The sequence below is a fragment of the Petromyzon marinus genome, unplaced genomic scaffold (assembly GCF_048934315.1).
Source record: "Petromyzon marinus isolate PM22_M1 ecotype Great Lakes invasive population unplaced genomic scaffold, UKy_Petmar_22M1.pri1.0 PM_Scaffold_32, whole genome shotgun sequence".
Lineage (NCBI taxonomy): Eukaryota > Metazoa > Chordata > Hyperoartia > Petromyzontiformes > Petromyzontidae > Petromyzon > Petromyzon marinus.
Window position 1 is genome coordinate 700,673 of NW_027423302.1, and position 72,089 is coordinate 772,761.

General features: G+C 44.2%; 1 long non-coding RNA gene across 1 annotated transcript; it reads right to left on the reverse strand.

The window, feature by feature from the left end:
- Positions 1 to 29,289: 29,289 nt before the first annotated feature.
- On the reverse strand, positions 29,290 to 30,100 carry LOC142923185 (uncharacterized). Its single transcript, XR_012940586.1, has 2 exons — positions 29,952 to 30,100; positions 29,290 to 29,494 (listed from the first exon to the last, which is right to left on the reverse strand). It is a non-coding gene; the product is annotated as an uncharacterized LOC142923185 (long non-coding RNA).
- Between the last annotated feature and the right edge of the window lie 41,989 nt (positions 30,101 to 72,089).

Consider the following 72,089-nt stretch of genomic DNA (forward strand, 5'->3'; position numbering starts at 1 on the left):
ATGCCAACCCTTAAACACCAACCCTAAATCGCCAACCCTTAAAAACAAACCTTAAAACACCAACCTTTAAACACCAACCGTTAAAGACAAACCTTAAACGCCAAACCCTTAAACACCAACCCTTAAACGCCATCCATTAAACACCAACCATTAAACGCCAACCCTTAAACGCCAAAACATAAACACGCTTAAACACCAACCCTTAAAGGCCAACCCTTTAATGCCAACCTTTAAACACCAACCCTTAATGCCAACCCTTAAACGCCAACCCTTAAACACCAACCTTTAAACACCAACCCTAAAACGCCAACCCTTAAACGCCAACCCTTTAAAACGCCAACCCTTAAATGCCAACCCTTAAACGCCAACCCTTAAACCCCAACCCTTAAACGTCAACGCTTAAACGCCAACTATTAAAGACCAACCCTTAAACACTAAACCCTAAAACACCAACCCTAAAACGCCAACCCGTAAACAAACCCTTTAACGCCAACCCTTAAACGCCAACCCTTAAACGCCAACCCTTAAACGCCAACCCTTAAATGCCAACCCTTAAATGCCAACCATTAAACACCAACCCTTAATCGCTAACTCTTCAAATGCCAACCCTTAAACGCCAACCCTTAAACACCAATACTTAAACGCAAACCCTTAAACACCAACCTTTAAACACCGACCCTAAAACGCCAACCCTTAAACGTCAACCCTTAAAGGCCAAACTTACACGCCAAACCTTTAAACACCAACCTGAAAACACCAACTCTTAAGCACCAACACTTAAACGAAAACGCTTAAACGCCAACCCTTAAACGCCAACCCTTAAACGCCAACCCTTTAAACGCCCACCCCTAAACGCCAACACTTAAACGCCAACCCTTAAACGCCAACCCTTAAACGCCAACCCTTAAACGCCAACCCTTTAAACGCCCACCCCTAAACACCAACACTTAAACGCCAACCCTTAAACGCCAACCCTTAAACGCCAACCCTTAAACGCCAAACCTTAAACAACAACCCTTAATCGCTAACTCTTTAAATGCCAACCCTTAAACGCAAACTCTTAAACACCAATCCTTAAACGCAAACCCTAAAACACCAACCCTAAAACGCCAACCCATAAACAAACCCTTTAACGCCAACCCTTAAACACCAACCCTTAAACGCCAACCCTTAAATGCCAACCCTTAAACGCCAACCCTTAAACACCAACCCTTAATCGCTAACTCTTCAAATGCCAACCCTTAAACGCCAACCCTTAAACACCAATACTTAAACGCAAACCCTTAAACACCAACCTTTAAACACCGACCCTAAAACGCCAACCCTTAAACGCCAACCCTTAAACACCAACCCCTTAAAGGCCAAACTTACACGCCAAACCTTTAAACACCAACCTGAAAACACCAACTCTTAAGCACCAACACTTAAACGAAAACGCTTAAACGCCAACCCTTAAACACCAACCATTAAACGCCAACCCTTAAACGTCAACCTTTAAACGCCAACCCTTAAACGCCAACCCTTAAACGACAACCCTTAAACGGCAAAGCCTAAACACGATTAAACACCAACCCTTAAACACCAAGCCTTAAAAGCCAACCCGTAAACGCCAACCCTTTAACGCCAACCCTTAAACACCAACCCCTTAAAGGCCAAACTTACATGCCAAACCTTTAAACACCAACCTGAAAACACCAACTCTTAAGCACCAACACTTAAACGAAAACGCTTAAACGCCAACCCTTAAACACCAACCATTAAACGCCAACCCTTAAACGCCAACCCTTAAACACTAACCGTTAAACGCCAACCCTTTAACGCCAACCCTTAAACGCCAACCTTTAAACACCAACCCTTAAACGCCAACCCTTAAATACCAACCTGTAAACACCACCTCTTAAGCACCAACCCTTAAAGGACAACCCTTAAACGCCAAAACCTAAACACGCTAAAATTCAAACCCTAAAACGTCAACATTTAAACACCAACCCTTAAACACCAACCCTTAAACACCAACCATTAAACGCCAATCCTTCAACACCAAACCTCATCCGGAAAACCTTAAATGCTAACTCTTTAAAGACCAACCCTTAAACACGAACCCTTGAAAGCCAACCCTTACAAACCGACGGTTAAACACCAACCCTTAAATGCCAACCATTGAACACCAACCTTAAATCGCCAACCCTTAAAAACCAACCTTAAAACACCAACCTTTAAACACCTACCGTTAAAGCTAACCCTTAAACGCCATCTCTTAAACACCAACCTTTAAACACCAACCCTTAAAGGCCAAACCTTACCCGCCAAACTATTAAACACCAACCTGTAAACACCAACTCTTAAGCACCAACCCTTTAAACACCAACCTGTAAACACCACCTCTTAAGCACCAACCCTTAAACGCCAACCCTTAAATGCCAACCCTTAAACGCCAACCCTTAAATGCCAACCCTTAAACGCCAAACCTTAAACAACAACCCTTAATCGCTAACTCTTTAAATGCCAACCCTTAAACGCAAACCCTTAAACACCAATCCTTAAACGCAAACCCTTAAACACCAACCTTTAAACACCAACCCTAAAACGCCAATCATAAAACGCGAACCCTTAAACACCAACCTTAAACGTCAACCCTTAAAGGCCAAACTTACACGCCAAACCTTTAAACACCAACCTGTAAACACCAACTCTTTTAAGCACCAACACTTAAACGAAAACGCTTAAACACCAACCCTTAAACACCAACCATTAAACGCCAACCCTTAAACGTCAACCATCATCCGGCAAACCTTAAACGCTAACACTTTAAAGACCAACCCTTAAACACCAACCCTTAAATGCCAACCCTTAAACACCAACCCTAAATCGCCAACCCTTAAAAACAAACCTTAAAACACCAACCTTTAAACACCAACCGTTAAAGACAAACCTTAAACGCCAAACCCTTAAACACCAACCCTTAAACGCCATCCATTAAACACCAACCATTAAACGCCAACCCTTAAACGCCAAAACATAAACACGCTTAAACACCAACCCTTAAAGGCCAACCCTTTAATGCCAACCTTTAAACACCAACCCTTAATGCCAACCCTTAAACGCCAACCCTTAAACACCAACCTTTAAACACCAACCCTAAAACGCCAACCCTTAAAAACGCCAACCCTTTAAAACGCCAACCCTTAAACGCCAACCCTTAAACGCCAACCCTTAAACCCCAACCCTTAAACGTCAACGCTTAAACGCCAACTATTAAAGACCAACCCTTAAACACTAAACCCTAAAACACCAACCCTAAAACACCAACCCATAAACAAACCCTTTAACGCCAACCCTTAAACGCCAACCCTTAAACGCCAACCCTTAAACGCCAACCCTTAAATGCCAACCCTTAAATGCCAACCATTAAACACCAACCCTTAATCGCTAACTCTTCAAATGCCAACCCTTAAACGCCAACCCTTAAACACCAATACTTAAACGCAAACCCTTGAACACCAACCTTTAAACACCGACCCTAAAACGCCAACCCTTAAACGTCAACCCTTAAAGGCCAAACTTACACGCCAAACCTTTAAACACCAACCTGAAAACACCAACTCTTAAGCACCAACACTTAAACGAAAACGCTTAAACGCCAACCCTTAAACGCCAACCCTTAAACGTCAACCCTTAAACACTAACCGTTAAACGCCAACCCTTTAACGCCAACCCTTAAACGCCAACCTTTAAACACCAACCCTTAAACGCCAACCCTTAAATACCAACCTGTAAACACCACCTCTTAAGCACCAACCCTTAAAGGACAACCCTTAAACGCCAAAACCTAAAAACGCTAAAATTCAAACCCTAAAACGTCAACCTTTAAACACCAACCCTTAAACACCAACCCTTAAACACCAACCATTAAACGCCAATCCTTCAACACCAAACCTCATCCGGAAAACCTTAAACGCTAACTCTTTAAAGACCAACCCTTAAACACGAACCCTTGAAAGCCAACCCTTACAAACCGACGGTTAAACACCAACCCTTAAATGCCAACCATTGAACACCAACCCTAAATCGCCAACCCTTAAAAACCAACCTTAAAACACCAACCTTTAAATACCTACCGTTAAAGCTAACCCTAAAACGCCAACCCGTAAACGCCAACCCTTAAACACCAAACCTTAAACGCCATCTCTTAAACACCAACCTTTAAACACCAACCCTTAAAGGCCAAACCTTACCCACCAAACTATTAAACACCAAGTTGTAAACACCAACTCTTAAGCACCAACCCTTTAAACACCAACCTGTAAACACCACCGCTTAAGCACCAACCCTTAAACGACAACCCATGAACGCCAAAACCTAAACACGCTAAAACGCCAACGCTTAAACACCAACCCTTAAATGCCAACCCTTAAACACCAACCCTAAATCGCCAAACCTTAAAAACCAACCTTAAAACACCAACCCTAAACGCCATCTATTAAACAGCAAGCTTTAAACACCAACACTTAAAGGCCAAACTTACACGCCAAACCTTTAAACACCAACCTGTAAACACCAACTCTTAAGAACCAAACCTTAAACGACAACCCTTAAACGCCAAAGCCTAAACACGATTAAACACCAACCCTTAAACACCAAGCCTTAAAAGCCAACCCGTAAACGCCAACCCTTTAACGCCAACCCTTAAACACCAACCCCTTAAAGGCCAAACTTACATGCCAAACCTTTAAACACCAACCTGAAAACACCAACTCTTAAGCACCAACACTTAAACGAAAACGCTTAAACGCCAACCCTTAAACACCAACCATTAAACGCCAACCCTTAAACGCCAACCCTTAAACACTAACCGTTAAACGCCAACCCTTTAACGCCAACCCTTAAACGCCAACCTTTAAACACCAACCCTTAAACGCCAACCCTTAAATACCAACCTGTAAACACCACCTCTTAAGCACCAACCCTTAAAGGACAACCCTTAAACGCCAAAACCTAAACACGCTAAAATTCAAACCCTAAAACGTCAACCTTTAAACACCAACCCTTAAACACCAACCCTTAAACACCAACTATTAAACGCCAATCCTTCAACACCAAACCTCATCCGGAAAACCTTAAACGCTAACTTTTTAAAGACCAACCCTTAAACACGAACCCTTGAAAGCCAACCCTTACAAACCGACGGTTAAACACCAACCCTTAAATGCCAACCATTGAACACCAACCTTAAATCGCCAACCCTTAAAAACCAACCTTAAAACACCAACCTTTAAACACTTACCGTTAAAGCTAACCCTTAAACGCCAACCCGTAAACGCCAACCCTTAAACACCAAACCTTAAACGCCATCTCTTAAACACCAACCTTTAAACACCAACCCTTAAAGGCCAAACCTTACCCGCCAAACTATTAAACACCAACCTGTAAACACCAACTCTTAAGCACCAACCCTTTAAACACCAACCTGTAAACACCACCTCTTAAGCACCAACCCTTAAACGCCAACCCTTAAATGCCAACCCTTAAACGCCAAACCTTAAACAACAACCCTTAATCGCTAACTCTTTAAATGCCAACCCTTAAACGCAAACCCTTAAACACCAATCCTTAAACGCAAACCCTTAAACACCAACCTTTAAACACCAACCCTAAAACGCCAACCATAAAACGCGAACCCTTAAACACCAACCTTAAACGTCAACCCTTAAAGGCCAAACTTACACGCCAAACCTTTAAACACCAACCTGTAAACACCAACTCTTAAGCACCAACACTTAAACGAAAACGCTTAAACACCAACCCTTAAACACCAACCATTAAACGCCAACCCTTAAACGTCAACCATCATCCGGCAAACCTTAAACGCTAACACTTTAAAGACCAACCCTTAAACACCAACCCTTAAATGCCAACCCTTAAACACCAATCCTAAATCGCCAACCCTTAAAAACAAACCTTAAAACACCAACCTTTAAACACCAACCGTTAAAGACAAACCTTAAACGCCAAACCCTTAAACACCAACCCTTAAACACCATCCATTAAACACCAACCATTAAACGCCAACCCTTAAACGCCAAAACATAAACACGCTTAAACACCAACCCTTAAAGGCCAACCCTTTAATGCCAACCTTTAAACACGAACCCTTAATGCCAACCCTTAAACGCCAACCCTTAAACACCAACCTTTAAACACCAACCCTAAAACGCCAACCCTTAAACGCCAACCCTTTAAAACGCCAACCCTTAAACGCCAACCCTTAAACGCCAACCCTTAAACCCCAACCCTTAAACGTCAACGCTTAAACGCCAACTATTAAAGACCAACCCTTAAACACTAAACCCTAAAACACCAACCCTAAAACGCCAACCCATAAACAAACCCTTTAACGCCAACCCTTAAACGCCAACCCTTAAACGCCAACCCTTAAACGCCAACCCTTAAATGCCAACCCTTAAATGCCAACCATTAAACACCAACCCTTAATGGCTAACTCTTCAAATGCCATCCCTTAAACGCCAACCCTTAAACACCAATACTTAAACGCAAACCATTAAACACCAACCTTTAAACACCGACCCTAAAACGCCAACCCTTAAACGCCAACCCTTAAACACCAACCCCTTAAAGGCCAAACCTTAAACGCCAAACCTTTAAACACCAACCTGTAAACACCAACTCTTAAGAACCAAACCTTAAACGACAACCCTTAAACACCAAAGCCTAAACACGATTAAACACCAACCCTTAAATACCAAGCCTTAAAAGCCAACCCGTAAACGCCAACCCTTTAACGCCAACCCTTAAACTCCAACCCTTAAACTCCATCTCTTAAACACCAACCTTTAAACAGCAAACCTTAAAGGCCAAACTAACACACCAAACCTTTAAACACCAACCTGTAAATACCAACTCTTAAGCACCAACCCTAAAAACGAAAACACCTTAAACGCCAACCCTTAAACACCAACCCTTAAAGGCCAACCCTTAAACGCCAACCTTTAAACACCAACCCTTAAATGCCAACCCTTAAACGCCAACCCTTAAACACCAACCTTTAAACACCAACCCTAAAACGCCAACCCTTAAACGCCAACCCTCTAAACACCAACCCTTAAACGTCAACCCTTAAACACCAACCATCATCCAGAAAACCTTAAACGCTAACACTTTAAAGACCAACCCTTAAACACCAACCCTTAAATGCCAACACTTAAACACCAACCCTAAATCGCCAACCCTTAAAAACAAACCTTAAAACACCAACCCTTAAACTCCAACCCTTAAACGCCAACCCTTAAACGCCAACCAGTAAACGCCAACCAGTAAACGCCAACCCTTAAACGCCAACCCTTAAACGCCAACCCTTAATCGCCAACCCTTTAAACGCCAACCCTTAGACGCCAACCCTTTAACGCCAACCCTTAAACGCCAACCCTTAAATGCCAACCCTTAAACGCCAACCCTAAATCGCCAACCCTTAAAAACAAACCTTAAAACACCAACCTTTAAACACCAACCGTTAAAGACAAACCTTAAACGCCAAACCATTAAACACCAACCCTTAAACGCCATCCATTAAACACCAACCGTTAAACGCCAACCCTTAAACGCCAAAACATAAACACGCTTAAACACCAACCCTTAAAGGCCAACCCTTTAATGCCAACCTTTAAACACCAACCCTTAATGCCAACCCTTAAACGCCAACCCTTAAACACCAACCTTTAAACACCAACCCTTAAACGCCAACCCTTAAACGCCAACCCTTTAAAACGCCAACCCTTAAACGCCAACCCTTAAACCCCTACCCTTAAACGTCAACGCTTAAATGCCAACTATTAAAGACCAACCCTTAAACACTAAACCCTAAAACACCAACCCTAAAACGCCAACCCATAAACAAACCCTTTAACGCTAACCCTTAAACGCCAACCCTTAAACGCCAACCCTTAAATGCCAATCCTTAAACGCCAACCCTTAAACACCAACCCTTAATCGCTAACTCTTCAAATGCCAACCCTTAAACGCCAACCCTTAAACACCAATACTTAAACGCAAACCCTTAAACACCAACCTTTAAACACCGACCCTAAAACGCCAACCCTTAAACGCCAACCCTTAAACACCAACCCCTTAAAGGCCAAACTTACACGCCAAACCTTTAAACGCCAACCCTTAAACGCCAACCCTTAAACGCCAACCGTTAAACGCCAACCCTTTAACGCCAACCCTTAAACGCCAACCCTTAAATACCAACCTGTAAACACCACCTCTTAAGCAACAACCCTTAAAGGACAACCCTTAAACGCCAAAACCTAAACACGCTAAAATTCAAACCCTAAAACGTCAACCTTTAAACACCAACCCTTAAACACCAACCCTTAAACACCAACCATTAAACGCCAATCCTTCAACACCAAACCTCATCCGGCAAACCTTAAACGCTAACTCTTTAAACACCAACCCTTAAACACGAACCCTTGAAAGCCAACCCTTACAAACCGACGGTTAAACACCAACCCTAAATCGTCAAACCTTAAAAACCAAACCTTAAAACACCAACCCTAAACGCCATCTATTAAACACCAAGCTTTAAACACCAACACTTAAAGGCCAAACTTACACGCCAAACCTTTAAACACCAACCTGTAAACACCAACTCTTAAGAACCAAACCTTAAACGACAACCCTTAAACACCAAAGCCTAAACACGATTAAACACCAACCCTTAAATACCAAGCCTTAAAAGCCAACCCGTAAACGCCAACCCTTTAACGCCAACCCTTAAACTCCAACCCTTAAACTCCATCTCTTAAACACCAACCTTTAAACAGCAAACCTTAAAGGCCAAACTAACACACCAAACCTTTAAACACCAACCTGTAAATACCAACTCTTAAGCACCAACCCTAAAAACGAAAACACCTTAAACGCCAACCCTTAAACACCAACCCTTAAAGGCCAACCCTTAAACGCCAACCTTTAAACACCAACCCTTAAATGCCAACCCTTAAACGCCAACCCTTAAACACCAACCTTTAAACACCAACCCTAAAACGCCAACCCTTAAACGCCAACCCTCTAAACACCAACCCTTAAACGTCAACCCTTAAACACCAGCCATCATCCAGAAAACCTTAAACGCTAACACTTTAAAGACCAACCCTTAAACACCAACCCTTAAATGCCAACACTTAAACACCAACCCTAAATCGCCAACCCTTAAAAACAAACCTTAAAACACCAACCCTTAAACTCCAACCCTTAAACGCCAACCCTTAAACGCCAACCAGTAAACGCCAACCAGTAAACGCCAACCCTTAAACGCCAACCCTTAAATGCCAACCCTTAAACGCCAACCCTTAATCGCCAACCCTTTAAACGCCAACCCTTAGACGCCAACCCTTTAACGCCAACCCTTAAACGCCAACCCTTAAATGCCAACCCTTAAACGCCAACCATAATCGCCAACCCTTAAAAACAAACCTTAAAACACCAACCTTTAAACACCAACCGTTAAAGACAAACCTTAAACGCCAAACCCTTAAACACCAACCCTTAAACGCCATCCATTAAACACCAACCGTTAAACGCCAACCCTTAAACGCCAAAACATAAACACGCTTAAACACCAACCCTTAAAGGCCAACCCTTTAATGCCAACCTTTAAACACCAACCCTTAATGCCAACCCTTAAACGCCAACCCTTAAACACCAACCTTTAAACACCAACCCTTAAACGCCAACCCTTAAACGCCAACCCTTTAAAACGCCAACCCTTAAACGCCAACCCTTAAACCCCTACCCTTAAACGTCAACGCTTAAATGCCAACTATTAAAGACCAACCCTTAAACACTAAACCCTAAAACACCAACCCTAAAACGCCAATCCATAAACAAACCCTTTAACGCCAACCCTTAAACGCCATCCCTTAAACGCCAACCCTTAAACGCCAACCCTTAAACGCCCACCCTTAAACGCCAACGTTTAAAGGCCAACCCTTAAACACCGACGCTTAAACGCCATCCCTTAAACACCAAGCCTTAAACACCAACCATTTGAACGCCAACCCATAAACGCCCACCTATAAACACCAACCCTTAAACGCCAACCCTTAAACGCCAACCAGTAAACGCCAACCCTTAAACGCCAACCCTTAAACTCCAACCCTTAAACGCCAACCCTTAAACGCCAACCAGTAAACGCCAACCCTTAAACGCCAACCCTTAATCGCCAACCCTTTAAACGCCAACCCTTTAACGCCAACCCTTAAACACCAACCATTAAACGCCAATCCTTCAACACCAAACCTCATCCGGCAAACCTTAAACGCTAACTCTTTAAAGACCAACCCTTAAACACGAACCCTTGAAAGCCAACCCTTACAAACCGACGGTTAAACACCAACCCTAAATCGTCAAACCTTAAAAACCAAACCTTAAAACACCAACCCTAAACGCCATCTATTAAACACCAAGCTTTAAACACCAACACTTAAAGGCCAAACTTACACGCCAAACTTTTAAACACCAACCTGTAAACACCAACTCTTAAGAACCAAACCTTAAACGACAACCCTTAAACACCAAAGCCTAAACACGATTAAACACCAACCCTTAAATACCAAGCCTTAAAAGCCAACCCGTAAACGCCAACCCTTTAACGCCAACCCTTAAACTCCAACCCTTAAACTCCATCTCTTAAACACCAACCTTTAAACAGCAAACCTTAAAGGCCAAACTAACACACCAAACCTTTAAACACCAACCTGTAAATACCAACTCTTAAGCACCAACCCTAAAAACGAAAACACCTTAAACGCCAACCCTTAAACACCAACCCTTAAAGGCCAACCCTTAAACGCCAACCTTTAAACACCAACCCTTAAATGCCAACCCTTAAACCCCAACCCTTAAACACCAACCTTTAAACACCAACCCTAAAACGCCAACCCTTAAACGCCAACCCTCTAAACACCAACCCTTAAACGTCAACCCTTAAACACCAACCATCATCCAGAAAACCTTAAACGCTAACACTTTAAAGACCAACCCTTAAACACCAACCCTTAAATGCCAACACTTAAACACCAACCCTAAATCGCCAACCCTTAAAAACAAACCTTAAAACACCAACCCTTAAACTCCAACCCTTAAACGCCAACCCTTAAACGCCAACCAGTAAACGCCAACCAGTAAACGCCAACCCTTAAACGCCAACCCTTAAATGCCAACCCTTAAACGCCAACCCTTAATCGCCAACCCTTTAAACGCCAACCCTTAGACGCCAACCCTTTAACGCCAACCCTTAAACGCCAACCCTTAAATGCCAACCCTTAAACGCCAACCCTAAATCGCCAACCCTTAAAAACAAACCTTAAAACACCAACCTTTAAACACCAACCGTTAAAGACAAACCTTAAACGCCAAACCCTTAAACACCAACCCTTAAACGCCATCCATTAAACACCAACCGTTAAACGCCAACCCTTAAACGCCAAAACATAAACACGCTTAAACACCAACCCTTAAAGGCCAACCCTTTAATGCCAACCTTTAAACACCAACCCTTAATGCCAACCCTTAAACGCCAACCCTTAAACACCAACCTTTAAACACCAACCCTTAAACGCCAACCCTTAAACGCCAACCCTTTAAAACGCCAACCCTTAAACGCCAACCCTTGAACCCCTACCCTTAAACGTCAACGCTTAAATGCCAACTATTAAAGACCAACCCTTAAACACTAAACCCTAAAACACCAACCCTAAAACGCCACTCCATAAACAAACCCTTTAACGCCAACCCTTAAACGCCAACCCTTAAACGCCAACCCTTAAACGCCAACCCTTAAACGCCCACCCTTAAACGCCAACGTTTAAAGGCCAACCCTTAAACACCGACGCTTAAACGCCATCCCTTAAACACCAAGCCTTAAACACCAACCATTTGAACGCCAACCCATAAACGCCTACCTATAAACACCAACCCTTAAACGCCAACCCTTAAACGCCAACCAGTAAACGCCAACCCTTAAACGCCAACCCTTAAACTCCAACCCTTAAACGCCAACCCTTAAACGCCAACCAGTAAACGCCAACCCTTAAACGCCAACCCTTAATCGCCAACCCTTTAAACGCCAACCCTTTAACGCCAACCCTTAAACGCCAACCCTTAAATGCCAACCCTTAAACGCCAACCCTTAAACACCAACCCTTAATCGCCAACCCTTTAAACACCAACCCTTTAACGCCAACCCTTAAACGCCAACCCTTAAACACCAACCCTTAAACGCCATCTCTTAAACACCACCATTTAAACACCAACCCTTAAAGGCCAAACCTTACCCGCCAAACCCTTAAACACCAACCCTTAAACGCCATCCATTAAACACCAACCGTTAAACGCCAACCCTTAAACGCCAAAACATAAACACGCTTAAACACCAACCCTTAAAGGCCAACCCTTTAATGCCAACCTTTAAACACCAACCCTTAATGCCAACCCTTAAACGCCAACCCTTAAACACCAACCTTTAAACACCAATCCTTAAACGCCAACCCTTAAACGCCAACCCTTTAAAACGCCAACCCTTAAACGCCAACCCTTAAACCCCTACCCTTAAACGTCAACGCTTAAATGCCAACTATTAAAGACCAACCCTTAAACACTAAACCCTAAAACACCAACCCTAAAACGCCAATCCATAAACAAACCCTTTAACGCCAACCCTTAAACGCCAACCCTTAAACGCCAACCCTTAAACGCCAACCCTTAAACGCCCACCCTTAAACGCCAACGTTTAAAGGCCAACCCTTAAACACCGACGCTTAAACGCCATCCCTTAAACACCAAGCCTTAAACACCAACCATTTGAACGCCAACCCATAAACGCCCACCTATAAACACCAACCCTTAAACGCCAACCTTTAAACGCCAACCAGTAAACGCCAACCCTTAAACGCCAACCCTTAAACTCCAACCCTTAAACGCCAACCCTTAAACGCCAACCAGTAAACGCCAACCCTTAAACGCCAACCCTTAATCGCCAACCCTTTAAACGCCAACCCTTTAACGCCAACCCTTAAACGCCAACCCTTAAATGCCAACCCTTAAACGCCAACCCTTAAACACCAACCCTTAATCGCCAACCCTTTAAACACCAACCCTTTAACGCCAACCCTTAAACGCCAACCCTTAAACACCAACCCTTAAACGCCATCTCTTAAACACCACCATTTAAACACCAACCCTTAAAGGCCAAACCTTACCCGCCAAACCTTTAAACACCAACCTGTAAACACCAACTCTTAAGCACCAACCCTTAAACGCCAACCTGTAAACACCAACCCTTAAAGGCCAAACTTACACGCCAAACCTTTAAACACTAACCTGTCAACACCAACTCTTAAGCACCAACCCTTAAACGAAAACCCTTAAATGCCAACCCTTAAACGCCAACCCTTAAACGCCAACCCTTAAATGCCAACCCTTAAACGCCAACCCTTAAACACCAACCCTTAATCGCCAACCCTTTAAACACCAACCCTTTAACGCCAACCCTTAAACGCCAACCCTTAAACGCCAACCCTTAAACGCCCACCCTTAAACGCCAACGTTTAAAGGCCAACCCTTAAACACCGACGCTTAAACGCCATCCCTTAAACACCAAGCCTTAAACACCAACCATTTGAACGCCAACCCATAAACGCCCACCTATAAACACCAACCCTTAAACGCCAACCCTTAAACGCCAACCAGTAAACGCCAACCCTTAAACGCCAACCCTTAAACTCCAACCCTTAAACGCCAACCCTTAAACGCCAACCAGTAAACGCCAACCCTTAAACGCCAACCCTTAATCGCCAACCCTTTAAACGCCAACCCTTTAACGCCAACCCTTAAACGCCAACCCTTAAATGCCAACCCTTAAACGCCAACCCTTAAACACCAACCCTTAATCGCCAACCCTTTAAACACCAACCCTTTAACGCCAACCCTTAAACGCCAACCCTTAAACACCAACCCTTAAACGCCATCTCTTAAACACCACCATTTAAACACCAACCCTTAAAGGCCAAACCTTACCCGCCAAACCTTTAAACACCAACCTGTAAACACCAACTCTTAAGCACCAACCCTTAAACGCCAACCTGTAAACACCAACCCTTAAAGGCCAAACTTACACGCCAAACCTTTAAACACTAACCTGTCAAAACCAACTCTTAAGCACCAACCCTTAAACGAAAACCCTTAAAACGCCAACCCTTAAACACCAACCCTTAAACGCCAACCCTTAAACGCCAACCCTTAAACGCCAACCTTTAAACGCCAACCCTTAAATGCCAACCCTTAAACGCCAACCCTTAAACGCCAACCATTTAACGCCAACCCTTAAACGATAACCCTTAAACACCAACCCTTAAACACCAATGTTTAAATGCCAACTCTTACACGCCAACCCTTTAACGCCAACCCTTAAACGCCAACCCTTAAACACCAACCTGTAAACACCAACTCTTAAGTACCAACCCTTAAACGACAACCCTTAAACGCCAAAACCTAAACACGCTTAAACATTAACCCTTAAACACCCACCCTTAAACGCCAACCCTTTAAACACCAACCTTTAAACGCCATCTCTTAAACACCAACCTTTAAACACCAACCCTTAAAGGCAAAACTTACATGCTAAACCTTTAAACACCAACCTGTAATCACCAACTCTTAAGCACCAACCCTTAAACGAAAACCCTTAAACGCCAACCCTTAAATACCAATCTTTAAACACCAATCCTTTAACGCCAACCCTTAAACGCCAACCCTTAAACGCAAACCCTTAAACGCCAACCCTTAAATGCCAACCCTTAAACGCCAACCCTTAAACGCCAACCCTTTAAATGCCAACCCTTAAACACCAACCCTTAAACACTAATCCTTAAACGCAAACCCTTAAACACCAACCTTTAAACACCAACCTTTAAACACCAACCCTTAAAGGCCAAACCTTACCCTCCAAACCTTTAAACACTAACCTGTAAACACCAACTCTTAAGCACCAACCCTTTAAACACCAACCTGTGAACACCACCTCTTAAGCACCAACCCTTAAACGACAACCCTTAAACGCCAAAACCTAAACACGCTAAAACACCAACCCTTAAACACCAACCCTTAAACGCCAACCCTTTAACGCCAACTCTTAAACACCAACCCTTAAACGCCAACCCTTAAATACCAACCTGTAAACACCACCTCTTAAGCACCAACCCTCAAAGGACAACCCTTAAACACCAAAACCTAAACACGCTAAAACACCAACCCTTAAACGCCAACCCTTTAACGCCAACTCTTAAACACCAACCCTTAAACGCCATCTCTTAAACAACAACCTTTAAACACCAACCCTTAAAGGCCGAACTTACACGCCAAATCTTTAAACACTAACCTGTCAATACCAACTCTTAAGCACCAACCCTTAAACGAAAACCCTTAAAACGCCAACCCTTAAACACTAACCCTTAAATGCCAACCCTTAAACACCAACCCTTAAACGCCAACCCTTTAAAGCCAAGCCTTAAACACCAACGTTTAAATGCCAACTGTTACACGCCAAACCTTAAATGCCAACCCTTAAACACCAACTCTTAAACGCCAACCCTTTAACGCCAACCCTTAAACGCCAACCCTTAAACACCAACCTGTAAACACCAACTCTTAAGCACCAACCCTTAAACGAAAAACCTTAAACGCCAACCCTTAAACACCAACCCTTTAACGCCAACCCTTAAACGCCAACCCTTAAACACGAACCTTTAAACACCAACCCTTATACGCCAACCCTTAAACGCCAACCCTTAATAGCCAACCCTTAAATGCCAACCCTTTAACGCCAACCCTTAAACGCCAACCGTTAAACACCAACCTGTAAACACCAACACTTAAGTACCAACCCTTGACAACCTTTAAACGCCAAAACCTAAACACGCTTAAACACCAACCTGTAAACACCAACCCTTAAACGCCAACCCTCAAACGCCAACTCTTTAAACACCAACCTTTAAACGCCATCTCTTAAACACCAACCTTTAAACACCAACCCTTAAAGGCAAAACTTACACGCTAAACCTTTAAACAGCAACCGGTAAACACCAACTCTTAAGCACACATCCCTTAAACGAAAAACCTTAAACACCAACCCTTAAACACCAACCCTTATACGCCAACCCTTAAACGCCAACCCTTAAACGCCAAACCCTTAAACACCAACCCTTAAACGCCAACCCTTTAAAGCCAAGCCTTAAACACCAACGTTTAAATGCCAACTGTTACACGCCAAACCTTAAATGCCAACCCTTAAACACCAACTCTTAAACGCCAACCCTTTAACGCCAACCCTTAAACGCCAACCCTTAAACACCAACCTGTAAACACCAACTCTTAAGCACCAACCCTTAAACGAAAAACCTTAAACGCCAACCCTTAAACACCAACCCTTTAACGCCAACCCTTAAACGCCAACCCTTAAACACGAACCTTTAAACACCAACCCTTATACGCCAACCCTTAAACGCCAACCCTTAATAGCCAACCCTTAAATGCTAACCCTTTAACGCCAACCCTTAAACGCCAACCGTTAAACACCAACCTGTAAACACCAACACTTAAGTACCAACCCTTGACAACCTTTAAACGCCAAAACCTAAACACGCTTAAACACCAACCTGTAAACACCAACCCTTAAACGCCAACCCTCAAACGCCAACTCTTTAAACACCAACCTTTAAACGCCATCTCTTAAACACCAATCTTTAAACACCAACCCTTAAAGGCAAAACTTACACGCTAAACCTTTAAACAGCAACCGGTAAACACCAACTCTTAAGCACACATCCCTTAAACGAAAAACCTTAAACACCAACCCTTAAACACCAACCCTTATACGCCAACCCTTAAACGCCAACCCTTAAACGCCAAACCCTTAAACACCAACCCTTAAACGCCAACCCTTAAACACCAACCTTTAAACACCAACCCTTAAACGCCAACCCTTAAACGCTAACCCTTAAACGCCAACCCTTAAATGCGGGAACCTGTACCAAAACGGTCAGGCCGATCTGCTACAGAGCAAACAAATCAGGGAGACACATGGAAGGGGAGCTTTATTGACATTGGGACATTGCTTAAGAACTGGATAAAATGGTACAAACGCGAAAACGATGTAAAAACTTCAGAAATAGCTACGCTGAACTCAGACCCTCTCGCACAGACAGACAAACAGAGATTATAGAATAAGGAAAAATTCGGAAAAGAAACGGGTGGGGCTGACAACCCCGATGTCAGAGGTGGACTGAATATTAAGTCACCAGGGGATTCTGTACTGATAACGCGAGAAAGGGTGGAGCCGAAGCTCCGAGGCAACTCTCCAGGAAAACGCACACAACGCACAGACGGCCGACACAAACATCGCGACAGGCACGACGCACCAGACAAATATAAATCAAACACCCCACAAAAACCACATAAGTATGAGCCATGGGATAAACAGGAGTCACCGAGCAAAGCTGACCCACGTTACAGGCGCAAAAGACACTACAAAAATCATGTTAAGCAACGCCACCGTGATATTAATAACTCATCCGAATCTGACTCGGATGACGATGATCAACTTTCCGATTACTTGTTCAGTAGTAAAACTCTGAAATCGATGGACAAAGCTCTCGCCAGAATTCCCTATTTTGATCGACACAATAAGAACAGAGACATACACACTCACATTGCAATGGTAGAAGCAGAAGCAATGATCAGGGGTCTGAGAAAAACGGATGAGAAAGCCAGTTTGCTGAAACGCAGCTTGCATGGACAGTCCATATCATGGGTAAAGTTGCTACCATACGAGGTTCGGAACGATTTTTAAAAGCTGAGCTTGGCAGTGATTCGGAAGTTTGGACAATATCTAATACTGTCTGAGGGAATTAACGCTGCAAAATCTATGACCCAGTGGGCAGATGAGGATCCTCGAGAGTACCTCATACGATTTAAAAGAGCGTACTATGCTGGATCAGTATCACGAAGGTGACAAAAGATTAAAAATTATGTTTTTCGGATCCTTGGGTCCAGAGATTACAAAAATCGTGGGAATGGTTTTGGATCCAGAGACGGCCTCCTTACACCGCATAGTGAATAAGGCTCACATGGCTTGGCTGTACAGGGATAAGAACAATAATTCCACAACACACAGTGAACAAGGCAAGGCAACCAGTATTTCAGAAGGAAATAAAAATCAGGGGAGCAGAAACAAAACATCACCTGCGAGGCACTCAAGACACGCAGGCCCACAGTGCAGGAAACAAAAAGCACCCGCGAATTACCAACGTAATTACATACCCAGGTGGCCAGATAGCAATTACACGAGACAATGGCACACAGACCAGGAGCGATCGCAGCGTGCAGGGACGCGTATTTGCGAGAATCGCAATGTGTGGAGACCACGAGCAAAGTCAGACCAGTTCCCAATTCCACGGCACACAGACCGAGAGCGTTCGCAGCGTACAGGGACGCGTATTTGCGAAAATCGCCACGGGTAGAAGCCAAGAGCAGGACCAATGCCACGGCACACAGCTAGCCAAAATTACCCACACAGATGGCGAGATAACAATTCCACAATTCCACGGCACACAGGCCGGGAGCGTCCGAAGCGTGCAAGGACGCGTATTTGCGAAAATCGCCACGGGTGGAAGCCAAGAGCAGGACCATATCTATATCCAATGCCACGGCACACTGCTGGCCAAAATTACCCACACAGATGGCGAGATAACAATTACGATCGACAGTGGCACATAAATAATGGGCGATCGCAACACACAAAGACACAATCACGAGAATCACGGCGCGTATAGGCCAAGAGCAGAATCACGCCGATTCCCAACTGCTGTGACAAAGAGGGTGACATGGGCACGTGATGAATCGCTCACAGGGGTTGAGAGGAAAATGACAGGAAGAGCAGTGTCCGCTGAGCTGGAAAAAAATTCACAGCCTTTGAAAAAAATCAAGCAGGCTGGAGGTGACGAACAAAACCAGGAGGGTAACCATGATTGTGGAAAACTAAATGCACCATGCACCCGTTCTGATAATGTGGTGGAGAACGCGAGAGTCGCTCCCGTGGTGAATACACCTATTGAACAGGGAAAAATAACAATGAAGTGTGATCCAACGAGATATGATAAGCAACAGGATCGGGGGGGAGAAACCTGCTTGTTTGGTAAATGGAAACGCGATCAATTGTGTCGCGAAATTGCGTGAGAGTACTGCGAATGTGGCAGAGAAAGATGCTACGGAGACAGAAATCCATGATGGATCGGGGAATGTGTTGAAATCCAGCACATGCAAAAACATGGAATCGAATCGTGGTACGGAGTCATCAAATCAGCACATGGCTGCGGAGAAGGCAAATGACCCCAACAGTCGAGCACGGAAACTCGTGGTGTGTACTAATCCTGGTGGCGCACGACATCGCTTCACGCCACATAAACCCACAGGGAAGGCGAGGGATAAAAAAAATACCGATACGAACCAAGGAACCGTGCTCATTTGGCTAAAGCCATACCGACGATGAACCAAAACGACGTTGTGATGATGTTGCATGGAAAGGTCACAGGTTACTCTAAAATACCTGGCCATGAGAAAAAAATATTCTGCACTCTTGACCAAAGGTGGCAGTAAGGTTGCCAATAACTTGGTAAACATTAAACAAAGAGATGCCAGGAGGGAAACGGTGTACCACCGGGCTCGAAACCGCTATCCAGTGTTTCCCAGGAACTGAAACAAAAATCAAAGTAGCAATAATTGATAAGAACCGATGTAACATGTTGCCTTAATTTTTTATTTTTCCTGTTCTTTTATTTTCTTATTTCAAATGTAATCATGCTAAGTTGTGACACGTACGCGCGCGTTGTAAGGAAAATCACAAACTCGAGGACAATCAATGCTTATGATGGGAAAAGGCATTTTTCTTTTATTTTAAAAATAATCCGTGGCAGACCACAGATCATTTTTAAAAGGGTGGTGTGTTGGATATGAGCCTTTTTCCAAAATTGATATTAACAATAATATCTGCCGATATATATAATTTTTTTAAATAATAACAAAGAGAAATAATGCATAAAACGCATCAACCCAAAAACACGCAAACACAGATGGAGATCATAAACAGACCATAAATAAAAAAAGAAATAATAAAACTCTCGAGGCGAGGATGTTAACAGCTATCTGCGAAGATCTCCAGATGAACAAGAGTTTGATGTGCCCCTTTGGAAAGGTCACCCAGAGGCGAGCCTCAGGAAGACAGACGCGAGTTAAACCAATTTTTTTATTTTCATTATTTGCCATTAAAACAACGGTTTTAATTTAAAATGCAACAACAAGAATAAGCTAAAATTAGCAATCCTCACGATCACTCCAATTAAGACCAGGCCACCAGATGCATCAGTGAATCCTTATCCAATTATTAATTCGATATCAAATTATTTTCACCTTTAATACGTTTTACTGTTAAAACAAAGCTTGGAGACAGAAATACCGAGTCACATCAAAGATTTTCGAGAAGGAATGAGACAACGGGCAAACTTACGAAACGAGTTAAACAATACTCCAAGAAACCCCGACCACCTTTGTCTCTCTCGCAGCGCGGAGAAACAGGAATTCCACCCTGGCAAGGGGCCATCTGGAAGCAGCCGGGTTTAATGAGAAAACAAAGATCCCCCATATAGCCTTAACAGACTGTAGGGGCAAGTGCTGTTAGCGAGCACCTATGAAGGCCGGAACGGTACACGAGGGGGTGGGTGGCCAGCACCACGCCCGACCGCCTTTGTCTCCCTAGTGGCAATGTTTACACACCGCACCAGGTACTCATTTGAGGCTGAGTCGACCTAGGGGAGGCCCGGGACCGGTTCAGATAATCGTCACTGGTGTTGGCCGTGAGCGGGAATCGAACCCGGGTCACCCCACACACAAACTCACCCCCCCCCCCTCCCTCCACGATACCCTTCGGAAACAAAGGAAGATGAGGGCGGGGGGGGGGGGGGGAACAACTCCCAAAGCCATAACCGCCAGCAAACAATTTTTTTTTAAAGAAAATTGTTTAACAGGTTTTCCCTGCCAGGGATCTGAACACAATTAATTAAAAGATTGGTTCAAGATAAGAATCTCAAAGGAATACATTGCGGCCATTTGAGTTACGTGGTTACGGTCACTTGGGGGTATTTGAATGGTTCGGTTTTTTTTCTATTGCATAATCTTGCTGGTATCCATGAATGAACAAGACGAATCTATGAACGCATATTTGTGCCTTTAGGAATAATAATGGTTTGAGTGTCTTTCCATATGAACAGCGTTGCATAATAATCAATCGTCCTACTGTTAACAACGTGACAAGAATCTGCATTAAGGGTCGCATATGATCAATGACCGAATGCCGTGTTGTGTAACAATTTAAATACGAATTACATATTATAAGGTTAAGGTTTTGATAGAATAGTTTGCATGTTTTAATCTCTCTCTCTCAACAACCGATCAATTGCGTTACGCGTCGGGAATTAAACACAGGTGCCGTTATCGAAGTGAAACAACGCAATCGTGATGTGTACCTTGTTAATGCTGTGTTGAAATTCCGAGGTTGAGAGTTCTCATATTATCCAAAAATTAAAGTTTAGCTAGAAAATAAAATTGATTAAAGCAGAAGAGTTGTGTGTGATTCTTTCCGTGATTCTGCATAGAATTGTTCTGCGAATGAGATCTGAATCTTGGGGACCTATCATAAGCACACTAATCACTAATCCAGCACATAATCAATAAGCGTTAAATCGAAGATAATTGTATCCTTATTGAAAACACGGAATTAAATAACAAGTCGAGTCGACTCTCTCTCATTCACGCTCACAATACCTGCACAACTGCATACGATTAATTGCGTTGTTCCAATTAATAACCAACCTTCGTCACCGAGGCTGGACCTAATTATCATAACGACCTGCATCATAACCACGCCCACTCGCATAAATTAATACGATTATCTCTCGAATTAGCATAGTTTATGCACATAATTACACCAATTAATTCGGATAAATTATGCAGATTTCAAATTTAATCAAATTTTCATTATTTTCATCAAATTTTCATAACCTACATAAACAACAACCTTCGAGCACCCATATCTCACAGAGCGGGCCCTAACCTATAACAGCTGGCAGTTCACCAGCATTGCTTCAAGTGAGCTGGAGCGTGCTGATGAATATAAAAACCGGACCAGAGCTTGGTTTGTGTACAACCAATACTGCTGAAATGATGCACTCCCAGCAGGAAAGCCGTGTGGCTAATGGGATGTGTACAAATACTTGTATTTTTTTAAGTGGAAAGACAGATATGTGAAGGAGGGGAATCATCGTTTGCGTGTTAATTTTGTTACTCATATCCACGATGTAAGCGAATTATTATATTGAAACTTCGCAGAGCTTTCATGAGTAAGAAAGTTGTACCAACAATAATTATTATCGGTTCTATTGCGATCGAGGGCTGCACGTTTCAACGGGCACACATGTGTCATGCTGCGATGGTGACGGTGCTCCCGGTTTTTTAAGACCGGGAGGAAGTGAGGGCTTCACCTTTCTGGCAAATTGCCCGATGATGCTGGATGTAATTACCAGCGAAACGTCGTACTCAAAAATTGTAAATGTTGTGGATTCACTCTTCAACACACCGGTGGGCTGAAGGAGTGATCTATTTCTCTTTTGTCAATGTGACACTTTTTTACTGATTGGCCGTGTCGGGTAGTGGAGGGTTACGACACATTTATGAGTAATGCGATCTAACCCAAAAACGTTTATTATGAATAATATTGGTCGTGAAAGCCTACGGCCTTTCTGGCCGTGATTTTTATTTCAGCAGCATTGGTTCAACACGAGCAAACGTCAGAATGGTTTTCAGCTCTGCAAAGCTCATGATGACTTTTTGTGAAGTATTCCACAGTTTTGCATAGAACTAGGACCTGTAACTAACAGAGAGCATCCTTGCCTGCAAATATCTGGCAGTTCACCAGCGTCGGTTTGAGACACTGAATGCTCAAACGAACGCAAATGTGGTAATGATTATTTTGTGTTATCTCCATATATATAAAAGTTGTGAATATGTGTGCCTGTTCAAAATGTTTAGCATACTTCCCGACATGCAACAAACTTGAAATTTGCCATGTGGGTACTTTCCAGACTCTACACCATGCAAAAGTTATGAAAACACACTTTTTTGTGTATGGGGGGGGGAGCTCAATAATGCATTTATTTTTTGTACGGCAAGTGAGCTGTGACGTCAAATCTGTCACGTGACCCGCACATGTGGAAGCGTAACGCATTGTGTAGTGGTTAGCGCGCTGCGCTGCGAATCCGGCCACCCGAGTTCGATTCCCGCTCACGGCCACTACCAGTGACGATTAGTTTAACCGGTCCTGGGCCTCCCCTACGTCGACTCAGCCTCAAAACGAGTAACTGCTGTGGTGTGTAAACATCGCCACTGGGGAGACAAAGGCGGCCGGGCGTGGTGGATCCAAGTCCCAGGAGAAGCTGGGTAGTACAGCTAGTGTATTCATACTCTTTGGTTCTATTGGGTAAAGTCACGTAGGTGAAAATAAAATAACAAAAAATCACGACGTTTTGGCCACAACACAAGCGGCCTTCATCAGGTGAAGGGACGAGACTGTCTGGAGGACAGCGCTGGAGTGGAAGAAGCCACGCTTAGATCACGACCTTTAAGCTGTGTGACAAGAAAAACACCAAGCACCTTGACAAAGGAATTAGCATAGAATTCAGCATGGAAATAGCTGAGTGATTAGCTTGTAACTGGTCACAGAAATAGCTATGTTAAAGATAGAGCATATACATTCACCGAGGCACCTAGTACTCATCAAACAGGAGAATTTAGCGAAACACAACCACGCTCAGACAGCGGACCTTTAAACTGTGTGCGAGCAAACTAGGTGTTCTGACAAAAAAAATAGCATAAAAATTAGCATTTGATTGGCGGATTTTAGGAAAGAGGTGGTGTACGTGCCGATGGACTTGCCGTTTGGCGCGGGGGGGAAAGGGGGGAGGGGGAGTTTACCTATTGATGGTGTGAAAAGGGAATTTATAGCTGCGAAAGTTTGGGGTACCACTACTTGAAAAATATACTGTACCATTGAAATTAGTTTAATGTTTAGTTCAATTTAGAACATCTTTCCAATGGTTGCTTAATTTGAAACCATTCTCTCGGTTGAAATTGTGTCTGTGTTTGTAGATCTGAATTGCTTCATGAACAAATCTCTGATAAAAGCCCGTGGGTTTGCAAAGAACCTTGGTATCGGAGAAAATTATATCGTGATCCCCCACAGCGTTGTAACAGTGATCAGCCACGGCAGAAGAATTCGTTTTGCCGTGTTTCAAATCTGATTTGTGCTCGCGAATTCGGTCAGAGACATGTCGCTTTGTCTCACCGATATAGCAATTACCGCAGGTACAACTCAATTTGTAAACCCCGGGGTACTGTAAATCAGGAATGACATCCTTCACGGATGGGATCAGATCACGAATTTTGTGTACTGTATTGAACCGGACCTGGATCTTGTGTTTGTTTAGAATTTTGGAAATCTTTTTAGTAACGCCTGCTATATATGGAAGTGTGATGGTTTTGACCGGAGTATCAAGTGGTTGTTTCTGTATGGAGGGAGAGACAGCTTGGCGGATGGTACGGTTAGAGTAACCATTCCTTTTGAGGGCCAGGTGTACATGTTTTAATTCACTGGTCAGGTGGTGTTGGTCCGAAATGCAATGAGCCCTATGGTATAAAGTTTTGATGAGATAATTATTTTGGGCTGGGTGGTGGTGGGAATCAGGTTTCAAGTAGGAATCTGTGTGGGTGGGTTTCCTGTAGACAGAATGCCCCAATGAGCCATCAGGTCTCCTCTCAAACATAACATCTAAGAATGATAGCTTGCCATCTTTCTCCACGGCAAGTCCATCGGCACGTATACCACCTCTTTCCTAAAATCCGCCAATCAAATGCTAATTTTTATGCTAATTTTTTTTGTCAGAACACCTTGTTTGCTCGCACACAGTTTAAAGGTCCGCTGTCTGAGCGTGGTTGTGTTTCGCTAAATTCTCCTGTTTGATGAGTACTAGGTGCCTCGGTGAATGTATATGCTCTAACTTTAACATAGCTATTTCTGTGACCAGTTACAAGCTAATCACTCAGATATTTCAATGCTAACTTCTATGCTAATTCCTTTGTCAAGGGGTACCTCTGCGGATGTGTATACTTTAACTTAGCTATTTCAATTAGCCATTTGAATGCTAAATTATATGCTAATTCCTTTGTCAAGGCGCTTGGTGTTTTTCTTCTCACACAGCTTAAAGGTCGTGATCTAAGCGTGGCTTCTTCCACTCCAGCGCTGTCCTCCAGACAGTTTCGTCCCTTCACCTGATGAAGGCCGCTTGTGTTGTGGCCGAAATGTCGTGATATTTTGTTATTTTATTTTCACCTACGTGACTATACCCAATAGAACCAAAGAGTATGGATCCTAGCAGTCACGAAAGCTTTAAATCTAGAATAGCTAGTGTATTATATGCGCGAGTACTAAAGCTGGAACGATTCGATTACCAAGTCGATTATAACCGATTCCTTGTGTATGGTCAATTACTCAGACCCCTTTAAAATGACAGCCATCCCCACATCTTACTTCCTGTGACGCGGCTGATGTGATCAAGTCCCTCCCATCAGGTGGGACAACCACAGCAAGAAAAAACTTCTGAAGTAGGCGAGAGATCTGCCGTGGCACGAGGTTATATAGGCCTCGGCAGTAGGGGGGAGAGAGAAGGGGGGGGGAAGGAGGCGGGGCAGAAAGTGGACCCCGCAGCAGCACCCGGGTCACTGGAGTAAAGTGGGCCACCACTCATTGATCCGTACATTTAACTCGATGAGTCGATTCGATTCCGTGCCCCGTTGGGTCCTCCCCACTTTTGTGCTTTTGGGTGTGCTGGGTTTCAACATAATTCCCGATCCATTGTGAATCTTCCCTCCCCCCATTTCAGCAATCCGATCTACATCCGACAGGAGATGATAAACAGCAGGGAGGCGGAGTAAAACCTAATCGCCAGGTAATTGGAAAAGTCGCCCATTGTCTCGCGGATTTGCATGATTGTACGATGGACGGGGCAGGGGAACGTGCTACAGGGACACGCCCTGAGGAATGCAGGCATCGGCCTTTGGATGGAAAACTTTTATTTTTCAGTAATTCAGTGGGCAGTGCTCTCACTGGCAGCTCATTCTCAATTAATGTGGGTGATTCACCACCACGTGTTTGTGCCACATTTTGTATCTGAGTTGAGTCCATTTTTGTTTCCTTTCCTGTTTCTCTACTCCCTCCTGGTATAGCCGGGTGGGGGTATCGAAGGGGGAATGGGCAGATTGTGTTTAACCTTGAGTTTGTCGTGGCATGGGGTGCTGGTATGATTCCGCTCTTGGCTTCCACACCCTGAAATTCCAATAATTACCTGTCTTTGTGCGCTGTGGTTGCCTCGGATTGGTGTGCCACTCTCTCGCTGGATTGTTACCTTGCCATCTCTGCGTGTAATTATGTTGGTAGTTCGTGGGTGCTTGCTCCTCTCTGAAAAAAAATTCCGCAGACTACCTACTGGATCTCCTCTCTGTTTCAAAGAACAAATTTGACCTCAGGTCTTCGCTCATTTACAAGCTTCACATTCCCTATTGCCGTACAAAAACTGGAGGAAGGGCCTTTGCTATTGATGCCCCCAGGGTCTGGAATGCTATTGCCAATAAACTGCAACTTGAATCACTACCTATGAGATCTTCACTCAAAACTGCTCTAGAGGAGTTGTACAACCCTAGCTGCCACTGCTATTCAGTGGCCTAAAATATGGCTCTAGATTTTGGTGTTATAATTTATTTATGTAGTTTATTGTTAAAAATTCGGTCACAGTCCCTATGATCACTGTTACATTGGATTTATGGCTTTTATTTTGGTGATTTCGAAAAGTTTTTTTGTTTTGGCCATGTTTTTGTTTTTTGTAGTACGGAGTTAGACTGATGGCTTTAATCTTAGTTGTCTTGTGGTTGTTGTTATTTGACTTGCATCCCACTGGGATTTTTGCACACAGCGTTGGTGTGCGGTGCTATTTCAGGAATATTTTGATATTTTTTTCCTGTATTTTCTGTTTGCACAGTCACATAATCACTTTAAGATGTTTTCTTGTTCATGTTTTTTGTTTGTTGCGGTTGCACCCGATTCAAGAGCGAATGGCTCACAGGGCTATACCAAATAAATGAACTATGAACTAACTAACTAACTCTGTATTGTGGGGCTTGGTGTGAGGTGCTGTAGCTGCTCACGTGATTTTTACTTCCCTCTAGATGGCGGGGTGCATTATCTCTCTCCCTGTGTTTTGTCCGAATTATGGCTCCTAATTCTATATAGCCATGCCGTGTGAACCCTATTCTGTATGTGGTGTAAGGAGGCCGTCTCTGGGTCCAAGACCATACCCACAATTTCTGTAATCTCTGGACTCAAGGATTAAAAAAACAATCTTGAACATTTTGTCACCTTCGTGGTATTGATCAACATCACCTGCGTAATACACTCCTCGTTTACGCACTGGGTCATACATTTGGCAGCATTAAACCCCTCAGTGTTGAATATTCTCCAAACTTCGTAATCACTGTTAGGCTGAGTTGTTTGAAATAATTCCTAACCTTGTATGGTAGCGACTTTACCCATGGTATAGAATATTCATGTAACCTTCTTTTCAGCACTTGTTTTCTCGTCCAACTTCCTCAGACCTCTGATCATTGCCTCCACTTCGACTGTTGTGATATGAGTGTATGTCTCTGTTCCTATTGTGTGGATCAAAATAGGGGATTCTGACGAGAGCTTTCTCCGTCAATTTAAGAGTCTTACTACTGAATGAGTATTCGGAAAGTTGGTCGTTGTGAGAGGAGTCAGTGTCAGATGAGCTATCACTCAAACTTTGCCGCTGCTTAACATAACTTCTGTAATGTATTTTGCGTCTGTGTTGTGGGTATGAACGTAGAGCGAGACTTCTCTTGGAGGCAATGCGTTTATTACAATAAACGATAACAACACCAATAGCCGTAACACGACTGGTGTCTGTTAAAAACACTGCTGCAGTCAATCACAGTTGGTTTTGAGTGATTACATTGGGGTGGGGGGGGATGGCAAGTGATGGGTGATGGGAGGAGACCAGGGACGCAACGTGACCGTCCATGTACGAGGATAAGAGTTGCCATCTGTGACGTACACAACCTGGGGACACATCATGGGAAGAAGGATCTCTCAAAACCCGAAGAGGGGAGAACTACATGGAAATGCATTGTCTTGAGCAATGAATTAGCACAAGGGGACGAACAGGGGTTGGAGTCATGTTCTTCGAATGGTCGACGTTTATGTAGAGCAACAACTATATTGGATTGAGGTGGTTGAGCCAGATCATTGTGTAAGAAGTAGAGTTGGTGCATCGCTGTGATGATGCCTCCGAATTTGTGAATTGGACATTGAGTTTTCATATATTCCATAGTCTATTCAGGCTTGGAGTTAGGGATAGGGCTACAGATTTGCTGCAGAAATATTTTTCAGAGCGTCAGTGTTTGGCACTACATGTAGGGCAGTTCCACATATTAGGCAAACATCACAATTTCAGCATCATCTTAATTTTATATATTTATATGGGATATAATATAGAAGGTAATTATTGCTTTAGAAATGACATTATTCACACAGATGATTTATATCTGAATCTCTTGGTTGAAATACTTTGCCCAAGGTAAGATAACTGTGCGATTATGGTAATGAGTATCCACGTCCGTCTGAGACCGTGGAACTGACCTCCAGCACTGCCGCTCACATCAGGGGACGTAGGAACGACTATGGTTGCTGGCTTCACCGTGGCCAACTAGTTTATTGATGGGCATCTCCTCCTTGCCATCCTCCTAAATTTCCACCACCATCACCACCTCCACAACCTTGTGCTTGTCGCCCCCAACTCAAGCTCAGTGCAAACCCCTTGGAGGGCTGGCATTACCCAAGGGACACAGAACTCTGCCTCACATTTGGTTTCTAGAAGCTCCGCAACAGCCACACTGTGGATGTAGACAGCCCTTAGCGTTATAAATGTGAGCCACTCGCGTGTCCCAAACACTCAAAAGAATTGAGACGAGGCGATAGTATTAGATACAAATATTTATTATTAAAACACGACGCCTTGTAAGGAAGGGGAGGTGCTGGTGGGGGTGGGTGGTGCTGGAAGTGTGGGGGGCTGTGAGATGCTCAGAGGGTGTTCGAGGCCTGCGGGGGCAGGTCTTGGGAGGCTTCTTGAATGCCGGGCTCCAGTGAGCAGCCAGAGATGTCCTCTTCCTCCTCAACCGTGACAAGCTGTGGAAATACTGACCCATTAGACACTACACACAACTCAGTACTTCTACCAGCTCAACTGGGATTACACACAACAATCAGCACCCCCTACTGGCAGACAAATGCCAATTGCACACCAGGTGCTGAGTCACCTTGTGCCCACAGGGACATCTGTCATTAGGGGTGCCCTTTCACACGTGTTGAGATGAGATGTGATGTAAAGCGCTCTGAGATGCCCCGGTGTACAGAAAGGTGCTAAATCATTCTCATCATTATCACTGTGTCCAGCAATAATGAAATTGTCTATAGATAGATAATCTGTATTTGTAAACGGGGACCATGACGGCTTAACGTGATGGTTAGACCAGCTCATCATAATCATAATACACTGAATCGTGTGTGCATGAATCTATTATTTACGTTAAACGCAAATTATATACGTGTGTGTGTGTGCGATGCGCGAGTGCTGTGCACTCACCTCCACCTCGCTCTGCAGACGCTGCTGCTCCGAGTGTTCACTCTGCTCGTTGTCGCGGTAGGGCGCCAGCTCAGCGTGCAGCTCCGCCACTACACGTTGATACCACTGAATCTCTGCCTGCAGAGATTCCAGTTGCCAATTCCTGTCAATGAGCTGCGTGGGCCACGGGCAAATGGCGGCAGAGGGACACAGGAAAGAATTTTAACGACTGCGTGAGGTTATTGCAGAATATACAGGTATAATAACACACACACAACCAGGATCTTCATTTATAATTGAGTAATGTAATGAGCTACGAAGCTCTTTTACACATGTCCATACACCACCTTTGACCAAATAAACCGAAATGCATCCAATCATCTCAGATCTTGGAAGAAAAGCATGGTTGAACCTCAAGTGCTTGGATGGGCAACCACCATCAATACAAACCAAGATAACACCTATAAAAGCATGATGAAGACCGCTTGTGTTGCAATCGAAACGTCGTGGGTTTTTTATATTATTAAAAAAAAGTACGTGACTTTACCGAAAGAATCAAGAATATGAATTCCTGCAGTCACGAAAGTTTTATGTTAAACATTTTTTAGGAATTAATTAACCCAAAATCTGGATTAAAATAATAGATTAAGATCGCTTCCCAACCAAAAAGAGGGAGGGGATGGAGATGCATGTAGCAGAGGGGAGCAGATGGTCTAGTAGTCGTAGGTACTTCTACTAGAGGTGGGATGGTGGATCGTAACGTGGTACAGTCCCTAAACAGAGAATGCTCAGTAACCTAGTGCGCATCCATTCTGTACAACCATCAGTGTGAAAAATAAGTGTATACATACAGTCCTCGACTTAGGAACACCATACTTACGGAGACCCGACTTACGGATACCCGACTTCCGAATCTGTTTCTATGAAATGTATTAATTTTTGGTTACCATTGACTTTAAAACGCGAACTTGCACTTCCAAACTGAACCACAGAACTATTTTGTTCAGTGCTGCGATCCTCCACGAGATGTCATGAGTCAGCCTCGTGCACGCGCACATGTGCGTATATGTGAAAGTGATTGTGTGGGGAGCGGTAGTGTTGCAATTCACGCGCTGCGCTACAAACCCACCGACCCAAGTTCAATTCCAACTCACGGCCAACACCAGTGACGATTATCTGAACCATTCCTGGGCCTCCCGTAGGTCAACTCGGCCTCAAATGAGCACCTAGCGCGCTGTATAAACATCACCACTCGGGACACAAATGCAGCTGGGTGTGGTGCTGGCACACAACCCCTCGCATGCCGTGCTGGCTTTCATAGGCTATCGCTAACAGCACGTGCCCCAACAGCCTATTAAAGCTACACGGTGGATCTTTGTGCGGATCGGAAGTGTAGCGGTGAGCACGCTTGTGATTTGAAAGCGGTGAGTGAAAATAAAAAAAAATATTTTACTACATTTTATGTATTACTTACGATACACTATAATTTTAGTGTTAATGCAAATGTACATGATTTCTTATTTACGAGTTTAACAATGCTTGACTCTTTTGTTGAACCTTAACACATTTTATAACACTGACAATATGGGAATTTAAATATCGCACATTATTGTATTCCGACTTACGAACCGTTCCGACTTATGAATGGGCCTCAGGAACTAAATGCGTTCGTAAGTCGAGGACTGCCATATTATTGATACATTTGTCTATTATACTATGTGTATTATTAGTTGTTTATCATGTAAAATTAGTTTACACTTGAAAAATATTCACCATAAATCCGGTATGTGGGGAACAAATATTGATAGAGTATGTGTAGTGGCATAGCGCTGGCTGCTGGTAAAAAAGGGTAACTGCGGTGTATGGTAGTACCCACGTCAGCAGGCCACGATAGACACGAGAGGGGGACATCTAGGGGAAAGGTCACAGAGGTGGGCCATCGGGAACCCGCTAGTAGGTTCCAGAGAGGGGGCGTGGCCGTGGCGGAGCGAGGCCACGCTGAGAGTATAAGAAGGGCCCCTGTGAGGGACCTTGTGGCTGTTGCTGGAAGTGGGATCCTCGTCGTGCTGTTCGTATATATGAGATAGTCGTCGTCACCATCTCGTCATCGTCGTTGTCGTCTCGTCGCTGTCGTCTTGTCGCCATCGTCGCTGCCGTCTTCACTCGATATTATGCTGCTAGATAGGTGTTCGCTGTCTCCGTTCAGTGCTGTCAGTGTTAGATGGTTAGTGTTTTGTATAGGCAAGCAACGGTAATAGTGTGTACCCACGTAGGGTGTCTGTCTTATCCCAATGGTGCTCGTTCAATAAAAGAAGCGCCTAAAAATCTTACTGTCTCTGAGTTAGTCACTACACATGTACACATGAAAGTGACTACTGTAGTCAGAGATGCAAACGCTTGGGCGTCATCTGGTGCCTTACTGTCGCCATCCAGCGTAAACTATTTGGGTCTTTATAGTAAAGTTCGTAAATCTCAAGTACGCTATGGCAAGGTACCACAGTACATAACATGTGATTGGCTATCAATGACTTGAGTACGTTAATAGTGAAAGTACGTACAACGGGAGGGCGTAAATAATGGTATTACTGTATATATGTGCGTTTGTGCCATGCCGGACTTCATAGGTGCTCGCTAACAGCACTTGCTCACCTTCGCCTCACTCTGCTGGTGCAGCACTTGCAGATCCTGGAGCTGACAGTGAATGCTCTGCAGGTTTTCTTGGCATGGCGCCAGCTCAGCGTGCAGCTCCGCCACCACACGCTGGTAACCCAAAATCCCCACCTGCAGGGATCCCAGGTGCTCATTCTTTTCGATGAGCTGCATGGGCCACGGACAAACGGCAGCAGAAGGACATGGCTAAGCATTTTAACGACTGCGTGCAGTTGTTAAAGAACATACAAATCCAACAAACACATACAGAACCAGTATCTTTATTTTAAATGAAGGAATCTGATAAGCTATGAAACTCTTTTTCACAGATGTCCATACACCACACCACCTGTGACCAAATGACCCGGAATGCACCCAATATTATGAGATCTTGGAAGAAAAGCAGGGTTGAACTTTGATGGTACTTGGATGGGTGACCACCATCCATACAACCCAAGATAACACCTATGAAAGCCCAGATATATGGATTAATTAACCCAAAAGCTACTTTAAAATGTCCGATTATAATTGCTTCCCAACCAAAAATAGGGAGGGGATGGAGATGCACGTAGCAGAGGGGAGCAGATGTTCTAGTAGTAGTAGGTACTTTTACTAGAGGTGGGATGGTGGATTGTAATGTGGTACAGTCCCTAAACAGAGGATGCTCAGAAACCCAGTGCGCATATACACATCTGTGTGAAAAATAAGTGTATATATAGGCAGTCCTCAACTTACAAACACCTGCACTTACGAACCTGCTTCCATCAAATATATATTTTATAACATTGACTTTAAACGCGAACTCGCACTTGAAAATTGAACCGCGTCACTATTTTGTTCAGTGGAGCAATCCTCCGCGACATGTAATAATTCAGGATGGCGCTTGGAGCAAGTGTTTGCCTATAAGTGTGTGTGTGTGCACGCGGACGTGTCTATGTGTATGAAAGTGAATGTGTGGGGAGCGGTAGTGTAGCGATTAGCCTTCGAAAGCGGCGACCCGAGTTCGATTCCCGTTCATGGCCAACACCAGTGACGATTATGTGAACCGGTCCTGGGCGTCCCCTAGATCGACCCAGCCTCAAATGAGTACCTGGTGCGATGTGTAAACACCACCACTGGAGAGACAAAGGCAGCGAGGCATGGTGCTGGCCAATCACCCCCTTGTGTGCCATGCCGGCCTTCATAGGTGCTGCTCACTAACAGTACTTTCCCCAACAGTCTATTAAGGCTATACGGGGAGTCTTTGTCTGCGACGTGCGAATGCAGTGTACTCACCTCCGCCTCGCTCTGCTGGCGCAGCATGTCCAAATGCTGCAGCTGTGAGCGTGCGATCTGTGCGTTTTCGCGGTACTGCTCCAGCTCTGTGTGCAGCTCGGCCAGCATACGCTGATACCAAAGAATCCCCGCATGCAGGGATCCCAGCTCCTGGCTCCTTTCGAACAGCTGCTTGGGCCACAGGCAGAGGGACAGAGAAAAGCATTTTAACGACTGTGTGCGGTTATTGTAGAACATACAGATGCAACAACAGACACATTTAGAACCAGAATCTTTATTCATATTGGAGGAGTCCGATGAGCTGTGAAAATATTTTTCACAGATGTCCATACACCATGTTTGACCAAATCACCCAGGATGCACCCAATCTTGTCAGACCATCATGCACACAACCCATGATTACGCCTATAAAAGCCCACATATATGGATTAAGTAACCCAAAATCTGCAGTAAAAGGTCAGATTAAAATCGCTTCCCAAACCAGGACAGGGAGGGCATGGACATGCACGTAGCAGAGGGGAGCAGATGGTCAGACCCTACACAGCCTGACGACTCAAGTGCTGTGTCACGGTCAGACCTGGGCCGTTCCGGGGCCAGGAGAGCCTGGGTTCTCAGCGGCCGTGGGAACGAGGCTGGGAGCATTACCTGACGCAGAGTGTCCTCATTCTCAGCTTGGGACGTGGTCAGCTGATCCTGCAGCGCCGACAGTCCCTGTTGGGGGGTGGAGAGCTCCGGCTGGGCACTGGCGCGCTCCGCCTCACTCGCTGCGAGCTCCTCCCTCAGCCGAGTGATTGTGTCCTCGTCCTCCTGAGCCTTAATACAGGCAACGTTCGTTTTACCATCGTAATCATCACCATCATCATCATGAACAGCCATGATCCGTCCACCGCTGAATGTGCTTTTGTGATACTGCTGGATGAAAGTTTCCCTGAGTCATACCGGTCATGGGAATTAATTGATCATACTTCATCACACTGGTCAGCACGAAGTGGTACACCCAAGACTGGGTCAGATTTCACTGGCCACCAATGCTAGCCATGGTTGGTAATCAAACTCGGACATCTTGGTTCAGAGTGCAGAAGGCTCATCACAGTAAATTAATACGTTGTATATCATCATAAATATTTCGCCGCACAAGGGTCTCCTCCTCTTGTGATCGCTGCCACAAATGTCTTAAAACTCAAACTTTAATTATCTTTATTTTACCAGCTAAGGCCTACTGAACTATATAGCTCTTTTTCAGAAGCGACCTGCCCACAAATGAAAGTTCAACGAAGTGGCTTATCATGTGGAAATGTATTGCAGCTATAGAATCTAAACGCACGTTTCTAAATGTGGAGGAAGAACCGGAGGACCCGGAAAAAAATCCACGTGACCACAGGGAGAACATGCAAACTCCAAATATACAGGTGTCGGGGTTGGGATCAAACCCACAACCTCCTGCATACAGGCGAGGTAGTTAACATCTCGCCACCGTGGCGCCCCTCTTCAGTGCCAATCGCGGCTTCACCACGCGTGCCCTTGCGAGCCGATACCTTCTTGGAGTTGCGCTCGAACTGCTTAAAAGCATCGGTGAGGGTGAGCCGGACCTCCTCCAGCCCTGTCGCCAGCTCGCAGGCCTCTTTTCGATGCGCGTCCTGCTGCTGCGCCTTCTCCATCCCAAGTGCCTGGACGTGCCCCTCCGACTCCTTCAGCTACAGGCACGCACACGTTCCACAATGTTGGATTCATGTCTGGGGAAGTATACTGAATATGGTGTGCAGAATGTGGAAATATTTTCTGGGTTGGAAAAGACCCAGCTGTAATTAAGCCCGGCTTGCAAACAGATAAATAATTACCACTTAAGTCATTTAAACTCTGTGGTTTGCATATAGCTGTGTGTCTGCAAGCCTATATTGTTTCTCTAGCAAATGCAAGCCAATCACATTTTAGAAAAAGTCCTGTAAACTGCAGCTGACTTTATAATTTAATTGTATTTATTCTAACTGAAAGTATTAAAATGTGAGAAAATACATTCGCAACTCTGAATCATGACAAATTATGAGAGGGAGTGAATTAGTTAAAGGGCTAGTCAGGGATTGCCTTGTCTAGTGTAATTACCTCATCCAACATTCACCTATCTGCAGACAAAATTAAGAGCCATGAGGGGAGGACCGATCCTGTGGTCACAATTATACCTTTTGCCATATAGAAATGCATTATCATACTACATTCGAAAAAAAAACATTCTGGCTGTCTGCCTTCCTGGCTGAATCCATATTACTTATATAACCACTTCAGGTTTCAGCCACCTGTGATTAAGCCAGGTTCACATGTGCAGTGAGTTAATGATCTCAGCCTGATCATCAATGACTTCACAGAAAAGCCCATGAAAACAATGTCGGCTTTACACTAAATCGAGCTAAGTTCCAGCTCTGAAAACCAAAGATCAGACTGTTTTGTGATGAACATTACTCATTACTCTCCATAGCAGGGCAGATATCAAAGTATTTCCTCCTATTGTGTGGGTACCAGAGGGCACTTAAATATTTCTCAGAAGTAGTTATGTGATTTATGCTTCTGCAAACCATTCTCTAACATGAAACTTGAATTTGGAGCTTTCGTGACTGCAGGAATTACTACGTGACTTTACCGAAAAAAACAAAGAATAATTCCTGCAGTCACGAAAGCTCCAAATTCAAGTTTCAACCACCTCTTCGGGGAGGTATGAAGTCTGTGTCTTTGTGTTCTCTGCTGGTGTGTCTACCTTTGTGTCTTGACTTAAGTTTGTGTCTCTGTGGTGTCTCTGCCTGTGTTTGTGCCTTGGTGTTACAGTCTCTGCCTGTGTTTGTGCCTTGGTGTTACAGTCTCCGCGCCGCACCTTGCTGCATGCTCCATGCTAATTTGTGTCCCATTGCATCTCAGCCCCACCTTCTCTGTCTATTTAAAACCTTGACACAGATTACTGTGTGCTTGCCTCTCTCCATGTGTCTCTGTGCTAACTCTTTCTGCTTGGATGTCTATATATGTGTATGCGGTCTGTATATATAAATTTCACACTTAACTTGCAATTTAGCAATCTTTGAAATAGCGTAATCAACCAGACCATGCGTTAATTGTGTTTTGACCGACTGTCTGTGTTGCGTTATATGCTTTCCAAATTTTGCTAAACCTTGTTTGATTTAGTGTGCTCCCCCCGTCTATCTCTCTCTGTATCCCCTGTTGTATGTGTGTCTGTATATATATCTGCGGTTATGTGTCTCCTCTCTCTCGTAAATTTAGCTCTTCTGTACCTGATGATGATTGCTTGTGTTGCAATCGAAACGTCGTACACTATTATGTAATTTTATTATTTCTTATTTCTACGTGACTTTACCTAAAAAAACATTCTCTAACATGCGATGGTGCACTGCTCAGGCGATGAGGACAGGCCTCATGCACACACATGGAGGTGGGGGGGGGCTGCCGCATAAGGCTCTGGTTACCTGGTGCTGCAGCCCGGAGATCTGGCCGTGCATGCACTCCATCTGGTGAGTGACTATGAGTGACTAATTGACTGTGAGAATGACTGAGTGACTATGAGTGACTATGAGTGACTGAGTGACTGTGTGAGTGACTGTGAGTGACTGTATGTGTGACTGTAATTGACTGTGAGTGACTATGAGTGACTGTGTGAGTGACTGTGTGAGTGTGTGAGTGAATGAGTGACTGTGTGAGTGACTGAGTGACTAATTGACTGTGAATGACTGTGAATGACTATGAGTGACTGTGTGAGTGACGATGAGTGACTTGTGTGAGCGACCCACCCACTCAATCACCTACTCAATCACCCACTTACTCACCCACTCACTCACTCACCCACTCACTCACTCACCCACTCACCCACACACTCACCCACTCACCCACTCACTCACCCACTCACCCACTCACTCACCCACTCACCCATTCACTCACTCACCCACTCACCCACTCACTCACCCACTCACTCACCAATTCACCCACCCACTCACTCACCCACTCACCACGCACTCACCCACTCACCCACTCACTCACCCATTCACTCACCAACTCACTCACCCACTCACTCACCAACCCACCCACTCACCCTATCACTCGCTCACCCACTCACTCACTCACCCATTCACCCATCCACTCACGCACTCACTCACCCACTCACCACCCACTCACTCACCCACCCACTCACTCACCCACGCACTCACTCACCCACTAAATCACCCACTCACTCACCATCTCACTCACCCACTCGCTCACCATCTCACTCACCCACTCACTCACCCTCTCATTCCCCCACTCAATCACCCACTCGCTCGACATCTCACTCACTCACCCACTCACTCACCCACCCCACTCACTCACTCACCCACTCACTCACCATCTCACTCACCCTCTCATTCACCCACTCACTCACCATCTTACTCACCATCTCCCTCACCCACTCATTCACCATCTCACTCACTCACCATCTCACTCACCCACTCACTCACCATCTCACCCACCCACTGTAGCCTTAACAAACTGTAGTGGCAAGTGGTGCTAGACAGTAACTATGAAGGCCGGCACGGCACTCGTGTGGGTGGGTGGCCAGCACCACGCGTGGACACCTTCCTCACCCCTGTGAGTGACTGTGAGTGACTGTGTGAGTGACTGTGAGTGACTGTGAGTGACTATGTGGGGCTGTGTGAGTGACTATGAGTGACTGTTTGAGTGACTGTGAGTGACTGTGAGTGACTGTGTGAGTGACTGTGTGAGTGACTGTGAGTGACTGTGTGAGTGACTATGAGTGACTGAGTGACTGTGAGTGACTGTGTGAGTGACTGTGTGAGTGACTGTGTGAGTGAGTGACTGTGAGTGACTGTGAGTGACTGTGTGAGTGACTGTGTGAGTGACTATGAGTGACTGTGTAATTGACTGTGTGAGTGACTGAGTGACTGTGAGTGACTGTGAGTGACTGTGTGAGTGATTGTGAGTGACTGTGTGAGTGACTGTGTGAGTGACTGAGTGACTGTGTGAGTGACTGTGAGTGACTGTGTGAGTGACTGAGTGACTGTGAGTGACTGTGAGTAACTGTGTGAGTGACTGTGAGTGACTGTGAGTGACTGTGTGAGTGACTATGAGTGACTGTGTAATTGATTGTGTGAGTGACTGAGTGACTGTGAGTGACTGTGAGTGACTGTTTGAGTGACTGTGAGTGACTATGAGTGAATGAGTGACTGTGTAATTGACTGTGAGTGACTGTGAGTGACTCTGAGTGACTGTGAGTGACTGTGTGAGTGACTGAGTGACTATGAGTGACTGTGTGAGTGACTATGAGTGACTGTGTGAGTAACTGTGAGTGACTATGAGTGACTGTGAGTGACTCTGAGTGACTGTAATTGACCGTGTGAGTGACTGTGAGTGACTGTGAGAGTGACTGTGTGAGTGACTATGAGTGACTTTGTGAGTGACTGTGTGAGTGACTGTGAGTGACTATGTGTGACTGTGTGAGTGACTGTGAGTGACTGTGAGTGACTGTGTGAGTGACTGTGTGAGTGACTGTGAGTGACTATGTGTGACTGTGTGAGTGACTGTGAGTGACTGTGAGTGACTGTGTGAGTGACTGTGTGAGTGACTGTGTGAGTGACTGAGTGACTGTGAGTGACTATGAGTGAATATGAGTGACTATGAGTGACTGTGAGTGACTGTAATTGACTGTGTGAGTGACTTTGACTGACTGTGTGAGTGACTGAGTGACTCTGAGTGACTGTGTGAGTGGCTGTAATTGACTGGTGAGTGCCTATGAGTGACTAATTGACTGTGAGAATGACTGAGTGACTATGAGTGACTGTGTGAGTGACTATGAGTGACTATGAGTGACTGAGTGACTGTGTGAGTGACTGTGAGTGACTATGAGTGACTGTATGAGTGACTGTAATTGACTGTATGAGTGACTATGACTGACTATGAGTGACTGTGTGAGTGACTCTGAGTGACTCTGATTGTGTGAGTGACTGTGAGTGACTGTGAGTGACTATGAGTGACTGTGTGAGTGGCTGTGTGAGTGACTGTGAGTGACTACGAGTGACTGTGTGAGTGACTGTGAGTGACTATGAGTGACTGAGTGACTCTGTGAGTGACTGTGTGAGTGACTGTGAGTGACTATGAGTGACTGTGTGAGTGACTGTGTGAGTGACTGTGAGTGAGTCTGAGTGAGTGACTCTGAGTGACTGTGTGAGTGATTATGAGTGACTGTGAGTGACTGTGTGAGTGACTATGAGTGACTGTGAGTGACTATGAGTGACTGTGTGAGTGACTGAGTGACTGTGTGAGTGACTGTGTGAGTGACTATGAGTGACTATTTGACTGTGTGAATGACTGTGAATGACTATGAGTGACTGTGTGAGTGACTCTGAGTGACTCTGAGTGATTGTGTGAGTGACTGTGAGTAACTGTGATTGACTATGAGTGACTGTGTGAGTGACTGTGTGAGTGACTGTGAGTGACCATGAGTGACTGAGTGACTGTGTGAGTGACTGTGAGTGACTGTGAGTGACTGTGTGAGTGACTTTGAGTGACTGTGAGTGACTGAGTGACTGTGTGAGTGACTGAGTCACTGTGTGAGTGACTGTGAGTGACTATGAGTGACTGTGAGTGACTGTGTGAGTGACTGTGAGTGACTGTGTGAGTGACTGTGAGTGACTCTGAGTAACTTTGTGAGTGACTGTGAGTGAATGTGAGTGACTGTGAGTGACTGTGTGACTGTGTGAGTGACTATGAGTGACTGTGTGTGTGACTGTGAGTGAATGTGAGTGACTGAGTGACTGTGTGAGTGACTATGAGTGACTGTATGTGTGACTGTAATTGACTGTGAGTGACTATGAGTGACTATGAGTGACTGTGTGAGTGACTATGAGTGACTTGTGTGAGCGACCCACCCACTCAATCACCCACTCAATCACCCACTTACTCACCCACTTACTCACCCACTCACTCACTCACCCACTCACTCACCCACTCACTCACTCACCCACTCACCCACTCACTCACCCACTCACACACTCACCCACTCACACACTCACCCACTCACTCACCCACTCACCCATTCACTCACTCACCCACTCACCCACTCACTCACCCACTCACTCACCAATTCACCCACCCACTCACCCACTCACCACTCACTCACCCACTCACCCACTCACTCACCCATTCACTCACCCACTCACCCACTAACTCACCCACTCACTCACTCACTCACCCACTCACTCACCCACTCACTCACCCACTCACTCAACCACTCACTCACTCACCCACTCACTCACCCACTCACTCACCCAATCACTCACCCACTCACTCACCCACTTACTCACCCACTCACTCACTCACCCACTCACTCACCCACTCACCCACTCACACACTCACTCACTCACCCACTCACTCACCCACTTACTCACCCACCCACTCACTCACCCACTCATACACTCACTCACCCACTCACTTACGCACTCACTTACCCACACCCACCCACTCACTCACCCATTCACTCACTCACCCACTCACCCACTCACTCACCCACTCACTCACCAATTCACCCACCCACTCACTTACCCACTCACCACTCACTCACCCACTCACTCACCCATTCACTCACCCACTCTCTCACCCACTCACTCACTCACCCACACACTCACCCACTCACTCACCAACTCACTCACTCAGCCACTCACTCACTCACCCACTCACCCACTCACTCACCCTCACACTCACCCACTCACTCACCCACTCACTCACCCACTCACTCACCCTCACACTCACCCACTCCCTCACCCACTCACCCACTCACTCACCCACTTACTCACCCACTCACTCACTCACCCACTCACTCACCCACTCACTCACCCACTCACACACTCACTCACCCACTCACTCACCCACTTACTCACCCACCCACTCACTCACCCACTCACACACTCACTCACTCACCCACTCACTTACGCACTCACTTACCCACTCACCCACTCACTCACTCACCCATTCACTCACTCACCCACTCACTCACCCACTCACTCACCAATTCACCCACCCACTCACCCACTCACCACTCACTCACCCACTCACCCACTCACTCACCCATTCACTCACCCACTCACTCACCCACTCACTCACTCACCCAATCACTCACCCTCACACTCACCCACTCACTCACCCACTCACCCACTCAATCACCCACTCACTCACCCACTCACTCACTCACCCACCCACTCACTCACCCACTCACTCACTCACCCACTCACTCACTCACCCATCCACTCACCCACTCACTCACCCACTCACCACCCACTCACTCACCCACCCACTCACTCACCCACCCACTCACTCACCCACTCGCTCACCATCTCAATCACTCACTCACCCTCTCATTCCCCCACTCAATCACCCACTCGCTCGCCATCTCACTCACTCACCCACCCACTCACTCACCATCTCACTCACTCACCCACCCACTCACCATCTCACTCACCCACTCACTCACCCTCTCATTCACCCACTCACTCACCATCTTACTCACCATCTCACTCACCCACTCATTCACCATCTCACTCACTCACTCACCATCTCACTCACCCACTCACGCACTCACCGACTCACTCACCATCTCACCCACCCACTGTAGCCTTAACAAACTGTTGTGGCAAGTGGTGTTAGACAGTAACTATGAAGGCCGGCACGGCACTCGTGTGGGTGGGTGGCCAGCACCACGCGTGGACACCTTCCTCACCCCTGTGAGTGACTGTGAGTGACTGTGAGTGACTGTGTGAGTGACTGAGTGACTGTGTGAGTGACTGTGTGAGTGACTATGAGTGACTGTGTGAGTGACTGTGTGAGTGACTATGAGTGACTGTGTGAGTGACTGTGTGAGTGACTGTGAGTGACTGAGTGACTGTGTGACTGTGAGTGACTGTCGACTTCGCCCCTCCCCCCTCGGCTCCGCCCATCCCCCTCCCTTTTCCCCGCCCCTCCAAGTGGGCGGGGCCAGCCGCAGTCACGTGGCACCGAGTTCCGGTCACGTGGCGCCGAGTTCCGCTTGCGTGACGTCACTCGGCGTCACGCGACGAGCCACGTGACAGGTGTCGAGAGCGAGTGGACGAGGCGCAGAGGAGTTGGTGGTGGTGAGATTCTCGTCTCTTAGACTTGAGCCTTTGGTGGCCTGCGCGGACTTCCTTATTATTCTTCGCCTCTTTCGGGAGAAAAGTCACATAGCTAGGGAAATAATTATTACATTTTTGTATTAATTAAAATTATTAGAAAATGTAAAATTTAATCAAATAAAAATAAAAAAAATAAAAACTATTTTTTTAAATAATAAATTTAAAATTAAAGCAACGCAAGCGGCCTTCATCAGGGTCGTGTGTTGCGATCGAAACGTCGTGGAGTGTGTGTGTGTGTCTGTGTGTCTCTGTGTGTGTCTGTCTGTGTGTGTGTCTCTGTGTGTGTGTCTGTGTGTGTGTGTCTGTGTGTGTCTCTGTGTGTGTCTTGTGTGTGTGTGTGTCTGTGTGTGTGTCTGTGTGTGTCTCTGTGTGTGTCTGTGTGTGTGTCTCTGTGTGTGTCTGTGTGTGTCTGTGTGTGTGTCTGTGTGTGTGTCTGTGTGTGTGTGTGTCTGTGTGTGTGTCTCTGTGTGTGTGTGTCTGTGTGTGTTTGTGTGTGTCTCTGTGTGTGTCTGTGTGTCTCTGTGTGTGTCTGTGTGTGTGTCTGTGTGTGTGTGTCTGTGTGTGTGTGTCTGTGTGTGTGTGTCTGTGTGTTTGTGTCTGTGTGTGTGTCTGTGTGTGTCTCTGTGTGTGTGTCTCTGTGTGTGTGTCTGTGTGTGTGTCTCTGTGTGTGTCTGTGTGTGTGTCTGTGTGTGTCTGTGTGTGTGTGTCTGTGTGTGTGTGTCTCTGTGTGTGTGTCTCTGTGTGTGTGTCTGTGTCTGTCTGTGTGTGTGTGTCTGTGTCTGTCTGTGTGTGTGTCTGTGTGTGTGTCTGTGTGTGTCTGTGTGTGTGTGTCTGTGTGTGTGTCTGTGTGTGTCTGTGTGTGTGTCTGTGTGTCTCTGTGTGTGTGTCTGTGTCTTTGTGTGTCTGTGTGTGTCTCTGTGTGTGTCTGTGTGTCTCTGTGTGTGTGTCTCTGTGTGTGTCTGTGTGTCTCTGTGTGTGTGTCTCTGTGTGTCTGTGTGTGTCTGTGTGTGTGTCTCTGTGTGTCTGTGTCTCTGTGTCTGTGTGTGTGTCTCTGTGTGTGTGTCTCTGTGTGTGTGTGTCTGTGTGTCTCTGTGTGTGTGTGTCTGTGTGTGTGAGTCTCTGTCTGTGTGTGTGTCTGCTTGTGTGTGTCTCTGTCTGTGTGTCTGTGTGTGTGTGTATCTGTGTGTGTCTGTGTGTGTGTCTGTGTGTCTCTGTGTGTCTGTGTGTGTGTCTCTGTGTGTGTCTCTGTGTGTGTCTGTGTGTCTCTGTGTGTGTCTGTGTGTGTCTGTGTGTGTGTCTGTGTGTGTGTGTGTCTCTGTGTGTGTCTGTGTGTGTGTCTGTGTGTGTGTCTGTGTGTCTGTGTGTGTTTCTGTCTGCGTGTCTCTGTGTGTCTCTGTGTCTGTGTGTCTCTGTGTATATTGTATAGTGTAGTGTATAGTGTAGTGTATAGTGTAGTGTATAGTATAGAGTGTATAGTGTAGTGTATAGTGTAGTGTATAGTATAGTGTATAGTGTAGTGTATAATGTAGAGTATAGTGTAGTGTATAGTGTAGTGTGTAGTGTATAGTGTAGTGTATAGTGTAGTGTATAGTGTAGTGTATAATGTAGAGTATAGTGTAGTGTATAGTGTAGTGTATAGTGTAGTGTAGTGTATAGTGTAGTGTGTAGTGTATAGTGTAGTGTATAGTGTAGTGTATAGTGTAGTGTATAGTGTAGTGTACAGTGTAGTTTATAGTGTATAGTGTAGTGTATAGTGTAGTGTATAGTGTAGAGTATAGTGTAGTGTATAGTGTAGTGTATAGTGTAGTGTATAGTGTAGTGTGTAGTGTAGTGTATAGTGCAGTGTATAGTGTAGTGTATAGTGTGTATAGTGTAGTGTATTGTATAGTGTAGTGTATAGTGTAGTGTATAGTGTAGTGTATAGTGTAGTGTATAGTTATAGTGTAGTGTATAGTGTAGTGTATAATGTATAGTGTAGTGTATAGTGTAGTGTATAGTTATAGTGTAGTGTATAGTGTAGTGTATAATGTAGTGTATAGTGTAGTGTATAATGTAGTGTAGTGTATAGTGTAGTGTATAGTGTATAGTTTAGTGTATAGTGTAGTGTATAGTGTAGTGTATAGTGTAGTGTATAGTGTAGTGTATAGTGTAGTGTATAGTGTAGTGTATAGTGTGTAGTGTAGTATAGTGTAGTGTATAGTGTAGTGTATAGTATAGTGTATAGTGTAGTGTATAGTGTAGTGTAGTGTATAGTGTAGTGTATAGTATAGTGTAGTGTATAGTGTAGTGTATAATGTAGTGTAGTGTGTAGTGTAGTGTATAGTGTAGTGTATAGTGTAGTGTATAGTGTAGTGTATAGTGTATAGGGTAGTGTATAGTGTAGTGTATAGTGTAGTGTATAGTGTATAGTATAGTGTAGTGTATAGTGTAGTGTATAGTGTAGTGTATAGTGTAGTGTGTAGTGTATAGTGTAGTGTATACTGTAGTGTATAGTGTAGTGCATAGTGTATAGTGTAGTGTATAGTGTAGTGTATAGTGTAGTGTATAGTGTAGTGTATAGTCTAGTGTATAGTGTAGTGTATAGTGTAGTGTATAGTGTAGTGTATAATGTATAGTATAGTGTAGTGTATGTTGTAGTGTATAGTGTAGTGTATAGTGTAGTGTATAGTGTAGTGTATAGTGTAGTGTATAGAGTAGTGTGTAGTGTATAGTGTAGTGTATAGTGTAGTGTATTGTGTAGTGTATAGTGTAGTGTATAGTGTAGTGGATAGTGTATAGTGTAGTGTATAGTGTAGTGTATAGTGTAGTGTTTAGTGTAGTGTATAGTGTAGTGTATAGTGTAGTGTATAGTGGATAGTGTATAGTGTAGTGTATAGTGTAGTGTTTAGTGTAGTGTAGTGTGTAGTGTATAGTGTAGTGTATAGTGTAGTGGATAGTGTATAGTGTAGTGTATAGTGTAGTGTATAGTGTAGTGTATAGTGTAGTGTATAGTGTAGTGTATAGTGTAGTGTATAGTGTAGTGTAGAGTAGTGTATAGTGTAGTGTATAGTGTAGTGTATAGTGTAGTGTATAGTGTAGTGTATAGTGTAGTGTATAGTGTATAGTGTAGTGTATAGTGTAGTGTATAGTGTAGTGTATAGTGTAGTGTATAGTGTAGTGTATAGTGTAGTGTATAGTGTAGTGTAGAGTAGTGTATAGTGTAGTGTATAGTGTAGTGTATAGTGTAGTGTATAGTGTAGTGTATAGTGTAGTGTATAGTGTAGTGTATAGTGTAGTGTTAATGCTCTACGGGGGGAGGGTCATCTTTGTCTTTGTCCACTCAGATACAAATCTCCCCGTCACCTGCAAGAGCATTGTGACGTAGGTGAGGAGGGTCAGGGAGCGGGTCCTGACCAAGGCCACCAGCAACACCAGCGCCACCACCATCACCATAACCACCAGCACCATCACCACCACCATCACCACCACCCCCACCATCACCACCACCATCACCACCACCACCATCACCACCACCCCCACCATCACCACCACCATCACCACCACCACCCCCACCACCACCACCATCACCACCCCCACCACCATCACCACCATCACCACCCCCACCACCACCATCACCACCCCCACCACCACCATCACCACCCCCACCACCACCACCATCACCACCACCATCACCACCACCACCACCATCACCACCACCACCATCACCACCACCACCACCATCACCACCACCACCACCATCACCACCACCACCATCACCACCACCATCACCACCACCATCACCACCACCACCACCATCATCACCATCACCACCATCACCACCACCACCCCCACTATCACCACCACCATCACCACCATCACCGCCACCACCATCACCACCACCACCACCATCACCACCACCACCATCATCACCCCCACCATCACCACCACCACCATCACCACCACCACCATCACCACCCCCACCACTACCACCACCATCACCACCATCACCATCACCACCACCACCATCACCACCACCACCACCACCACCCCCACCACCACCACCCCCACCACCATCACCCCCACCACCACCACCATCACCACCACCACCATCACCACCATCACCACCACCACCATCACCACCACCACCCCCACTATCACCACCACCACCATCACCACCACCACCATCACCACCATCACTACCATCACCACCACCACCATCATCACCCCCACCATCACCACCACCACCACCATCACCACCCCCACCACCATCACCACCCCCACCACTACCACCACCACCATCACCACCATCACCATCACCACCACCACCACCACCCCCACCACCACCACCACCACCATCACCACCATCACCACCACCCCCACCACCACCACCATCACCACCACCATCACCACCACCACCACCATCACCACCACCACCATCACCACCACCACCACCATTGTGCCAGGAGTTGCTGCTCTAGCCCACGGTGCGTACGCACGCGGGATGTTTGTAGGAACACCGACAGATGGTTCTGTGGGATCTCTGCGAGACGAGACCGAGTGGAGTGGGAACCGATCCGGTGATTGGAGGTGTCCGGCACGTGGCGAATATTTGAATAATGCAAAGCTGCTACTTTTGAAATTGTGTTATTCCCCCGTTCGTCTGCTTCAGTGTCATCTTGTTCTAGGACCTTTCTCCTGCAGGCTCCTCCTCCCCCTCCTCCGGTTCCGCCCACCTCCACCTTTGGAGAGGCGCGTTGAGAGCGCCGGGCCGCGGCGGTGAACGACTCCCCACGTGCGGCGACGGAGCTTTGCCGGTGTTCGTCGGAGCCCCTCGCCGACTTCGCCTGCCCCCCCGGCGGTCCGCTAATGCACCGCGTGGGGGGATTGTCGCCTCCCCGCGCGCACGGATGCCGATCCCTCCCCGCCGTGAGCGAGGGCGCCCCGCACGCGAGGAGGATGGGCGGCGGCGGCGGCGGCGGCGGCGGCGGCGGCAGCGGCGGCAAGGACGGCATCGGCCCGCCCGACCGCGACGTCCGTCGGGGTGACGGTGCGGCGACTCCGACCGCCCCCCGCTGACGAAGCGACGGTGGCCGTGGGGATTCCGGGGAGAGGGGTGAGGCGCACGGCCGAGATCTAGCGACAGGCGATCGTCGTTCCCGCTCGGCTTCCACCAAGACCCCGGTACTGGTGAGCTGCGCGTCAACCTCACGGCTCGTGGTCACGTTGGGGGGCTGCACCAGGGGAAGGCGACGACTGGACATGAGTGAAACTATTGGGCATCTGTAAAACTATTGGGCATCTGTGAAACTATTGGGCATCTGTAAAACTATTGGGCATCTGTAAAACTATTGGGCATCTCTAAAACTATTGGGCATCTGTGAAACTATTGGATATCTGTAAAACTATTGGACATCTCTGAAACTATTGGACATCTGTAAAACTATTGGGCATCTGTAAAACTATTGGGCATCTGTAAAACTATTGGGCATCTGTAAAACTATTGGACATTTCTGAAATTATTGGGACATCTGTAAAACTATTGGGCATCTGTAAAACTATTGGGCATCTGTAAAACTATTGGACATCTCTGAAACTATTGGGCATCTGTAAAACTATTGGACATCTCTGAAACTATTGGACATCTGTAAAACTATTGGGACATATGTGAACCTATTGGGACATCTGTAAAACTATTGGGCATCTGTGAAACTATTGGGCATCTGTAAAACTATTGGGCATCTCTAAAACTATTGGGCATCTCTAAAACTATTGGGCGTCTGTGAAACTATTGGATATCTGTAAAACTATTGGGCATCTCTGAAACTATTGGGCACCTCTGAAACTATTGGACATCTGTGAAACTATTGTATATCTGTAAAACTATTGGACATCTCTGAAACTATTGGACATCTGTAAAACTATTGGGCATCTGTAAAACTATTGGGCATCTGTAAAACTATTGGGCATCTGTAAAACTATTGGGCATCTGTAAAACTATTGGGCATCTCTGAAACTATTGGGCACCTCTGAAACTATTGGACATCTGTGAAACTATTGTATATCTGTAAAACTATTGGACATCTCTGAAACTATTGGACATCTGTAAAACTATTGGGCATCTGTAAAACTATTGGGCATCTGTAAAACTATTGGGCATCTGTAAAACTATTGGACATTTCTGAAATTATTGGGACATCTGTAAAACTATTGGGCATCTGTAAAACTATTGGGCATCTGTAAAACTATTGGACATCTCTGAAACTATTGGGCATCTGTAAAACTATTGGACATCTGTGAAACTATTGGACATCTGTAAAACTATTGGGACATATGTGAACCTATTGGGACATCTGTAAAACTATTGGGCATCTGTGAAACTATTGGACATCTCTGAAACTATTGGGCATCTCTGAAACTATTGGACATCTCTGAAACTATTGGACACCTGTTATAATTATTTTACATTTGTGAAAAAGAGCTTCATAGCTCATCGTATTCCTCCAGTATAAATAAAGATTCTGATTCTGGCTGCAGTGCCACGGTGCGCAGCGATGATTCTACCACAGGCCGTGCCGACGAATGTGGCCTTGGGATAGCTCCCGGTAGAACTTTCATTGGTAAAGATTCACACGAGGGCGCACAACAGGTCGTCAAATAACCACCTGGTCCGGTTTGGAAATGTGGCTGCTGGTGTGGCCGAAGACTGCCGGGCGTGTTGCTGGCCAATCGTTTCAAAGACATCCCAATAGGTTTTGTAGTGAGTCCAACCGAATGGCGAGACGTTGCCTTGGGAGCAACGCTATTCATTAAATCGACGTAACACAACGCCACCCACACTTTGGGTGTTGAGTGCTCACCTGGCCACGCCACGACAGAACTGGACAAGGTTCCCTATCCCCGGCCCGGACTCCATGAGCCGGGTCCTGGACCGCGTGGCCAGAGGCTTCGTTTACCCCACCGTGGATCTTCATCGCCAGCAACACAAAGGACCCCCGAGCCCCTTTACGGGCCCCCCCCCCCCGTTACGGCGGCCTGGGGCTGGGCCCGACTCCACCCCTTGCCCCGCCCACCTTCCAGACCTCTCCGGCTCTTTCCCAAAGGGCTCCCCGAGAGCTCCTCTAGACCACGTGACCGCCCAGCGGCCCCCCCCCCCCCGGTCCACCGGCGGGCCCCCCCCCCCCCCGCCCGATATCGTCCGGTCGCGCGTCGGCAGGTCAGCCGGCGTACCGTGCCCCAACGTGACCCTGGCTGGCCGACGCTCAACCCAGGCCCCGCCGGGGCCGGTGGTACTACGATCAGTGAGCGGGGCTGCACGTGATGGCAACACGTTACCCGCCGTGGCTTCGTAAGCCCGGCGCCACGCGGTGACGGTCGCAGTCACCGCAGATTCGCAGATATTCCCAATGGTTTCACGGATGTCCCCTTAGTTTAGTTTCACAGATATTCCCAATGGTTTCACGGATGTCCCCTTAGTTTAGTTTCACAGATATTCCCAATGGTTTCACGGATGTCCCAGTTTAGTTTCACAGATATTCCCAATGGTTTCACGGATGTCCCAGTTTAGTTTCACAGATATTCCCAATGGTTTTACGGATGTCCCCTTAGTTTAGTTTCACAGATGTCCAGGCGGTTTCACAGATTTAACACGTAGGCTTTCGTGACCAACATCGTCCACAATATATTTTTTCATGCGCGCGCTGTGCCAGCCTTCATGGACGCTGCTAGTCGCCAACAGCGCGAGCACCGACAGCCATGCTAACTATACGGGGGGGTGGGGGGATTTTTGTCTTTATCCACAGACGCCAAAGCCTCCTGCCCTGAGCAAGAGCATCTCGGATGTCTGTAGCAGGATGAGGGAGCCAGTTAAAAGGTAAAAACCTATTCCTGTATCTTGTTACTGGCAAAGGAGGTCCCATAATGTAAATGCTCACCCCGAGCCCTCAATACTCTGATAGTGGCGCTGTTTTTGAGTTGTACGCCTTTTGGCGTCTTCTGGTCCAACACCAATGGAGACTAAAGGGCTCTTAAGAAAAGCCGTCTCGGGTGTGGACCAATCAAATTCAAGGACAGTGCCAATATTATTATCAGAGTTGTCTTTTGTTTTGTTTGCATTTTGACTGCTTGTGTTGTGGTTATTGCAAACATGATGCCTTGAATAAAGGTGTCAGTTTTTTGTGCCAGTTAAAAGGGTAAAACCTATTCCTATACTGGGACATCTGTTAAACTCCTGGGACATCTGTGAAACTATTGGGACATCTGTGAAACTACTGGGACATCTGTCAAACTACTGGGACATCTGTTAAACTACTGGACATCTATTAAACTATTGGGACATCTGTGAAACTATGGGGACATATGTTAACCTACTGGGATATTTGTAAAACTACTGGGACATCTGTGAAACTATTGGGACATCTGTGAAACTTTGGGGACATCTGTTAACCTACTGGGACATCTGTGAAACTATTGGGACATCTGTTAAACTACTGGGACATCTGTGAAACTACTGGGACATCTGTGAAACTACTGGGACATCTGTGAAACTACTGGGACATCTGTGAAACTACTGGGACATCTGTTAAACTATTGGAACATCTGTTAAACTACTGGTACATCTGTGAAACTATTGGGACATCTGGGAAACTATTGGGACATCTGTGAAACTATGGGGACATCTGTGAAACTAATGGGACATATGTGAAACTATTGGGAAATGTGTAAAACTACTGGTACATATGTGAAACTATTGGGAAATCTGTGAAACTATTGGGACATCTGTTAAACTACTGGGACATCTGTGAAACTATGGGGACATCTGTAAAACTAATGGGACATATGTGAAACTATTGGGGCGTCTGTGAAACTACTGGGACATGTGTGAAACTACTGGGACATCTGTAAAACTAATGGGACATCTGTTAAACTATTGGGACATCTGTGAAACTATGGGGACATCTGTGAAACTAATGGGACATATGTGAAACTATTGGGAGATCTGTGAAACTACTGGTACATCTGTGAAACTATCGGGACATCTGTTAACCTACTGGGATGTCTGTAAAACTTCTGGGACATCTGTGAAACTATTGGGACATCTGTGAAACTATTGGGACATCCGTGAAACTACTGGTACATCTGTGAAACTATTGGGACATCTGTGAAACTATGGGGACATCTGTGAAACAAATGGGACATAGGTGAAACTATTGGGACATCTGTGAAACTATTGGGACATCTGTGAAACTATGGGGTCATCTGTGAAACTAATGGGACATATGTGAAACTATTGGGACATCTGTGAAACTATTGGGACATCTGTGAAACTATTGGGACATCTGTGAAACTACTGGTACATCTGTGAAACTATGGGGACATCTGTGAAACTATGGGGACATCTGTAAAACTATTGGGACATCTGTGAAACTATTGGGGCATCTGTGAAACTACTGGGACATGTGTGAAACTACTGGGACATCTGTAAAACTACTGGGACATCTGTTAAACTATTGGGACATCTGTGAAACTATGGGGACATCTGTGAAACTAATGGGACGTATGTGAAACTATTGGGAGATCTGTGAAACTACTGGTACATCTGTGAAACTATCGGGACATATGTTAACCTACTGGGATGTCTGTAAAACTTCTGGGACATCTGTGAAACTATTGGGACATCTGTGAAACTATTGGGACATCTGTGAAACTACTGGTACATCTGTGAAACTATTGGGACATCTGTGAAACTACTGGTACATCTGTGAAACAAATGGGACATAGGTGAAACTATTGGGACATCTGTGAAACTATTGGGACATCTGTGAAACTATGGGGTCATCTGTGAAACTAATGGGACATATGTGAAACTATTGGGACATCTGTGAAACTATTGGGACATCTGTGAAACTATTGGGACATCTGTGAAACTACTGGTACATCTGTGAAACTATGCGGACATCTCTGAAACTATTGGGACATCTATGAAACTAGTGGGACATCTGTGAAACTATGGGGACATCTGTTATCCTACTGGGCCATCTGTGAAACTACTGGGACATCTGTGAAACTACTGAGACATCTGTGAAACTACTGGGACATCTGTTAAACTATTGGAATATCTGTTAAACTACTGGTACATCTGTGAAACTATTGGGACATCTAGGAAACTATTGGGACATCTGTGAAACTATGGGGACATCTGTGAAACTAATGGGACATATGTGAAACTATTGGGAAATGTGTAAAACTACTGGTGCATATGTGAAACTATTGGGAAATCTGTGAAACTATTGGGACATGTGTGAAACTACTGGTACATCTGTGAAACTATGGGGACATCTGATAACCTACTGGGATATCTGTAAAACTACTGGGACATCTGTTAACTATTGGGACATCTGCGAAACTATGGGGACATCTGTTAACCTACTGGGATATCTGTGAAACTACTGGGACATCTGTGAAACTACTGGGACATCTGTAAAACTACTGGGACATATGTGAACCTACTGGGACATCTGTAAAACTACTGGGACATCTGTTAAACTATTGGGACATCTGTGAAACTATGGGGACATCTGTGAAACTAATGGGACATATGTGAAACTATTGGGAGATCTGTGAAACTACTGGTACATCTGTGAAACTATCGGGACATCTGTTAACCTACTGGGATGTCTGTAAAACTTCTGGGACATCTGTGAAACTATTGGGACATCTGTGAAACTATTGGGACATCTGTGAAACTACTGGTACATCTGTGAAACTATTGGGACATCTGTGAAACTACTGGGACATCTGTGAAACTACTGGGACATCTGTGAAACTATCGGGACATCTGTTAACCTACTGGGACATCTGTGAAACTATTGGGACATCTGTTAAACTACTGGGACATCTGTGAAACTACTGTGACATCTGTGAAACTACTGGGACATCTGTGAAACTACTGGGACATCTGTTAAACTATTGGAACATCTGTTAAACTACTGGTACATCTGTGATACTATTGGGACATCTAGGAAAGTATTGGTACATCTGTCAAACTATGGGGACATCTGTGAAACTAATGGGACATATGTGAAACTATTGGGAAATGTGTAAAACTACTGGGACATATGTGAAACTATTGGGAAATCTGTGAAACTATTGGGACATCTGTGAAACTATTGGGACATCTGTGAAACTACTGGTACATCTGTGAAACTATGGGGACATCTGTTAACCTACTGGGATATTTGTAAAACTACTGGGACATCTGTTAACTATTGGGACATCTGTGAAACTATGGGGACATCTGTTACCCTTCCTGGACATCTGTGAAACTATTGGCACATCTATGAAACTAGTGGGACATCTGTGAAACTATGGGGACATCTGTTAACCTACTGGGATATCTGTAAAACTACTGGGATATCTGTTAACTATTGGGACATCTGTGAAACTATGGGGACATCTTTTAACCTACTTGGACATCTGTGAAACTATTGGGACATCTATGAAACTAGTGGGACATCTGTGAAACTATGGGGACATCTGTTAACCTACTGGGACATCTGTAAAACTATTGGGACATCTGTTAAACTACTGGGACATCTGTGAAACTACTGGGACATCTGTGAAACTACTGGGACATCTGTGAAACTACTGGGACATCTGTTAAACTATTGGAACATCTGTTAAACTACTGGTACATCTGTGAAACTATTGGGACATCTGGGAAACTATTGGGACATCTGTGAAACTATGGGGACATCTGTGAAACTAATGGGACATATGTGAAACTATTGGGAAATGTGTAAAACTACTGGTACATATGTGAAACTATAGGGAAATCTGTGAAACTATTGGGACATCTGTTAAACTACTGGGACATCTGTGAAACTATGGGGACATCTGTAAAACTAATGGGACATATGTGAAACTATTGGGGCGTCTGTGAAACTACTGGGACATGTGTGAAACTACTGGGACATCTGTAAAACTACTGGGACATCTGTTAAACTATTGGGACATCTGTGAAACTATGGGGACATCTGTGAAACTAATGGGACATATGTGAAACTATTGGGAGATCTGTGAAACTACTGGTACATCTGTGAAACTATCGGGACATCTGTTAACCTACTGGGATGTCTGTAAAACTTCTGGGACATCTGTGAAACTATTGGGACATCTGTGAAACTATTGGGACATCCGTGAAACTACTGGTACATCTGTGAAACTATTGGGACATCTGTGAAACTATGGGGACATCTGTGAAACAAATGGGACATAGGTGAAACTATTGGGACATCTGTGAAACTATTGGGACATCTGTGAAACTATGGGGTCATCTGTGAAACTAATGGGACATATGTGAAACTATTGGGACATCTGTGAAACTATTAGGACATCTGTGAAACTATTGGGACATCTGTGAAACTACTGGTACATCTGTGAAACTATGGGGACATCTGTGAAACTATGGGGACATCTGTAAAACTAATGGGACATATGTGAAACTATTGGGGCATCTGTGAAACTACTGGGACATGTGTGAAACTACTGGGACATCTGTAAAACTACTGGGACATCTGTTAAACTATTGGGACATCTGTGAAACTATGGGGACATCTGTGAAACTAATGGGACGTATGTGAAACTATTGGGAGATCTGTGAAACTACTGGTACATCTGTGAAACTATCGGGACATCTGTTAACCTATTGGGATGTCTGTAAATCTGCTGGGACATCTGTGAAACTATTGGGACATCTGTGAAAATATTGGGACATCTGTGAAACTACTGGTACATCTGTGAAACTATGGGGACATCTGTTAACCTACTGGGATATCTGTAAAACTACTGGGACATCTGTTAACTATTGGGACATCTGTGAAACTATGGGGACATCTGTTACCCTTCCTGGACATCTGTGAAACTATTGGCACATCTATGAAACTAGTGGGACATCTGTGAAACTATGGGGACATCTGTTAACCTACTGGGATATCTGTAAAACTACTGGGACATCTGTTAACTATTGGGACATCTGTGAAACTATGGGGACATCTTTTAACCTACTGGGACATCTGTGAAACTATTGGGACATCTATGAAACTAGTGGGACATCTGTGAAACTATGGGGACATCTGTTAACCTACTGGGACATCTGTAAAACTATTGGGACATCTGTTAAACTACTGGGACATCTGTGAAACTACTGGGACATCTGTGAAACTACTGGGACATCTGTGAAACTACTGGGACATCTGTTAAACTATTGGAACATCTGTTAAACTACTGGTACATCTGTGAAACTATTGGGACATCTGGGAAACTATTGGGACATCTGTGAAACTATGGGGACATCTGTTACCCTTCCTGGACATCTGTGAAACTATTGGCACATCTATGAAACTAGTGGGACATCTGTGAAACTATGGGGACATCTGTTAACCTACTGGGATATCTGTAAAACTACTGGGATATCTGTTAACTATTGGGACATCTGTGAAACTATGGGGACATCTTTTAACCTACTGGGACATCTGTGAAACTATTGGGACATCTATGAAACTAGTGGGACATCTGTGAAACTATGGGGACATCTGTTAACCTACTGGGACATCTGTAAAACTATTGGGACATCTGTTAAACTACTGGGACATCTGTGAAACTACTGGGACATCTGTGAAACTACTGGGACATCTGTGAAACTACTGGGACATCTGTTAAACTATTGGAACATCTGTTAAACTACTGGTACATCTGTGAAACTATTGGGACATCTGGGAAACTATTGGGACATCTGTGAAACTATGGGGACATCTGTGAAACTAATGGGACATATGTGAAACTATTGGGAAATGTGTAAAACTACTGGTACATATGTGAAACTATAGGGAAATCTGTGAAACTATTGGGACATCTGTTAAACTACTGGGACATCTGTGAAACTATGGGGACATCTGTAAAACTAATGGGACATATGTGAAACTATTGGGGCGTCTGTGAAACTACTGGGACATGTGTGAAACTACTGGGACATCTGTAAAACTACTGGGACATCTGTTAAACTATTGGGACATCTGTGAAACTATGGGGACATCTGTGAAACTAATGGGACATATGTGAAACTATTGGGAGATCTGTGAAACTACTGGTACATCTGTGAAACTATCGGGACATCTGTTAACCTACTGGGATGTCTGTAAAACTTCTGGGACATCTGTGAAACTATTGGGACATCTGTGAAACTATTGGGACATCCGTGAAACTACTGGTACATCTGTGAAACTATTGGGACATCTGTGAAACTATGGGGACATCTGTGAAACAAATGGGACATAGGTGAAACTATTGGGACATCTGTGAAACTATTGGGACATCTGTGAAACTATGGGGTCATCTGTGAAACTAATGGGACATATGTGAAACTATTGGGACATCTGTGAAACTATTAGGACATCTGTGAAACTATTGGAACATCTGTGAAACTACTGGTACATCTGTGAAACTATGGGGACATCTGTGAAACTATGGGGACATCTGTAAAACTAATGGGACATATGTGAAACTATTGGGGCATCTGTGAAACTACTGGGACATGTGTGAAACTACTGGGACATCTGTAAAACTACTGGGACATCTGTTAAACTATTGGGACATCTGTGAAACTATGGGGACATCTGTGAAACTAATGGGACGTATGTGAAACTATTGGGAGATCTGTGAAACTACTGGTACATCTGTGAAACTATCGGGACATCTGTTAACCTACTGGGATGTCTGTAAATCTGCTGGGACATCTGTGAAACTATTGGGACATCTGTGAAAATATTGGGACATCTGTGAAACTACTGGTACATCTGTGAAACTATGGGGACATCTGTTAACCTACTGGGATATCTGTAAAACTACTGGGACATCTGTTAACTATTGGGACATCTGTGAAACTATGGGGACATCTGTTACCCTTCCTGGACATCTGTGAAACTATTGGCACATCTATGAAACTAGTGGGACATCTGTGAAACTATGGGGACATCTGTTAACCTACTGGGATATCTGTAAAACTACTGGGACATCTGTTACCTATTGGGACATCTGTGAAACTATGGGGACATCTTTTAACCTACTGGGACATCTGTGAAACTATTGGGACATCTATGAAACTAGTGGGACATCTGTGAAACTATGGGGACATCTGTTAACCTACTGGGACATCTGTAAAACTATTGGGACATCTGTTAAACTACTGGGACATCTGTGAAACTACTGGGACATCTGTTAAACTATTGGAACATCTGTTAAACTACTGGTACATCTGTGAAACTATTGGGACATCTGGGAAACTATTGGGACATCTGTGAAACTATGGGGACATCTGTGAAACTAATGGGACATATGTGAAACTATTGGGAAATGTGTAAAACTACTGGTACATATGTGAAACTATAGGGAAATCTGTGAAACTATTGGGACATCTGTTAAACTACTGGGACATCTGTGAAACTATGGGGACATCTGTAAAACTAATGGGACATATGTGAAACTATTGGGGCGTCTGTGAAACTACTGGGACATGTGTGAAACTACTGGGACATCTGTAAAACTACTGGGACATCTGTTAAACTATTGGGACATCTGTGAAACTATGGGGACATCTGTGAAACTAATGGGACATATGTGAAACTATTGGGAGATCTGTGAAACTACTGGTACATCTGTGAAACTATCGGGACATCTGTTAACCTACTGGGATGTCTGTAAAACTTCTGGGACATCTGTGAAACTATTGGGACATCTGTGAAACTATTGGGACATCCGTGAAACTACTGGTACATCTGTGAAACTATTGGGACATCTGTGAAACTATGGGGACATCTGTGAAACAAATGGGACATAGGTGAAACTATTGGGACATCTGTGAAACTATTGGGACATCTGTGAAACTATGGGGTCATCTGTGAAACTAATGGGACATATGTGAAACTATTGGGACATCTGTGAAACTATTAGGACATCTGTAAAACTAATGGGACATATGTGAAACTATTGGGGCATCTGTGAAACTACTGGGACATGTGTGAAACTACTGGGACATCTGTAAAACTACTGGGACATCTGTTAAACTATTGGGACATCTGTGAAACTATGGGGACATCTGTGAAACTAATGGGACGTATGTGAAACTATTGGGAGATCTGTGAAACTACTGGTACATCTGTGAAACTATCGGGACATCTGTTAACCTACTGGGATGTCTGTAAATCTGCTGGGACATCTGTGAAACTATTGGGACATCTGTGAAAATATTGGGACATCTGTGAAACTACTGGTACATCTGTGAAACTATTGGGACATCTGTGAAACTATGGGGACATCTGTGAAACAAATGGGACATAGGTGAAACTATTGGGACATCTGTGAAACTATTGGGACATCTGTGAAACTATGGGGTCATCTGTGAAACTAATGGGACATATGTGAAACTATTGGGACATCTGTGAAACTATTGGGACATCTGTGAAACTATTGGGACATCTGTGAAACTACTGGTACATCTGTGAAACTATGGGGACATCTGTGAAACTATGGGGACATCTGTAAAACTAATGGGACATATGTGAAACTATTGGGGCATCTGTGAAACTACTCGGACATGTGTGAAACTACTGGGACATCTGTAAAACTACTGGGACATCTGTTAAACTATTGGGACATCTGTGAAACTATGGGGACATCTGTGAAACTAATGGGACGTATGTGAAACTATTGGGAGATCTGTGAAACTACTGGTACATCTGTGAAACTATCGGGACATCTGTTAACCTACTGGGATGTCTGTAAATCTGCTGGGACATCTGTGAAACTATTGGGACATCTGTGAAAATATTGGGACATCTGTGAAACTACTGGTACATCTGTGAAACTATTGGGACATCTGTGAAACTATGGGGACATCTGTGAAACAAATGGGACATAGGTGAAACTATTGGGACATCTGTGAAACTATTGGGACATCTGTGAAACTATGGGGTCATCTGTGAAACTAATGGGACATATGTGAAACTATTGGGACATCTGTGAAACTATTGGGACATCTGTGAAACTATTGGGACATCTGTGAAACTACTGGTACATCTGTGAAACTATGCGGACATCTGTGAAACTATTGGGACATCTATAAAACTAGTGGGACATCTGTGAAACTATGGGGACATCTGTTATCCTACTGGGCCATCTGTGAAACTACTGGGACATCTGTGAAACTACTGAGACATCTGTGAAACTACTGGGACATCTGTTAAACTATTGGAACATCTGTTAAACTACTGGTACATCTGTGAAACTATTGGGACATCTGGGAAACTATTGGGACATCTGTGAAACTATGGGGACATCTGTGAAACTAATGGGACATATGTGAAACTATTGGGAAATGTGTAAAACTACTGGGACATATGTGAAACTATTGGGAAATCTGTGAAACTATTGGGACATCTGTGAAACTATTGGGACATCTGTGAAACTACTGGTACATCTGTGAAACTATGGGGACATCTGTTAACCTACTGGGATATCTGTAAAACTACTGGGACATCTGTTAACTATTGGGACATCTGTGAAACTATGGGGACATCTGTTACCCTTCCTGGACATCTGTGAAACTATTGGCACATCTATGAAACTAGTGGGACATCTGTGAAACTATGGGGACATCTGTTAACCTACTGGGATATCTGTAAAACTACTGGGACATCTGTTAACTATTGGGACATCTGTGAAACTATGGGGACATCTTTTAACCTACTGGGACATCTGTGAAACTATTGGGACATCTATGAAACTAGTGGGACATCTGTGAAACTATGGGGACATCTGTTAACCTACTGGGACATCTGTAAAACTATTGGGACATTTGTTAAACTACTGGGACATCTGTGAAACTACTGGGACATCTGTGAAACTACTGGGACATCTGTGAAACTACTGGGACATCTGTTAAACTATTGGAACATCTGTTAAACTACTGGTACATCTGTGAAACTATTGGGACATCTGGGAAACTATTGGGACATCTGTGAAACTATGGGGACATCTGTGAAACTAATGGGACATATGTGAAACTATTGGGAAATGTGTAAAACTACTGGTACATATGTGAAACTATAGGGAAATCTGTGAAACTATTGGGACATCTGTTAAACTACTGGGACATCTGTGAAACTATGGGGACATCTGTAAAACTAATGGGACATATGTGAAACTATTGGGGCGTCTGTGAAACTACTGGGACATGTGTGAAACTACTGGGACATCTGTAAAACTACTGGGACATCTGTTAAACTATTGGGACATCTGTGAAACTATGGGGACATCTGTGAAACTAATGGGACATATGTGAAACTATTGGGAGATCTGTGAAACTACTGGTACATCTGTGAAACTATCGGGACATCTGTTAACCTACTGGGATGTCTGTAAAACTTCTGGGACATCTGTGAAACTATTGGGACATCTGTGAAACTATTGGGACATCCGTGAAACTACTGGTACATCTGTGAAACTATTGGGACATCTGTGAAACTATGGGGACATCTGTGAAACAAATGGGACATAGGTGAAACTATTGGGACATCTGTGAAACTATTGGGACATCTGTGAAACTATGGGGACATCTGTGAAACTATGGGGACATCTGTAAAACTAATGGGACTTATGTGAAACTATTGGGACATCTGTGAAACTATTGGGACATCTGTGAAACTATGGGGTCATCTGTGAAACTAATGGGACATATGTGAAACTATTGGGAAATGTGTAAAACTACTGGGACATATGTGAAACTATTGGGAAATCTGTGAAACTATTGGGACATCTGTGAAACTATTGGGACATCTGTGAAACTACTGGTACATCTGTGAAACTATGGGGACATCTGTTAACCTACTGGGATATCTGTAAAACTACTGGGACATCTGTTAACTATTGGGACATCTGTGAAACTATGGGGACATCTGTTACCCTTCCTGGACATCTGTGAAACTATTGGCACATCTATGAAACTAGTGGGACATCTGTGAAACTATGGGGACATCTGTTAACCTACTGGGATATCTGTAAAACTACTGGGACATCTGTTAACTATTGGGACATCTGTGAAACTATGGGGACATCTTTTAACCTACTGGGACATCTGTGAAACTATTGGGACATCTATGAAACTAGTGGGACATCTGTGAAACTATGGGGACATCTGTTAACCTACTGGGACATCTGTAAAACTATTGGGACATCTGTTAAACTACTGGGACATCTGTGAAACTACTGGGACATCTGTGAAACTACTGGGACATCTGTGAAACTACTGGGACATCTGTTAAACTATTGGAACATCTGTTAAACTACTGGTACATCTGTGAAACTATTGGGACATCTGGGAAACTATTGGGACATCTGTGAAACTATGGGGACATCTGTGAAACTAATGGGACATATGTGAAACTATTGGGAAATGTGTAAAACTACTGGTACATATGTGAAACTATAGGGAAATCTGTGAAACTATTGGGACATCTGTTAAACTACTGGGACATCTGTGAAACTATGGGGACATCTGTAAAACTAATGGGACATATGTGAAACTATTGGGGCGTCTGTGAAACTACTGGGACATGTGTGAAACTACTGGGACATCTGTAAAACTACTGGGACATCTGTTAAACTATTGGGACATCTGTGAAACTATGGGGACATCTGTGAAACTAATGGGACATATGTGAAACTATTGGGAGATCTGTGAAACTACTGGTACATCTGTGAAACTATCGGGACATCTGTTAACCTACTGGGATGTCTGTAAAACTTCTGGGACATCTGTGAAACTATTGGGACATCTGTGAAACTATTGGGACATCCGTGAAACTACTGGTACATCTGTGAAACTATTGGGACAACTGTGAAACTATGGGGACATCTGTGAAACAAATGGGACATAGGTGAAACTATTGGGACATCTGTGAAACTATTGGGACATCTGTGAAACTATGGGGTCATCTGTGAAACTAATGGGACATATGTGAAACTATTGGGACATCTGTGAAACTATTAGGACATCTGTGAAACTATTGGGACATCTGTGAAACTACTGGTACATCTGTGAAACTATGGGGACATCTGTGAAACTATGGGGACATCTGTAAAACTAATGGGACATATGTGAAACTATTGGGGCATCTGTGAAACTACTGGGACATGTGTGAAACTACTGGGACATCTGTAAAACTACTGGGACATCTGTTAAACTATTGGGACATCTGTGAAACTATGGGGACATCTGTGAAACTAATGGGACGTATGTGAAACTATTGGGAGATCTGTGAAACTACTGGTACATCTGTGAAACTATCGGGACATCTGTTAACCTACTGGGATGTCTGTAAATCTGCTGGGACATCTGTGAAACTATTGGGACATCTGTGAAAATATTGGGACATCTGTGAAACTACTGGTACATCTGTGAAACTATTGGGACATCTGTGAAACTATGGGGACATCTGTGAAACAAATGGGACATAGGTGAAACTATTGGGACATCTGTGAAACTATTGGGACATCTGTGAAACTATGGGGTCATCTGTGAAACTAATGGGACATATGTGAAACTATTGGGACATCTGTGAAACTATTGGGACATCTGTGAAACTATTGGGACATCTGTGAAACTACTGGTACATCTGTGAAACTATGGGGACATCTGTGAAACTATGGGGACATCTGTAAAACTAATGGGACATATGTGAAACTATTGGGGCATCTGTGAAACTACTGGGACATGTGTGAAACTACTGGGACATCTGTAAAACTACTGGGACATCTGTTAAACTATTGGGACATCTGTGAAACTATGGGGACATCTGTGAAACTAATGGGACGTATGTGAAACTATTGGGAGATCTGTGAAACTACTGGTACATCTGTGAAACTATCGGGACATCTGTTAACCTACTGGGATGTCTGTAAATCTGCTGGGACATCTGTGAAACTATTGGGACATCTGTGAAAATATTGGGACATCTGTGAAACTACTGGTACATCTGTGAAACTATTGGGACATCTGTGAAACTATGGGGACATCTGTGAAACAAATGGGACATAGGTGAAACTATTGGGACATCTGTGAAACTATTGGGACATCTGTGAAACTATGGGGTCATCTGTGAAACTAATGGGACATATGTGAAACTATTGGGACATCTGTGAAACTATTGGGACATCTGTGAAACTATTGGGACATCTGTGAAACTACTGGTACATCTGTGAAACTATGCGGACATCTGTGAAACTATTGGGACATCTATGAAACTAGTGGGACATCTGTGAAACTATGGGGACATCTGTTATCCTACTGGGCCATCTGTGAAACTACTGGGACATCTGTGAAACTACTGAGACATCTGTGAAACTACTGGGACATCTGTTAAACTATTGGAACATCTGTTAAACTACTGGTACATCTGTGAAACTATTGGGACATCTGGGAAACTATTGGGACATCTGTGAAACTATGGGGACATCTGTGAAACTAATGGGACATATGTGAAACTATTGGGAAATGTGTAAAACTACTGGGACATATGTGAAACTATTGGGAAATCTGTGAAACTATTGGGACATCTGTGAAACTATTGGGACATCTGTGAAACTACTGGTACATCTGTGAAACTATGGGGACATCTGTTAACCTACTGGGATATCTGTAAAACTACTGGGACATCTGTTAACTATTGGGACATCTGTGAAACTATGGGGACATCTGTTACCCTTCCTGGACATCTGTGAAACTATTGGCACATCTATGAAACTAGTGGGACATCTGTGAAACTATGGGGACATCTGTTAACCTACTGGGATATCTGTAAAACTACTGGGACATCTGTTAACTATTGGGACATCTGTGAAACTATGGGGACATCTTTTAACCTACTGGGACATCTGTGAAACTATTGGGACATCTATGAAACTAGTGGGACATCTGTGAAACTATGGGGACATCTGTTAACCTACTGGGACATCTGTAAAACTATTGGTACATTTGTTAAACTACTGGGACATCTGTGAAACTACTGGGACATCTGTGAAACTACTGGGACATCTGTGAAACTACTGGGACATCTGTTAAACTATTGGAACATCTGTTAAACTACTGGTACATCTGTGAAACTATTGGGACATCTGGGAAACTATTGGGACATCTGTGAAACTATGGGGACATCTGTGAAACTAATGGGACATATGTGAAACTATTGGGAAATGTGTAAAACTACTGGTACATATGTGAAACTATAGGGAAATCTGTGAAACTATTGGGACATCTGTTAAACTACTGGGACATCTGTGAAACTATGGGGACATCTGTAAAACTAATGGGACATATGTGAAACTATTGGGGCGTCTGTGAAACTACTGGGACATGTGTGAAACTACTGGGACATCTGTAAAACTACTGGGACATCTGTTAAACTATTGGGACATCTGTGAAACTATGGGGACATCTGTGAAACTAATGGGACATATGTGAAACTATTGGGAGATCTGTGAAACTACTGGTACATCTGTGAAACTATCGGGACATCTGTTAACCTACTGGGATGTCTGTAAAACTTCTGGGACATCTGTGAAACTATTGGGACATCTGTGAAACTATTGGGACATCCGTGAAACTACTGGTACATCTGTGAAACTATTGGGACATCTGTGAAACTATGGGGACATCTGTGAAACAAATGGGACATAGGTGAAACTATTGGGACATCTGTGAAACTATTGGGACATCTGTGAAACTATGGGGTCATCTGTGAAACTAATGGGACATATGTGAAACTATTGGGACATCTGTGAAACTATTAGGACATCTGTGAAACTATTGGGACATCTGTGAAACTACTGGTACATCTGTGAAACTATGGGGACATCTGTGAAACTATGGGGACATCTGTAAAACTAATGGGACATATGTGAAACTATTGGGGCATCTGTGAAACTACTGGGACATGTGTGAAACTACTGGGACATCTGTAAAACTACTGGGACATCTGTTAAACTATTGGGACATCTGTGAAACTATGGGGACATCTGTGAAACTAATGGGACGTATGTGAAACTATTGGGAGATCTGTGAAACTACTGGTACATCTGTGAAACTATCGGGACATCTGTTAACCTACTGGGATGTCTGTAAATCTGCTGGGACATCTGTGAAACTATTGGGACATCTGTGAAAATATTGGGACATCTGTGAAACTACTGGTACATCTGTGAAACTATTGGGACATCTGTGAAACTATGGGGACATCTGTGAAACAAATGGGACATAGGTGAAACTATTGGGACATCTGTGAAACTATTGGGACATCTGTGAAACTATGGGGTCATCTGTGAAACTAATGGGACATATGTGAAACTATTGGGACATCTGTGAAACTATTGGGACATCTGTGAAACTATTGGGACATCTGTGAAACTACTGGTACATCTGTGAAACTATGGGGACATCTGTGAAACTATGGGGACATCTGTAAAACTAATGGGACATATGTGAAACTATTGGGGCATCTGTGAAACTACTGGGACATGTGTGAAACTACTGGGACATCTGTAAAACTACTGGGACATCTGTTAAACTATTGGGACATCTGTGAAACTATGGGGACATCTGTGAAACTAATGGGACGTATGTGAAACTATTGGGAGATCTGTGACACTACTGGTACATCTGTGAAACTATCGGGACATCTGTTAACCTACTGGGATGTCTGTAAATCTGCTGGGACATCTGTGAAACTATTGGGACATCTGTGAAAATATTGGGACATCTGTGAAACTACTGGTACATCTGTGAAACTATTGGGACATCTGTGAAACTATGGGGACATCTGTGAAACAAATGGGACATAGGTGAAACTATTGGGACATCTGTGAAACTATTGGGACATCTGTGAAACTATGGGGTCATCTGTGAAACTAATGGGACATATGTGAAACTATTGGGACATCTGTGAAACTATTGGGACATCTGTGAAACTATTGGGACATCTGTGAAACTACTGGTACATCTGTGAAACTATGCGGACATCTGTGAAACTATTGGGACATCTATGAAACTAGTGGGACATCTGTGAAACTATGGGGACATCTGTTATCCTACTGGGCCATCTGTGAAACTACTGGGACATCTGTGAAACTACTGAGACATCTGTGAAACTACTGGGACATCTGTTAAACTATTGGAACATCTGTTAAACTACTGGTACATCTGTGAAACTATTGGGACATCTGGGAAACTATTGGGACATCTGTGAAACTATGGGGACATCTGTGAAACTAATGGGACATATGTGAAACTATTGGGAAATGTGTAAAACTACTGGTACATATGTGAAACTATAGGGAAATCTGTGAAACTATTGGGACATCTGTTAAACTACTGGGACATCTGTGAAACTATGGGGACATCTGTAAAACTAATGGGACATATGTGAAACTATTGGGGCGTCTGTGAAACTACTGGGACATGTGTGAAACTACTGGGACATCTGTAAAACTACTGGGACATCTGTTAAACTATTGGGACATCTGTGAAACTATGGGGACATCTGTGAAACTAATGGGACATATGTGAAACTATTGGGAGATCTGTGAAACTACTGGTACATCTGTGAAACTATCGGGACATCTGTTAACCTACTGGGATGTCTGTAAAACTTCTGGGACATCTGTGAAACTATTGGGACATCTGTGAAACTATTGGGACATCCGTGAAACTACTGGTACATCTGTGAAACTATTGGGACATCTGTGAAACTATGGGGACATCTGTGAAACAAATGGGACATAGGTGAAACTATTGGGACATCTGTGAAACTATTGGGACATCTGTGAAACTATGGGGTCATCTGTGAAACTAATGGGACATATGTGAAACTATTGGGACATCTGTGAAACTATTAGGACATCTGTGAAACTATTGGGACATCTGTGAAACTACTGGTACATCTGTGAAACTATGGGGACATCTGTGAAACTATGGGGACATCTGTAAAACTAATGGGACATATGTGAAACTATTGGGGCATCTGTGAAACTACTGGGACATGTGTGAAACTACTGGGACATCTGTAAAACTACTGGGACATCTGTTAAACTATTGGGACATCTGTGAAACTATGGGGACATCTGTGAAACTAATGGGACGTATGTGAAACTATTGGGAGATCTGTGAAACTACTGGTACATCTGTGAAACTATCGGGACATCTGTTAACCTACTGGGATGTCTGTAAATCTGCTGGGACATCTGTGAAACTATTGGGACATCTGTGAAAATATTGGGACATCTGTGAAACTACTGGTACATCTGTGAAACTATTGGGACATCTGTGAAACTATGGGGACATCTGTGAAACAAATGGGACATAGGTGAAACTATTGGGACATCTGTGAAACTATTGGGACATCTGTGAAACTATGGGGTCATCTGTGAAACTAATGGGACATATGTGAAACTATTGGGACATCTGTGAAACTATTGGGACATCTGTGAAACTATTGGGACATCTGTGAAACTACTGGTACATCTGTGAAACTATGGGGACATCTGTGAAACTATGGGGACATCTGTAAAACTAATGGGACATATGTGAAACTATTGGGGCATCTGTGAAACTACTGGGACATGTGTGAAACTACTGGGACATCTGTAAAACTACTGGGACATCTGTTAAACTATTGGGACATCTGTGAAACTATGGGGACATCTGTGAAACTAATGGGACGTATGTGAAACTATTGGGAGATCTGTGAAACTACTGGTACATCTGTGAAACTATCGGGACATCTGTTAACCTACTGGAATGTCTGTAAATCTGCTGGGACATCTGTGAAACTATTGGGACATCTGTGAAAATATTGGGACATCTGTGAAACTACTGGTACATCTGTGAAACTATTGGGAAATCTGTGAAACTATTGGGAAATCTGGGAAACTATTGGGACATCTGTGAAACTAATGGGACATATGTGAAACTATTGGGAAATGTGTAAAACTACTGGTACATATGTGAAACTATTGGGAAATCTGTGAAACTATTGGGACATGTGTGAAACTACTGGTACATCTGTGAAACTATGGGGACATCTGATAACCTACTGGGATATCTGTAAAACTACTGGGACATCTGTTAACTATTGGGACATCTGCGAAACTATGGGGACATCTGTTAACCTACTGGACATCTGTGAAACTACTGGGACATCTGTGAAACTACTGGGACATCTGTAAAACTACTGGGACATATGTGAACCTACTGGGACATCTGTAAAACTACTGGGACATCTGTTAAACTATTGGGACATCTGTGAAACTATGGGGACATCTGTGAAACTAATGGGACATATGTGAAACTATTGGGAGATCTGTGAAACTACTGGTACATCTGTGAAACTATCGGGACATCTGTTAACCTACTGGGATGTCTGTAAAACTTCTGGGACATCTGTGAAACTATTGGGACATCTGTGAAACTATTGGGACATCTGTGAAACTACTGGTACATCTGTGAAACTATTGGGACATCTGTGAAACTACTGGGACATCTGTGAAACTACTGGGACATCTGTGAAACTATCGGGACATCTGTTAACCTACTGGGACATCTGTGAAACTATTGGGACATCTGTTAAACTACTGGGACATCTGTGAAACTACTGTGACATCTGTGAAACTACTGGGACATCTGTGAAACTACTGGGACATCTGTTAAACTATTGGAACATCTGTTAAACTACTGGTACATCTGTGATACTATTGGGACATCTGGGAAACTATTGGCACATCTGTGAAACTATGGGGACATCTGTGAAACTAATGGGACATATGTGAAACTATTGGGAAATGTGTAAAACTACTGGGACATATGTGAAACTATTGGGACATCTGTGAAACTATTGGGACATCTGTGAAACTATTGGGACATCTGTGAAACTACTGGTACATCTGTGAAACTATGGGGACATCTGTTAACCTACTGGGATATCTGTAAAACTACTGGGACATCTGTTAACTATTGGGACATCTGTGAAACTATGGGGACATCTGTTAACCTTCCTGGACATCTGTGAAACTATTGGCACATCTATGAAACTAGTGGGACATCTGTGAAACTATGGGGACATCTGTTAACCTACTGGGATATCTGTAAAACTACTGGGACATCTGTTAACTATTGGGACATCTGTGAAACTATGGGGACATCTTTTAACCTACTGGGACATCTGTGAAACTATTGGGACATCTATGAAACTAGTGGGACATCTGTGAAACTATGGGGACATCTGTTAACCTACTGGGACATCTGTAAAACTATTGGGACATCTGTTAAACTACTGGGACATCTGTGAAACTACTGGGTCATCTGTGAAACTACTGGGACATCTGTGAAACTACTGTGACATCTGTTAAACTATTGGAACATCTGTTAAACTACTGGTATATCTGTGAAACTATTGGGACATCTGGGAAACTATTGGGACATCTGTGAAACTATGGGGACATCTGTGAAACTAATGGGACATATGTGAAACTATTGGGAAATGTGTAAAACTACTGGTACATATGTGAAACTATTGGGAAATCTGTGAAACTATCGGGACATCTGTTAACCTACTGGGATGTCTGTAAAACTTCTGGGACATCTGTGAAACTATTGGGACATCTGTGAAACTATTGGGACATCTGCGAAACTACTGGTACATCTGTGAAACTATTGGGACATCTGTGAAACTATGGGGACATCTGTGAAACAAATGGGACATAGGTGGAACTATTGGGACATCTGTGAAACTATTGGGACATCTGTGAAACTATGGGGTCATCTGTGAAACTAATGGGACATATGGGAAACTATTGGGACATCTGTGAAACTATTGGGACATCTGTGAAACTATTGGGACATCTGTGAAACTACTGGTACATCTGTGAAACTATGGGGATATCTGTTAACCTACTGGGACATCTGTGAAACTATTGGGACATCTGTTAAACTACTGGGACATCTGTGAAACTACTGGAACATCTGTGAAACTACTGGGACATCTGTGAAACTACTGGGACATTTGTTAAACTATTGGAACATCTGTTAAACTACTGGTACATCTGTGAAACTATGGGGACATCTGTGAAACTAATGGGACATATGTGAAACTATTGGGAAATGTGTAAAACTACTGGGACATATGTGAAACTATTGGGAAATTTGTGAAACTATTGGGACATCTGTGAAACTATTGGGACATCTGTGAAACTACTGGTACATCTGTGAAACTATGGGGACATCTGTTAACCTACTGGGATATCTGTAAAACTACTGGGACATCTGTTAACTATTGGGACATCTGTGAAACTATGAGGACATCTTTTAACCTACTGGGACATCTGTTAAACTATTGGGACATCTATGAAACTAGTGGGACATCTGTGAAACTATTGGGACATCTGTGAAACTACTGGGACATCTGTGAAACTACTGGGACATCTGTGAAACTATCGGGACATCTGTTAACCTACTGGGACATCTGTGAAACTATTGGGACATCTGTGAAACTACTGGGACATCTGTTAAACTATTGGAACATCTGTTAAACTACTGGTACATCTGTGAAACTATTGGGACATCCGGGAAACTATTGGCACATCTGTGAAACTATGGGGACATCTGTGAAACTAATGGGACATATGTGAAACTATTGGGAAATGTGTAAAACTACTGGGACATATGTGAAACTATTGGGAAATCTGTGAAACTATTGGGACATCTGTGAAACTATTGGGACATCTGTGAAACTACTGGTACATCTGTGAAACTATGGGGACATCTGTTAACCTACTGGGATATCTGTAAAACTACTGGGACATCTGTTAACTATTGGGACATCTGTGAAACTATGGGGACATCTGTTAACCTACTGGGACATCTGTGAAACTATTGGCACATCTATGAAACTAGTGGGACATCTGTGAAACTATGGGG